General features: G+C 35.0%; 3 protein-coding genes and 2 pseudogenes across 3 annotated transcripts; 2 read left to right on the top strand and 3 right to left on the bottom strand.

The window, feature by feature from the left end:
• Window positions 1–28,412: 28,412 nt before the first annotated feature.
• LOC149262190 (GDSL esterase/lipase At4g10955-like) lies at window positions 28,413–28,876 on the bottom strand. The gene is made up of 2 exons (XM_089375614.1): window positions 28,741–28,876; window positions 28,413–28,627 (listed from the first exon to the last, which is right to left on the bottom strand). Exons 1-2 carry the CDS (start codon window positions 28,874–28,876, stop codon window positions 28,413–28,415), a joined length of 351 nt encoding a protein of 116 aa, XP_089231740.1.
• A 4,036-nt stretch (window positions 28,877–32,912) lies between these two features.
• On the top strand, window positions 32,913–34,205 carry LOC149262189 (nematode resistance protein-like HSPRO2 pseudogene; annotated as a pseudogene).
• A 3,723-nt stretch (window positions 34,206–37,928) lies between these two features.
• On the bottom strand, window positions 37,929–56,199 carry LOC149262188 (uncharacterized). The gene is made up of 5 exons (XM_089375598.1): window positions 56,059–56,199; window positions 55,862–55,948; window positions 55,580–55,696; window positions 55,354–55,479; window positions 37,929–37,937 (listed from the first exon to the last, which is right to left on the bottom strand). The coding sequence occupies exons 1-5, from the start codon at window positions 56,197–56,199 to the stop codon at window positions 37,929–37,931; spliced, it is 480 nt and encodes a 159-aa protein (XP_089231724.1).
• A 949-nt stretch (window positions 56,200–57,148) lies between these two features.
• LOC149262187 (LRR receptor-like serine/threonine-protein kinase SIK1) lies at window positions 57,149–58,923 on the top strand (annotated as a pseudogene).
• Window positions 58,924–68,679: 9,756 nt separating this feature from the next.
• LOC149262186 (uncharacterized) lies at window positions 68,680–69,710 on the bottom strand. The gene is made up of 2 exons (XM_089375568.1): window positions 69,269–69,710; window positions 68,680–69,083 (listed from the first exon to the last, which is right to left on the bottom strand). The coding sequence occupies exons 1-2, from the start codon at window positions 69,708–69,710 to the stop codon at window positions 68,680–68,682; spliced, it is 846 nt and encodes a 281-aa protein (XP_089231694.1).
• Between the last annotated feature and the right edge of the window lie 2,379 nt (window positions 69,711–72,089).

The raw sequence follows: 72,089 nt of genomic DNA, 5'->3' as shown, positions 1-72,089 counted from the left end.
CGTCAACTAAGCTATAATCCTACATTCTCTAGGTAGGATATGGAATTGAATGGAAAGTTAGGCAGTGCGAATAAAAAACGCAGGGACCCAAGTTAATCTTCAACCAAATGGCTGGTTCCTTTTTGGGAGATTTTGCCCTATATATAATGTATATAAAATTTATCGCCATTATTTGTATCATGAATTATAATGTTGTGTAGGTTTTATTAACAAAAATATTTGATATTGTTGACCTAAATTAATTAATTCATATTTTTGGATTATAATGTTGTGTAGGTTTTATTAACAAAAATATTTGATATTGTTGACCTAAATTAATTAATTCATATTTTTGGATTTGGCATTTGAAATACAAGATTAATTCATATTTTTGGATTTGGCATTTGTATCATGAATCATAATGTTGTGTAGGTTTTATTAACAAAAATATTTGATATTGTTGAGCTAAATCAATTAATTCATATTTTTGGATTATAATGTTGTGTAGGTTTTATTAACAACAATATTTGATATTGTTGACCTAAATCAATTAATTCATATTTTTGGATTTGGCATTTGAAATACAAGATAAATAAATACAGATATTCGATGATTGTAACAATATTTATAACTGTGCGTTCAGAACTTGATACTCTGTAGTTGTAGTAGTATTTATAACTGTAATTTCTTATTTTTACCCGGGATATATCATCAAGTTCATCGCAAATAGATAGTACATTCATTTGTGAATAATCATGTTCCTCTTAAAATAGATATATTATTTAGTTTCTTAAGATAGATGTACTATTTACTTTCTATTTGTACCTATATAGTTTCTTTCTTACATAGAGATACACATAATTATATGAAGACACAAAAAGAGAGATAGATATTTACGTTGTTACAATAGATTAAAAAAAAATAAGACAAATTACATTAGCCTTGTGATGTGAACTGTTTATGAAAATAAGGCACAACACATTCATATTATCAGTGCAAGAAATTGAAGAGGTTAAAAAACAAATCTAAAATAACATCTATGCTCAACAATATGTTGGTTGAGTTGTGATGTGCACTGCTTGTTTGTTGTCAATGCCCTGTAAAAGAGTTGGATTAAAGAATATCGAAAATTCTAAATATCGACCTCCTAATTTAAAAATGCAAAACAATAAAAACCTCACTAAAAAAAAAGTTAAAATTAAAATAAAAAACAAGAAAATGTGAAGAAAATGACCACTTCAAAAACGATCAAATTTACAAAATAATTATTTACATTTTATACATTAGAAAATTTAAAGCCAAAAAACAGGTCCTTTAAAAAAAGGGGGTGATGTAGAATACTCACTTTTTAAAATCAGCATGAAAATCACTACCATTCTAAAACGTAATGTACATAAAAAAAATTAAAGTGCCAAAAACTATGCTCTAAAAAAAACATATGCGTTCTACATCACCCATTTTTAAAATCAGGTCACTTTTTTGCTATCTCTACGAAACGGGTAACAGTATTAGTTCCCGTTTCAAAGTTTACATTGTTATAAACTGGCTAAGGACTCAACATATTTTTTTTCTATGTTCAGGTTGAACTGGAAGGCGAGTTCTTGGTCGAGCCTCTGATTATACTAGATCGGAGAGAAGTAACGCTGCAGAAACGAGCTATCACCCAGGTTAAAGTGCAGTGGCAACACTATGGGCTGGAAGAGGCCACCTAGGAAGATGAGCAGGTTATGAAAGAAAGCTTTCTGGGTTTATTTGCAGAAAGAGAACATCGGGACAATGTTCCATTTTGGGGGGGAGATGTAACATGCCCCGTTATTGTAAATATTTGTTTTTACTACAACCAAACAAACTATTACTTTTTCTTTAAAATTATAAACTGCTCTTAATTTAAGTTATGGAAAGGGATTTTGTAGTTATTAGTAATGCCATTTTATTTTGATTAATTAGTTAAAAGAGGTAGTTATCTGTTCCAAGAAAATCAAAACTAAATCTTGGAAAGTATTTTAAAAAGGAAAAAGATCGAGAGGATTGGGTATCTCAGATAATTAGGAGGAAACTGTGCTGAAAGGTTAGACAATTTGTGGTAGCTATGTCTAGTTAAGATCAGATAGCTGGATACACACTTACTCTCGAAGGAGAGAAAGAATTTCCTAGTTCAAGGATAGCACGGGGGGACATTTACTGGCATAGAGAATCTCACGGTAGGGAGGAAAACAAAGTGCAGGTCTATGTATAGACCAAATTTGGAAGCAGCAAGCAAATTTGGAAGCAGCAAGCAGATAAGTTATATTCTGTTTGGAAGTTACACAATCAGATAAGTGATATTCTCTGGATAAAGCTTGGAATTATGTAGATAGGCCTGAATCTGAGTTATTAAATGAATTAGAGCTATTTGTTGATTTAATTACCTAGTCTGTTTGATCCTAGTAATATATCAGTAAAGGGTCTTCTAGTTGAAGGATATATTTCTTTTCAAAGTTTTATAAACTACATGAACAAAAAAACAAGAAACCACCTTCATTATTCAAATGAGAATTACAGTAAATAATAAGAAGAACAACGAATATAAATCCAGAAAAGGGAAGTGAGTAACGGAATAGTTCCACAGTAAATATAGTTTAAATGCATACAGAATTATATAAATGGATAAGTTCCACTGATAAGAATTTACAAAAGAATTCATTATGTAGGAATTTAAGTTTACCAGACTCACGTAAAACAAATGACCAAAACAAAGAAAAGTTCTGATTTAAACAAAAAGAACCCCTACAAGGTTTAGTGAAATAGTTGTATGAGAGAAACCCACATTAAAAAAAACCCTCAAAATAACTATTCACATTAATATAGGTATATCAGATACAAACCTTAGTTGTCTACACATTCCAACATTCTTTGGTTATAAGTATTAGACGGAAAGAAAGATAGAATAGCATAGACTATACGAATTGTCTGACACCCCTAGAGGGTTCCATGCAGACTAAATTACTTTTAACAAGATTTAATATCAGTATTCAGACTCTATACGGAGCAAGAAATTGCAAACACAACTATGAGAATTTCTGAACTATTACCAGACTCAGCATAAAATACTACGAGGCATTCTGCCATATCTAAACTATATAGCATTCATTTCCTTCGCCATTTTAAAACAGAGACTGTTCAAAAGAAAGAACTTGACATTCCTTTTATAAGACTTATTGCAATAACTCCAAATCCTACAGAAATCCTGTAGAAGTATATTATCAAAGCTGTCATGAACAGAGTCTCAACAGAGGAGAAGAAATTGAAACCGAAAATCTTGAACAATACATTCTTATAGTTTCAATTAACCAAGCGATATGGCATTCTGAGTAATAAAGCCAGAGATACAATATATGGCTGAAAAACATTAAAAATTTATACAGTTAAGAAACAAATGAACAGTAGCATCAAGGCTGTCATAAGCCAAGTGAAACCGTCATGAATATAACAACATAACTCTAAGAAAAGCCCGCCCCTTTGGTTGTAGAATCTTGCCAAGAATGGGCAATAGGAGTTAAATACCCAGTGCCTCGCAGGTTCTTTCCTTTGAAAGACGAAGCCGCTATGAGGGTTTCATCCTCGGTATCTTATAAACACTGTGGCCCCTGAAAGAACTTCCACAAGGACGGCAAATAACCAGTGATTAGACAAAATCCTCCATAAAGAACTGTAACAAGGAAATGCAAGGTGCGAAAACATCTGAACACTTACCATTGAGAAGCAACACGAAAACTATGATGCAGTGGTTGAACTCCAGGACTTTGAAGATTCTAAAGCGGTTGATAGACAAGCCCAAGCATAGCCCAGAAGCTGGGCAATGGAGCTGGCAGATAAAGAAACCTCCACATCAGGCGAAGCAATTAGACGAACCCAGACCCAAGTCACCAAATCGGAGCAGAGCCGAAGTCCAACGGAGTTATGGAGAAACACATTGCCGAACAGGAACAAAACCACCAGGAAGAGAGGGTCAAAACTCTTGAGTGCCGTATGATCAAGCGAATTAACCAGGGCCGTCGATGAGGAAGTCAGATCCCAAGAAAAGTGAAGCAAGTGGACATCTCGATGAACGACGATAAGCCACCTAGGCCAAGGACAGTCAGGCCTATTTAACTTTGCATAATAGTTGACGAGTTCATAAGGACTGAACTCGATTTGCATTAACGCCAAAATCCCCGCCAGCACCAAATTCAATAAATATGAAACGATTACAAATCATAAAGTAATGGATGCGTGTGAAAATAATCCAGCCTTGGATTTAGAAACCAATGCATAGTAATTTCTAAGGTTTAAACTATCATTGCATTACAAACGTAATAATGATTATATTTAGTCTTTATAATGATATTCTTAGTCCTTTGTAAAGTCAAGAAATGTCAAAGTTTTTACTATGGTAATATGATAGTAATTTTCTTTTTCATTTTTATTATGACTTTAATATGGATGTGTTACACTTTATGCTCTACAACAATGTTGCGAATATTGTTTTTCTAGAAATAAAGTTATTTTTTATTATGACTTTAATATGGATGTGTTACACTTTACGCTCTACAACAATGTTGCGAATATTGTTTTTCTAGAAATAAAGTTACTGAAAATAGGGAAAAACCAAAAATCATAAAAAACAAACTTGGACTTTTAAAATGATGAAATACCAGTTTTCAAAATCTCGAAGGGGGCATATTTTATACAAGGTGGAGATATTTAACAGAATAAAGTTGGATTTTGAAATTTCGAAAATATATACATTGAAAATCATGTTTGATATGATACAATTTTTTTTAATATTTGAAAATATATTAATATAAATTTATTTTTCTTTTCTTAAGATTTTTGAAATAAATATAAAATGTCCAATTTCCAGAATAAATTGACACTCCATCCATATGGAGAGATAAAGTCCTCTATCTCTCATCATGAGTGGAGTGTTATCTGGAGTTAAGTGTTTATATTTCAAATGAACAGAAACAATTTATTTCAAGTGTTATCTGGAGTTAAGTGTTTATATTTCAAATGAACAGAAACAATTTATTTCAAAAAACTTAAACAATATGATTATATAAGTAGCGATAAAGTTTTTTTTTGTTTCTCATTATAACTAGAGTGTTCCTTAAAGTGGAGTGTTCATATTTCAAATCACTCGTTAGAAGAAATTCTCTCATGAATTTTCTATCTACCAAAAAGGAATTAGGGAAGAAAAGGTTTTGTTATTTTTCCGAATGGTATTTAGAACTTTCGATTGCCGAAACAATTATGAAGGAATTGACCATACTTCCCCATATTTTGGGTTGTTTGTCCAGATCAGCGGCTCAAGATTCTTGGTCTATATCGGAACGAAATACAGAGAATTGGATTCCTCTCGATAAATTCGGTAAGCATGATCTTGATCTAGCTTCTAGTATTTTAAAAAGTATTCTGGTGGAGTTTCCATTTTCTAGGTTAGGAATATGTCGGGGTAAGTCTGATAAGGATCAGATCACATTTTCTCCTCAACCCAAAATGAGAAATCATCTAGATATGATACGATTTATGAAAGAATATGAATTGAAGTTTACTCTCGACGCAAAACAAATAGATAGGGATATGGATGAAGAATTCATAAAGAATTTAGTTTGGACTCCGAGGATCTGGCGTCTTAGTTGTCTTTGCAGTAATCGATTCGATCATATAAAAATACCCAATTCATTGGGATCTTCGTATCAGTTCGGATCGTTTAAAAAACGACAAATGGATAGATCTCTATTTCCTATATAATATTCGAGGCAGTATAAATACTCTAAGAAACCACCGTTCCTTATAAGAAGACAATTTCTTTGGGATTCCTTCCTATTTCAAGAGCAGCGCCCTATGTTTTCACACCGATAATTTTTCGCAAATGAAGAACTGTTGAAAAAGATTTATTGGAAACAATTTATTCTAAAAAACTTCAACAATATGCTTACTTTCAAGAAGAAGAGGATTATAAAAGCGAATGTAAAAAACTTAACTACAAACTAAATTTAATTATAACAATTTTTAATATAATAATAATATTATTATATATAAATTCATAATGAAAAAAAATTCTATAATATCAATAAGATTTAAAACTTTGAAATTTATTCTAAACCATAACTAATATCAAATAATCAACAAACAAATATTATCAAACAATAACTAATATTAAATAATTAATAAACCATTAATAAACCATTTTTCTGATAATAAAAAATATATTTAAAAAATGGTTGACAAAAATAAATATAAAAATAAAAATGAAAATATTAATTAATAAAAATAAAATATTGATCAAAAAAATATAGAGTAATGGAAGACAAAGTCTTTTATAAAACACTCATTATAATTAATTTTGTTTGTGACAACTTGAATGTCATAAAATGAAAATGAACAAAATCATCACACAAGAAAAACCCACTCTAATTACCAATCTATATATAAAATTATATAATATTTTTAAAACATATTAAACAATTTAACATTCAAAATCTCAATTAAAATACTATAAATTCAAAATATAAAAAGCACTAAACATATAAAAAAAATTAACATTATAATAAATATAAATATATATGAATGATTATAAAATATTTTTAAAACGTATCAAACAATTTAAAACTCAAAATCTGAAATCTAAATTAAGAATACTATGAATTCAAAATATAAAAAAACATAAGCTTAAATTTGAAACATATCGAAAAAAATTCAACATCATAAAAAAATATAGATGTATCACGCATAAAGATAAGCACAAATTAAATGCTCCAAAAAAATGCGAAACTCCAAAAAAGAAAAAGTGAAGATATTTGCAACAGTGTTTTAGTAGGGCACATAATAAAAACTAGTACATATATTAGCGGAAAACTATGAGAAATGTAGGATATATTACCTCTAACCTGGAATGATGAAGTTACAATAACTTTCGGTAACAAGAATTGCTTGCTCACTCTGCAGGTCAAATATGTGTTTTCCTTCAAGATAGCTACTTCCAAAAGAAGTTCTGGAAATGACATCGGCAGTGAGGTTTTGGACCATATTTATCTCTTGCATACCATAAGTGATTGCTTGGTATCATAGACTGGCATAGAGGAAACACAAAATGTTTGAGCTACTATCTGTCAACAAGGCAAACTCCAACAAGGGGGCATGTCAATTTAAACCTAGGCCATTACGGTAAGAAGCTCTTTGAGGGTTATTATCTAATATCATTTCCAGGCTTAGTTAGAAAGATTAAATTTTTATTGAAAATAGGTTTGTCAATTTAAACCTAGGCCATTATGGTAAGAAGCTCTTTAAAGGTTATTATCTAATATCATTTCGAGGGTTAGTTAGAAAGATTAAATTTTTATTGAAAATAGTTAATTACTCAGTAGTCTAGATTTAGAGTTTAATTTAGCTGGTGTTTGTGTGAATTAATTTGAGTCTAAGTGTGTCAGTTCAAATTTAGTCTTATATTTGTAAAGGTTAAATTTAGTGAGTGTTTGCATGTTTAAGTAAGAATAAGTTGGGTTGCGAGTTAAAAAATTATAATACCCCTCATTGGGTTCATTGGAATCAATTCAAGTTTTTGTGATTAACAGAGAGAGCAACAACTCACATTGTTTGTGTGTGTTAATTTTGTGGCTTTCCTCTTCTACCTTTCCAACAAATTGGTATCAAATCGCAAATCGACATTACAAAATTAAGGTTTAATATTAGGGTTTCTAATATTAGGGTTTTCAATATTAGGGTTTATAATATTTGGTTTGATATTAAGGTTTCATATTGTAACGTTGGAATGCTAAGAAAATCAAACTAATGCCATATTGTGACAACCATCATCAAAATACAACAAGCATTGTGACAATCATTGTCACAATGATACATTACATTACAATTTATTCAATGTTGCATTGCGACATTGAATAAATGAGAGTATAATATTCTGGTTTATAATATTAGGTTTAGGGTTTAGGATATATTGTGGTTTATAGTATTGGGTTTAGGGTTTAGGATTTATTCTGCTTTATAATATTGGGTTTAAGGTTTATAATATTAGCCCTAGAGTTTATAATATTAATCATAGGATTCATAATCCGTTGGGTTTATAAATCCTTTGGCTTTATAATACTAATAAATGCTTGAGTTTATAATATTAATAAACCCTTGGGTCTATTAATCCCTTGGATTTATAATATTAATCCATTGAGTTTATAAGCTTTTGGGTTTATAATATTAATAAACACTTGGGTTTATTAATCACTTGGGCTTATAATATTAATAAACCCTTTGGTTTATTAATCTTTTGGGTTTATAATATTATTCTCAAGCATTTATAATATTAATCCCTTGGGTTTTTTGATCCATTAGGTTTATAATATTAATCCATTGGGTTGATTAATTATTTGCATTTATAATATTGAAAATCCCTTAGGTTTATTGATCCCTTGAGTTTATAATATTAATTTATTAGCTTTATAATATTAATAGTCCCTTGGGTTTATAACACTAATAAAGGCGTGGGTTTATTAATCCCTTGGTTTTCTAATATCAATGAACCCTTGGGTTAATTAATATTTTGCGTTTATAATATTAATCGCAAGGATTTATTATATTAATCCCTTGGGTTTATAATATTAATCCTAGGGTTTATAATCCCTTTGGTTTATAATACTAACCCTAGGGTTTAATATTATTCCCTTGGATTTATAATGTTAGGGTTTAATAAACCTTTGGGTTTATTAATCTTTTGGATTTATAATATTAATCTAAAAAATTTATAGTATTAATACTATGAGTTTTTTTATCCCTTGGGTTTATAATATTAATCCCTTGGGTTGATTAATTATTTGGGTTTATAATATTGATAATCCCTTAAGTTAATTCATCCCTTGGGTTTATAATATTGATAATCCCTTAGGTTTATTGATCCCTTGGGTTTATAATATTAATAATCCCTTAGGTTGATAATACTAACAAAGGCTTGGGTTTATTAATCCCTTAGGTTTCTAATACCAATAAACATTGAGTTAATTAATATTTTGGGTTTATAATATTAATCCCAAGGATTTATAATGTTAATCCCCTGATATTATTGATCCCTTGGGTTTATAATATTAATCTTTGGGTTTATAATCCTTTTGGTTTATAATACTAGCCCTAGGGTTTAATATTATTCTCTTGAGTTTATAATAAATTAGGGTATAATATTCTGGTTTGTAATATTAGGTTTAGGGTTTAGGATTTATTGTGGTTTATAATATTGAGTTTAGGGTTTAGGATTTATTGAGGTTTATAATATTGGGTTTATGATTTATAATTGTAGGGTTTATAATATTAACCTTAGGGTTTTTAATCCTGTGAGTTTATAATATTAATCCTATGATTCATAATCCACTGCATTTATAAATCTCTTGACTTTATAATACTAATAAATGCTTGGGTTTATTAATCTATTGGGTTAATAATATTAATAAACCTTGGGTCTATTAATCCCTTGGATTTATAATATTAATACTTTGGGTTTATAATATTAATAAACCCTCGAGTTTATTAATCACTTGGGATTATAATATTAATAAACCCTTAGGTTTATTAATCTTTTGAGTATATATATATATATATATATATATATATATATATATATATAAGTTTGGTAGGACTACATATTCATCATGTCCAACTTCTTACCTCGATCGTGGGGGGATAACACAAGATTTGAACCCAAGGCTTTCAGTGTGGTGAGACTTCATTTCCATAACCATTGCCATCTAAGCTAACCCAAGCAGACTTTTGAGTTTATAATATTAATCTAAAACATTTATAATATTAATCCCTTTGGGTGATTAATTATTTGGGTTTATAATATTGATTATCCCTTAGGTTTGATCTCTTGGGTTTACAATATTAATTTCTTGGCTTTCTAATATTAATAATCCATTAGGTTTATAATACTAATAAAGACTTGAATTTATTAATCCCTTAGGTTTCTAACATGAATAAACTCTTGGGCTAATTAATATTTTGGTTTTATAATATTAATCCCAAAGATTTATAATGTTAATCCCTTAGGTTTATTGATCCCTTGGGTTTATAATATTAATCCTAGGGTTTATAATCCCTTTGGTTTATAATAATAACCCCAGGGTTTAATATTATTCCCTTGGGTTTTGGTGGAGTGATTTCTATTCCTGAATGGACTTACTTCCATCTTATCCTTTTGTCCTTTGGCTCTGCATCGGGCCTTGTCTTGAATAAGAGGAAATCTGAATTGATTTTTTCACATTTGGAAGATGATGTGACTTCGCAGATATGTGATATTTTTGGAATCACACCTCTACCATTGGATTCTGGTTTTGTTTACTTAGGTTTTAACATAAATACTAATCATTATTTGAACTCAGATTGGGGCTAGATTATTTAGAAATTTGAGCACAAATTGGTGATTTGGTCATACAGGTGGCTTACCATTGGAGGTAGACTTATTCTGATAAGCTCTTCTTACAGTCCCTATCGGTCTACTAGATGCATTTATATATGATGTCGATGGAAATCATACACTATAAATTATGTGGTCATTTAGCTATTTATCTATGTAATTTTCCATTTGTCATCTTACTCTCGCAATAACTAGATGTTGCAATGGAAAATTTCCATCAACAAGTAAGAAACCACTAAAGTAGAAGCTTCCTCTTTGTACTCCAACATTTTTTTTGTGCTTTTCTTGTGATATGAACATTAGCCTCATTCATGTAGTAGTGTTGACTAGACTAGTGGAATATCACAGGAGGACTTGTTTTGCAGCCCAGGGAACTTGTTGCTAGGCTCTAGGACCTCAACATAGATTGAACATGTGCCCTCACAGGAACCTAGCACTGGTGGCACTGAGTGGTGGTGAAAAATCAGATAGACGAGCGTGACACACTTGGGGCAAGGTTTGTCAACACTTTGTACTCATGCATAGGTTGTGAGCAATGGGAAATCTAGGATTAAGTTGATCCACTATTACATATACACTTTTTAAAGAAAATCCTTGGCATGGGTGAAATAAAAAACTGCCATATTCCCTAATTTGTTGTTGCTACACATCTATGACACTTAGTTGATTCTTTAGAGTCCACTTTGCAATAAGATTAGCATTATCTACTAGAGATATTTGTCATTCATTGAATCCACTTTATCTCAATGCAATACATGCTACACCAAATTACAATGATACATTTTGTATATCTCAATTTGTTTTCAAATAATCTTTTTATAATATTTTTTTCAATAAAAATAAGAGCTCTCATATTTAGTGATTTAGTTTTTCAAGTTGATTTTCTCAAATCTATTATTCTTTCAGTGTTCTTTTGTACCTTTAAGAACCATTGCTAGTTTATAATTATTTCCATATATAAATAATAAGAAAAAGTAGATAACTATATTTCATGGTTTTGTTTGTAGCCCAAATGAGTCCAAATTTTTGATGGTTTTGTTGGTAGCCCAAATGAGTCCAAATTTTTGATGTAATGCGGAAAAAATATTTTTCACTTGTTGATGAAGTTGATCCAGAATTAAAATAAGCATCTACGATCTGCTTCCTCAAATTTTTGATGTGATGAGGAAAAAATATTTTTCACTTGTTGATGAAGTTGATCCAGAATTAAAATAAGCATCTACGATCTTGGGAGCAGACATACAAACAAACTGCAATTTTATTTTTGGGTCATCTGCAATAACGTCGACAGGTTGATTCAACGCCATCATCTACCTTGTATTTCTCTTGTTTCCTACCCAAAAATCCATACATTCCAATCTCAGACGACAAAAAATAACTAGCATTCCATAGGGCATTTAATGCCCCTATGTTGGTTCATATACATGACCCATAGCAGGATTTGGCAAGAGCATGCCGTGGATAGTTCCCTAGTTCTGACCACGAACAGTAGGGGCGGCCGCCAATGTCAGATGAATTGTGTGGGCGTGGAACAATCCTTCAATTTGAAATTTGAATTTATCTGCACTCATTGTGAAAATTTGCAATGTATTTAGATTTCCGATCCCAAATTCATTTGCTGCAAATGGAAATTCTCGCGGGCAGGCAGATGGCAGAGGAGGGGCAGTTCCTGGAATCTCATCTCTTCAATTCGCCCTTCATGTCGACTCTCGTGGACAGAATAAGGGACATCACAACTAGAACAAGCATAATCTCCACATTGCAACCACCGTGGTGGCTTCCGAGCTATCCTTAGCACTCAAGGACAAGCGCAACCTCACAAAGTTGCACAACACCTCTTCTCCCTGCGCCTGTGGGTTCCCTGCCTCTTTGTTAATTCGAAGGACGATTTTTGTTCAGGTTATGTGGGGTATTTCTGCAATCACCAGACGATGCAACAAATCAACACCGGAAAAATTGTGAGCTTCACGACGTGACATTCTCTCAGTGATTATGTTATGTTTGCGTTTTGGGTGGAATTGAAGGTGCTGCATCTCGTTCCCTCCACGAGGCTTGCAGTCAGTTTGGTGCTGGTGCCGGATCTCAGGAGGGCACACGGGATCCATCAATGGTAGGAGCTGGATGTTAGAATCCGGTGCAGCGAATGCAGGATTCCAGAATTATTTTAACAATGTTTCCAACGCCGATTTTCCACGAGAATACAAGACACTTAAGATTTTCCACGATAATACAAGACACTTAAGGAGTTGCATAAGAGTTGATTTTTTTTTTTTTATCCATGTGTTCATGACTGCAATGAGCTTACATATGTGTACATTTTAGCTCTCTCTCCAAATAGAATGCTACAATGTCCAGGAGGAGAGAAGAAATGTGTATGGTGATGCAAGGCTAGCCCATTTTTATAATAAAGATTCTTGTGATGAACACCCTTATTTTATGGGTCACTATTGTATTTTCACTATTATTTTGTCTTGGGTTGCCGAGGCCTTCTATCATTTTTCTTGTACTTTTTCTGTTATTTCGTCTTTGGTGTTCAAAGAAAAGAATGAAAAGCTGGAATTCTCTGTGAGTATGACACCTATAAATGTGCAGAGAGGATGCTCAAGTTCAGGATATTTGAGTTGGGTTGATGGAAGGGGCCATGAGGTGAGCAGTCCACTGGTAGCCACATTCTGCTGATCATGTTCAATGTTGGTGGCTTGCAAGTTTCCTGAAGGGTCTTTTGGCTTTGCTAGCAATCGGCTTGCACTTTCTTATTTCGCTTTCTTCCATTCTGCGTCTACATTACATAAGAGAGTCCCATCATTTTCAAATCAGATTATTTTTTTAATAAGCTCTTGAAAAATACATTTATTTTCTAATATAAAAAATATAATATTCCTCACAATTTAGAAAGGAAAAAAAGTAACAAAACTGATTTATAATGTAAGTATAGCGAAAGCGATTACTAATGTGAACAAAGTACTCTTATTATTATTTTAATTAATTAGTTTTTTTTTCAAAGGTTTACATTTTATATAAAAATGAAGTGTAATTTTATTATAAAAAATACTCTAATAAAAATTGTGGATCTTTTCTTTATAAAAAAATATTAAAAATGTTTATTGGTACAAAATTTATAAAAAGTTCTTATATTAAAAATATTACAAAATATTAAAAAACATAGAATTAAAGAAAAAAATATTATTGTATACTTTATTACTTTTGAACTAAATCCACTCCATATCCACATTTGTCTAATTGCAATAAATTTGTTGCAATATTGATTGAGAGTTTTTAGCATATTTCATGTAATATTTTTCTATTTGTTTCGAGATTCTCACTTTAACATTAAAAATAAAATTTGAAAATTTAATTATTCTCTTTAAAACCCTAATAGCACTGGAAACCTAAAAAAACAGTGACACCGAAGATAACTATAATTTTTCATAAACCTAAAAATTCAATCTATAAGACAATATTTAATAAATTTCCACACCACAAAAGTAAGAAAAACAATTATTCTAATGGCTAAGGGAGGAAACCACACGAACCCCTATCAAAAACCCACCATCAAAATTGGCTTGCATCTAACATATTACCAATTAGGGGCACATGAATCTACTTTGCCTTCATGTGTGAAATGTGTGAGCATACCACAAATCTAATATTACTTCAAAACTCATTCTTTCTTCTTGCATTTGAAAATCCACTTGATAATTAATGAAATATGGTTGACTTATTTTATATGGTTCATCATCAATATTACTAGCACAATCACATAAATAAATGTGGTTGATAAACATCGATAGGCGTATATCAACCACAATTATAAATACACATCAATACATATTAATAATTATAAACATTTATATGAATTTTAGTGTAGAATATTGTCTATATATATATGAAATGTACATTATTGTGCATATTCATATATTAATGTTTTAAAATGTAAATTAGTATATTAATGTATTTAAATGTACATTATTGTGCATTATTGTACTTTAGTGTATATTCATGTACTTTAGTGTATGTACATTACTAGTATGCACACTAATATACATTGATGTATAGTAATGTATATTAACATACATTGTTTCACTAGAAAAACTACATTAAAAATATTAATGTGGTCAATATAGGGAGAGATTTCATTTGTATATACCAATGATAATTTTATAACAACAAAAATAACAAGGGATTAATACCAAAGACCCTGGGGTTTATAATCCCTTGGGTTTTTGCTACTGTTCCCTTGGGTTTATATTCCCTTGGATTGATAATATCAATCCCTTGGTTTAATACTAAAACCACAAGGGCTAATAAACCCAAGGGATTAATACTAAAAACCATGAGGTTTATAATCCCTTGGGTTTACAAATCTCAATTCCTTCGATTTAATACTAAAACTCCAAGACCTTATAAACCCAAGGAAATAATAACAATAATAATATTATTATCTAATTTTAAGGTCACGACCAAGCCAAACATCATATTGGTGTATGAGACCCCCTCGTTTGTGGGACAAGGGACCCACCTCCGCGCAACTATTTGACTGCTAAGTCTACGAAAGCATACATACTCTACCCCCTTTAGTTTTGAATCTTTGACCTCTTAGGAGGAAACACATGCTCTTAAACATTAGGCCCACTCAAGTTGTATCATACGGCGAAGGCTTCATTTATATCTACCATTAACAAATATATAATCATATAAATAATATTAAAATATCTACTACAATAAAAATACTCTTTTTTTTTTTCTCTCTCTCTAGGAAAATATGGGCAGATCAACCCCGAAGGGGATCTTTTAAAGCCCGTCGGCTAGACTAGCAGGGCCTAACCCCAAGGGTGTCAAGGAGAATTGACCCTGTGACCTACTGACTGGTGAGGTGCTTAACAATGGGGACTCAACCAGTTGAGCTAACCCTTGGGGCTTACAATAAAAATATTATTATCATTATCATTATTAACTTATAGTAATTCTCATTTAATATTAAATGTAATTTATTATTATTTAATTTTAAATTATGTAATATATATAAAATATTTAATAATAAACCTAACTGAATAATATTAAACCCAAGGGACTAATATTATAAACTCAAGGTATATAAACCCTAAGATAAATATTATAAACACTAAAATCAACATTGTTGACCATGGTTGATTTTAATATTGAGACAATCCTTGTCACAATGCGAAGTTGGACCATGGTTGACCATGCTTAAACATGGTTGATTTTCATATGAAGACAATATTTGTCACAATGCGACGTTCGACCATGATTGATCTTGGATGAAAATGTTTGATTTTATAAAACATGGTTGAACATGGTTTACTATGCTTGACCATGATTGAGCATGGTTGATCATGGTTGACCATGATTATCATATTGAAACAATATGTGTCATAATGCGATGTTGGACCATGGTTGAAACAATGATTGATTTTCATATTGAGACAATCTTTGTCACAATACGACATTGGAGCATGGTTGACCATGATTAACTATGGTTGACCATAGTTAATTTTATAAAATATGGTTGACGATGGTTGACCATGATTAAATTTAAAAAATATGGTTGACCATGATCGATATTATAAACCCAAGGGAATAATAAACCTTACGGATCAATATTATAACCCCAATGGAATAATAAACCCTAGGGATTAATACTAAAAACCCAACTGTTTACAATCATAAGGGAATAATATTAAACCCTAAGAATATGAACTGTTAAATTAATAAACCCAAGGGATCAAAATTATAAATCCAAGGTATATAAACTCTAAAATAAAGATGGTTGACCATGGTTGATTTCCATACTAAGACAATTCTTGTCACAATGCAAAGTTGGGCCATGTTTGACCATGTTTGATTTCCATATCGAGACAATCTTGTCACAATGTGATGTTGGACAATGGTTGACCATGGTTGGCTATGATTAACCATGATTGATATTATAAACCCAAGGGAAGAATAAACTCAAGGGATTGATATTATAAACCAAAGGAAATAATAAACCCAAGGGATTGATATTATAAACCTAAGGAAATAATAAACCCGAGGGTTTAATACTAAAACCCCAAGGGACAATGAACCCGAGGGAATAATATTAAACCCAAGGGACTAATATTATAAACCCAAGGTATATAAAACCTAAGATAAATATTATAAAAACTAAAATAAACATGGTTGACCATTGTTGATTTTCATATTAAGACAATCCTTGTCACAATGCAACGTTGGACCATGGTTGACCATGCTTAATCATGGCTGATTTTCATATCAAGACAATCTTTGTCACAATGCAACGTTCGACCATGGTTGACCATGATTGACCATGGATGACAATGTTTGATTTTATAAAACATGGTTGAACATGGTTTACCAAGGTTGACCATGATTGACCATGGTTGATCATGGTTGACCATGATTATCATATTGAAACAATCTTTGTCATAATGCAACGTTAGACCATGGTTGAAACAATGATTGATTTTCATATTGAGATAATCTTTGTCAGAATGCAATGTAGGAGCATGGCTAACCATAGTTGATTTTATAAAATATGGTTGACGATGGTTGACCATGATCAATATTATAAACCCAAATGAATAATAAATCCGAGGGATCGATATTTTAAACCCAAGGGAATAATATACATTAGGAACTAATAATGATATTATAAACCCAAGATATATAACTTTGGTTGTTTAGGGGTTTTCCTTATTGTTCAATAATAAAAAGGCCCTTGAGCTTCATTGTAACTCATTTTAGAGGCATGTAGCCACCACATCTCTTCTTAGAGATAAGCTACCATCGCCCAAGCTAGTCTTATTTCCATTATGTTGGTAAGCATATTTTAGTATTTGATATTAATGAAATGAAGTGTTATTTTTTATGCATCTCTATATTTATGGCTATATCTATAATTTGTTGCGTTCTTTTTTAAATCTGGATCAGTGGTATCAAAGTAGTCTGCTCTTTTTTTGTTTTTCTTTGCATGTCCCCAACGAGGTCGGGATATAAGGATTTATGGCTTGAACTGGTCGAACCTTTGCAAGACCAACCTCGTGAATCCCGATGGCCTCCCATGGCGGATGAAAAAAAAGATGAGGGGGTAGGAGATCTTATCAAAATCTTGTTTGAAGAAGCCCTCGAGCGACAAAGGAACACGATGATGGAAAACTTTTCCCAGATCCTTCTACGGCTACCCAAGGGTGACACATCTACTTCCAACAGCTACTCTCGAAGTGCCACACCTTTTAAGGTACAAGTTAACTTTGACATTTCCATATTTGAGGGTCAGATAGATGCAGATGCCGTAGATAAATGGTTAAATCCGCTAGAAGGATATTTTTATGTTCATGATTTTTCCAGCCGGGAAAAGATCACTTTTTCACTTCTCAAAGCCGCCCCCCACATCAAGGACTAGTGGGAAACCTACTGTGAGCAGAAGGATGACAATACAACCTCACTGTTTTCAACCGCACCCACTTGGAATTCATTCCGAGATGCCATCAAGGAGTAGTACTACCTTGTCGGAAGCTATGAGTATAAACACATAAAGTGGACCATGCTATGGCAAGGAAGGGACCAAGACATTCCAAAGTTTACCAATATTTTTCATACCCTTCACACAAAGTTGGGTATCAAAGATTTTGAGCGGCATTTGGTACTCAAATACCACAACTGCCTACGCAAGTACATCTAGGACAAGATGGAGTTCTTGGACATCTCCTACTTGGCATGACGTATCGATACGCTATCAAGATTGAGAAAAAAATTAAACAAAAGAAGCGAGACTTTGGATTTGTGAATTCGAAGAACAAAGGACAAAGCCAAGGCGGGGCGACCCAAGACAACCCGTCGAAGCTACAAGAAAAGAACAACACCATGAAGTCAAATAAGGACACAAAAAGTGGTGTGAGTTCCATAAGAGCCCCACCCACAACACAATTGAGTGTCAGACCAAGCAGTTGCTTGTGGCCGAGTTGAAGGCTTCAGAATCAAATGCATGTTCTGACCCTGAGTCAGAAATCGACAAGGGGAATGAAAAAGGGAAGAAGATTATTGATGCAAAGCCTAGCGCCACTGTTGCCACCACCAAGATCTAGAAGAATGAGCTTGAAGATCCAGAATAGGGGAGGCATCTTTTCCACTCAAAAATGTGGGTGAAGGGTTCGCCACTGCAATTCATTGTCTGATCCCAAAAATATTTTCCTTGTGAAGCATTAAAGAATTACATATTAAGCTTGCATTTAACCATGAAATTACAAGTGCATAAAAGAAGAGGAAGAGAAGAATAGCAAGTCATGCATAGAAGACACATGATTGATATCGAAGTTCGTCCAAGAGGGACTACGTCTTTGGGCCCTGCTCCAATTAGTGGGGAGGCCCTATTTTCATTAGATGGCAAAATAATGAAAGTACATCAAAAGCCAAAATGACGACGTTATACCTCCAAAATTGAAGAAGCCCAAAAATTGCAAATCTCTGATGGAGAAATGGAGAACACCGTTGAGTTCGTGGCGTCCAAAAATGTTGAAACCATATAAAATTTGTCGAAAACTAACAAAGTGAAAATCTGGCCCCCTAGAGAAATTGCTCAGATCATGGTTCCGACCCCGTTTTGCACTACTCATGGTTCCACCTACATAGAAGTGCGTGCCCACTCCTGGCCTCTTCCCCAACACACTATGCAAAAAGGTTGAAATATGTTTTGATGGGCAGATGAAACAAGAAGTATCGTTGGCGTTATGGCAAAATTTGGAAATTCGTTGAGGAGGGGTCGGGGGATCAAATCCCACCCCTCCCTTTTTTTTAATGCAATATGTTTAGTTTTGTTTTAAATGGGAGGTGGGTCCGCTGTTTTGGTGGCCCGCTCCCCTAACCGCCGCCATAGTTTTCTGTATTGAGGGTGCATTAAACGGTGGTGGTTGGAGTTTGGCGTGTGAGGGTGCCCAGGAGGCGGGCCGACCACACCAGCCGGGCGGGTTCGAGCCCTGCCACCCTTGGTTCAATACTTGTCATCGTGGGTGAGGCGTGGGTCGGGTCCATCGGAGGTGGCCTGCCCTGCCATATATAATACATTATAGTTACATGGTGGTTGGAGGGTCGGCAGGGGTCATGGCCCATCAACCCATTTTTAATATCAATTTTTTTTTGTTATGCAACGGTTCCAGGTGCGATGGGGGTGGCGGCTGTCATGGCCCGCCACTATTTTAAAATATATATATATATTTTATTTATTTTATTTTTATGTTAAAAAATCATTTGTCATTTTTGTAAATTTAGAAAATTGACCGAAGGAGTCAATTTAAGCAGGCCATAAATTTGCCCGGAATCTGGCCCAGGGTTGCTGGAATCCGGTGGCCAGATTTTGTCCAAATTTCTACCTCCTTAAGCATGCCCAGTCACCCAAGTCAACCTTGAACTTTGATTGCTCCTAATTTTCGCATACGGACTCGGTTTGACGAATTGTTCGCACCACCACAATCATGACGACGAGATCTTTAACATGAAATTAGTTCAAGCAAAATCCAAACACTTTTATTTTTGACCCTTTCTGAGTCCTCTTAGACTTCTGCATGAGTCTGGAGCCACCTGGATCAATCCTCTCCACTGAGGAGCTTTTGGACCCCAAAAGCATTCACACTTAGCACACTATTTGTGTCCTTTTTAATCCACACTTTCAATCACCTGCATGCGAAACTAGTACATCTTTTGCAATCATGCACACCACAGATGACTTAACAACGCTTCCTCGCTAAGAGTTTATAGCACAGACTCCTTGGCCAAGGATTACATAAAAATTAATCAATACCTCAACTATTAATAAGGAAAGGCCAAAATATCATCGTTGCATTTTGAAGTGATGGGAAACACACCATCACTTTTACATTTACTTGCAATGTATGATTTACAATTGTGGCCATAATAAGCTATTACTTCTAAAAAAACCAACTTAATAAAGCAGACCACCATGAATGGGGTGGATTCATTTGTTGAACATGTTCACCTTTTGGCTCCTCTAGCGATGTTTCCAGAGCATGGAGCATCAGACATGTGGTTTTCTGGTGTCCCTCTTTGTTGCAATGACTACAACGATTCTTTTTCCTCCAAATTTTCAGGGCCGCCTTGGGGCGCTTTCCCCTGGTGCTCCTCTGATAAGTGTTCATGGAGACCTCACTATCGCTGGATTGTGAGGAAGGAGTTTCATCGTCTGTCGTTCACTGGTTACTAGTTGTATTGGAGCTTTTTCCCGTTCCCTTTCTAGTGTATCCGAGTCCTGCACGGTGTGGTAATTCCTCGAATTTGATGGGGTTTACGATGCCTTTACCTTTGATTTTGAGGCCCTTTCCCTAATACCCCGTCTTCTTCAATAGTTTGGATCCAATCCCTGTAGTATGTTTTTCAAAAGCAACAAATTCATCATCATGAAAATCATATGAAATCGGAGAATCGCTTTTTACCTCCAGATAGTGATGTTGTAACTTTTCCAAGGCCTCATCCTTGGCTTGGAACTGGCGGAGTAATCTTTGTTTTTCTTCCCTTGCCTCCTGTAGAAGCCTCCTTAGCTCAACATTCTCTGCTTGGATGCGGTGGTTGATCTCCTCAAATTATTGGAGTCTTGCTGCGAAGAGTGCCCCTTTCATTATGTCTGTTGAAATCCTTGATTCATTTCCGGAATTAGACCCCAAATCTAGGGTCCTCCTGCCGTGATCCCAAGGGTTGCAAACTTCATTTCATCGCCGGAATCGGACCCCAAGTCAATGGGCCTACCTTGTGCAAATCCCGTAGCTGTGACCTTCTCATCTTCCTCTAACTCAGAATCTTGGTTTTGCTGCACGGTGGTGGCGGCCTTCTGCTTCCCCTTTCTGTCATTCCTTCAGGGCTCAGCTCAGGGTGCAGCTTCCAACATTTTTCTTTGTCATGCCCCTCTTTCTCACAATGTGTACAAGAGGGCTTTGCTCCCCTTCTCTTGGCTATTGCGGTTCTCTTTGGGTGGTCATCTCGTCCATGTGTTCCCCTATTTTCCAGATGAATGACCTTTACACTGGCCGAGTCAATGGTAGTAGGTTCAAACAATAATAATGAATGTCTAATGTAACTATGTAATGATCCAATATACTTAGTTACTACTTCAGGTGAGTCAAGTGCAATGCCCAAATTAAGTGCTTGTTTTCTAAACTCCTCGGTAAAGCTCTGAACATCCTAACTTCTGCCTTGCCTTAAATATTGCCAATCCATTAAGGCTTTTTGCTTATAACCCAAGGAGTAAAATTGTTGTTTTAATGCAGAAATGAAACTAGGCCATGAGGAAAGAAGATTACCCACACTCTTACTGATTCGTAATTTTCTCTCCCACTAGATGAGAGCGGTGCCACTCAGCCAAAGAGAGGCCCATTGAATCTTTGCCTCGTCATCTTCAATCTGCTGAATCCTGCAGTAGATCTTAATCTGCCTAATCCAGTTACTAAGCTTTTCCGCATTACTTTCATCGTTATACATGGGCAAATCAAATTTGACATCTAATTTAAAGAAAGGTTTCTTAGATGCACCCCTTGAATTTCTATGATGATGGTGATGAGATGAAGAAGAACTTTCACTCATGGAAGGAGAAGGAGGGGGTTCTTCTCCACCATTTCCATGCAATGAACCTTGTTCTTCTGCCTTTTTCCCTTCTGATTTCTCTAGCCTTGAAAAAACTGACTGACATTTTCTGCCATTGTATAGAGGTTTTGCGGAAATTGAGCTCCTCTCTGTAACGAGCCTCTTCATCTGCCATGCTCCTTCTTTGATGTGCACGCCGCGCTTTGGGATAGAAAGACTTTAGTTTCCCTTCGCCTCTTCGGAGCCTGTTTCTTGTTAGCATACAAACATGCAATTCACATCTACAAGGACTAGCTCTGATACCACTTAATCCCAATTTTTTTTTTTTTGTGATGCATTAAAGAATTACATATTAAGCTTGCATTTAACCATGAAATTACAAGTGCATAAAAGAAGAGGAAGAAGAGAATAACAAGTCATGCATATAAGACACATGATTGATATCGGAGTTCATCCAGGAGGGACTACGTCTCTAGGCCCTGCTCGAATTAGTGGGGAGGCCTTGTTTTCATTAGATGGAAAAAAAAAGAAAGTACATCGAAAGCCAAAATGACGACCTTATACCTCCAAAATTAAATAAGCCCAAAAATTGCAGATCTCTGATGGAGAAACAGACAACACCGTTGAGTTTGTGGCGTCGAGAAATGTTGAAACCATATAAAATTTGTCGAAAACTAACAAAGTGAAAATTTGACCCCCTGGAGAAATGCTCAGATCATGGTTCGACCCCCTCTTTGCATTGCTAATTGTTCCACCTGCATAGAAGTGTGTGCCCGCTCCTGGTCTCTTCCCCAACACACTGTGCAAAAAAGGTTGAAATATGTTTTGGTGGGCGGATGAAACAAGAAGTATCGTTGGCGCTGTGGCAAAATTTGGAAATTCGTTGAGGAGGGGTCGGGGGATCAAATCCTGCCCCTCCCTTTTTCTAATGAAATATTTTTAGTTTTGTTTTAAATGGGAGGCGGTTCCGCTGTTTTGGTGGCCCGCTCCCCTAATCGCCGCCATAGTTTTCTGTATTGAGGGTGCATTAAATGGTGGTGGTTGGAGTTTGGTGTGTGAGGGTGCCCGAGAGGCGGGCCGGCGACACCAGCCGGGCGGGTTTGAGCCCTGCCACCCTCGGTTCAATACTTGTCATCCTGGGCGAGGTGTGGTCCGGGTCCACTGGAGATGGCCTGCCCCGCCATATATAATATATTATAGTTACATGGTGGTTGGAGGGTCAGCGGGGTTCATGGCCCATCGACCCATTTTTAATATCATTTTTTTTTTTGTTATGCAACAGTTCTGGGTGTGATGTGGGTGGCAGCGGTCATGGCCTGCCACCATTTTAAAATATATAATTTTTTTATTTTTATGTTAAAAAAATCATTTGGCATTTTTGTAAATTCGGAAAATTGACCGAAGGAGTCAATTTAAGTAGGCCACAAATTTTCCTAGAATCTGGCCCAGTTTTGTCAGAATCTGGTGGTCGGATTTTGTCCAAATTGCTGCCTCCTTAAGCCTGCCCAGTCACCCAAGTCAACCTTGAACTTTGACTGCTCCTAATTTTCGCATACGGACTCAGTTTGACGAACCATTCACACCACCACGATCACGACGACGAGATCTTCAACATGAACCTAGTTCGAGCACAATCCAAACACTTTTATTTTTGACCCTTTCTGAGGCCTCTTTGACTTCTGCATGAGTCTGGAGCCATCTGGATCATTATCGATAATGGAAGCCAAAAGAACCTCATTTTAGTAGAGGTCGTGAAGCGGCTGGGCCTGCCGTCCATACCACACCTGCAACTGTACAACATCAGGTGGCTTCACCAAGGACAAGATCTCTAAGACAACCAGTAGTGTCACTTTCCCTACAACATTAAGCCCTTCATGGATGAGGTATTGTGTGATGTTTCTCCTCTCGATGTTTGTGATGTATTACTAGGACAACTTTACTTGTGGAAGCGACATGTTGTATATGATTCTATACCTCGCTCTGTGATTATTTCTTTGGGTAATACACTATACATGATACTGGAGGTAGCCCCACCTACCGCCACATCTTTGATCTCTGCTAAGAAATGCAGTAAGATAATATCCCAGACTAAGAAATTTATTTTCTTTCTGGTTGACTCTCAAAGTAAGGGGAAGATCATAGCCACATCCATGGTCCCCGGGAAGGGTTCCTCCACGCAACAGAAGCAGGGGGATACGGTCATCAAAGAATACATGTACATCTTCTCCTCACCCACAGTGGTACCGTTTCACTGTAAGGTCAAGCATTCATTCAATATGACTCCCATAGCACCTCTACCCAACAGGCTAATATATCACTGCTCCATTGTGGAAAATGCCAAGTACAAGAAACGACATGATCAACATTGGGTGCCACACAAGTTTCAGGTGGGCAGCAAAGTATGATTGCATTTACAGATAGAACGCCTTACAAGAGCCCATCGAAAGCTATACCACTCCGATATGGTCCTTACACAATTACCAAGGTTGTGGGAAACAATGCTTTGGAGCACAACATTCCTCCATTCTTTGGATTGCACCCAGTGTTCAATATAGATCGCCTTCGACCATATTGTCCACCATTGTTGGACACCTCAGACATTGCTAAACAACTCACACCAACATAGCTCAACCCGGATTGAATGGAACATGTCACAACTGATCAGATCATGGACACACAGATCAAGAACACTCGACAACAAAGGATACAACTGTATCGAGTTTTCAAAGTAGGCCAACTCCTTCACCAAGGCAAATGGCTCACCAGGGACAAAATTCAGCAGAAGTTTCGTTGTCTCATGGTGGAACTCAACACAATGGGGACCATTTCTTCCTAAAGGGGGAGGATTGATACAAGTGGATATTGGTGGCCACCCGCCTATTCCACTTGGACCCTCACCACTGTTTCTTTGAGTTTTTCAGTTTCCTTAATTTTAGCACAATTTACTATTTTTGGCAGTTTTTCAGGTCCTGAACTTTTGGAGCCGTTTTGAGGCCCTAAGTGATGTTTTTATGGCAAAATTCCTCCGGTGATTCCTATGGAAATCGTGCCAGCAATCGCTGAATAATTTTTTTCCAAAAAACGTCGTTTATGGTCTCAAAACGACTCTAGAAGTTCAGGACTCGAAAAATTGGCAAAAATACTAAACTGTGCTACGATTAAGGAAACTGAAAAACTGAAAGAAACAATGGTGAGGGTCTAAGTGAAATAGGCAGGTGGCCACCAATATCCACCTGGATCAGACAAATATTGTCTTCATATGAAAACCAACCATGTTTAAGCATGGTCAACCATTATCCAATGTCGCATTTTGACAATGATTGCCTCAATATGAAAATCAACCATGGTCAACCATGTTTATTTTAGTGTTTATAATATTTATCTTAGGGTTTATATACCTTGAGTTTATAATATTAGTCCCATGGGTTTAATATTATTCACTTGGGTTTATTATTAAATATTATTATTTATATTACATAATTTAAAATTAAATAATAATAAATTACATTTAATGTTAAATAATAATTAATATAAATTAATAATTATAATGATAATAATAATATTTTTGTTGTAATAGTTTTTTAATATTATTTCTATTATTATATATTTATTAATGGTAGATATAAATGAAGTCTTCGGCATATGATACAGCTTGAGTGACCCTAATGGTTAAGAGCGTGTGTTTCCTCCTAAGAGGTCAAAGGTTCAAAACCAGAGGGGTATAGATTATGTATGCTTTCGTAGACTTGGCAGTCAAATAGTTGTGCGAAGGTGGGTCTCTTGTCCCACAAACAAGGGGGTCTCATACACCAATTTGGTTTTGGCTTGGTCATGACCTTAAAATTAAATAATAATAATAATAATATTATTTCCTTGGGTTTATAATGTCTTGGAGTTTTAGTATTAAATCGAAGGAATTGATATTTGTAAACCCAAGTGATTAATAATAAAAATGCAGGGGATTATAAACCTCATGGTTTTTAGTATTAAACCCTTGTATTAATATTATTCCCTTGGGTTTCTTATCCCTTGTGGTATTAGTATTAAACCAAGAGATTGATATTATAAACCCAAGGGAATATAAACCCAAGGGATTAATAGTAAAAACCCAAGGGATTATAAACCCTAGGGTTTTTGGTATTAATCCCTTGTTATTTCTATTGTTATAAATTTATCATTGGTAGATACAAATTAAGTCTTTGCCTATATCAACCACATTAATATTTTTAATGTAGTTTTGCTAGTGCATCAATGTATGTTAATATACATTACTATACATCAATGTACATTAGTGTGCATAACAGTAATGTACATACACTAAAGTACATTAATGCACAATAATGTACATTTAAATACATTAATATACTAATTTACATTTAAATACATTAATATACTAATATGCACAATAATGTACATTTCATATATATAAATGGACAATATTGTATATGGAAGTTCATATAAATGTATATAAATATTAATGTGTATTTATAATTGTAGTTGATACGCCTATCGATGGTTAACAACCACATTTTTTAATGTGATTGTGCTAGTGATATTAATGATGAACCATATAAAATAAGTCAATCATATTTCATTCATTATCAAGTGGCTTTTCAAATGCAAGAAGAAAGAATGAGTTTTGAAGTAATATTAGATTTGTGGTATGCTCACAAATTTCACACATGAAGGCAAAGTAGATTCATGTGCCCCTAATCTGCAATATGTTAGATGCAAGTCAATTTTGATGGTGCATTTTTGATAGTGGCTTCTGTGGTTTCCTGCCTTAGCCATTGGAAGAATTGTTTTGCTTAGTTTTGTGGTGTGGAAATTTATTAAATATTGTATTATAGATTGAATTTTAAGATTTATGAAAAATTATAGTTATCTTGGATGTTACCATTTTTTTTTACGTTTTTAGTATTATTAGGGTTTTAAAGAAAATAATTAAATTTTCTTTTTGAGAATCTAGAAACACATAGAGAAATATTTCATAAATGTCTGACTAAAAGCTCTCGATCAATAGTGGAACAAATTTATTGAAATTAGACAAATATAGATATGGAGTGGATTTAGTTTAAAAGTAATAAAGTATACCATGGAAATGCTTTTTTCTTTAATTTTATGTTTTTTTAATGTATTGTAATATTTTTAATATAATAACTCTTTATAAACTTTGTACCAACAAACATTTTTAATATTTTTTTATTAAAAAAATCCAAAATTTTCATTGGAATATTTTTTATAGTAAAATTACACATGTTTTGTAATATTTTTAATATAATAACTCTTTATAAACTTTATACCAACCAACATTTTTAATATTTTTTTATTAAAAAAATCCAAAATTTTCATTGGAATATTTTTTATAGTAAAATTACACTTCATTTTTATATAAAATGTAAATGTTTGAAAAAAATAACTAATTAATTGAAATAATAATAAGAGTACTTCGTTCACATTAGCAATCACTTTTGCTATGCTTACATCAATTCTGTTCTTTTTTTTTCTTTTCTAAATTGCGAGGAATATTATATATTTTTTATATTAGAAAATGAATGTATTTTTTAAAGATCTTATTACAAAAATAATCTGATTTGAAAATGGTGGGACTCTGTTCTGTAATGTAGCCGCAGAATGGAAGAAATCGAATTTTTAGGAATATTATATATATATTTTTTATATTAAAAAATAAATGTATTTTTTCAAGAGCTTATTATAAAAATAATCTGATTTAAAAATGGTGGGACTCTGATCTGTAATGTAGCTAGAGAATGGAAGAAAGAGAAATGGGAAAGTGCAAGCCGATTTCCAACAAAGCCAAAAGACCCTCCAAGAAACTTGCAGGCCACAAACACTGGACATGATCAACAGAATCTGGCTACCAGTGGACTGCTCACCTCATGGCCCTTCCATCAACCCAACTCAAATATCCTGAACTATGAGCATCCTCTCTTCACATTTACAGGTGTCATACTCACAGAGAATTCCAGCTTTTCATTCTTTTCTTTGAACACCAAAGGCAAAATAACATGAGAAGTACAACAAAAACGCTAGAGTGTTGCGACGACCCAAGACAAAATAACAGTGAAAATACAATAATGGCCCACAAAATAAGCGTGTTCATCACAGGAATCTGCATTATAAAAATGGGCTAGCCTTGCATCACCATACACATTTCTTCTCTCCTCCTTGGTGTTGCACCATTCTATTTCGAGAGAGAGCTAAAATGTAGACATATGTATGCTCATTGCACTCATGAACACATGGATCAAAAAAAAATTCAACTCTTATGCAACTCCTTAAGTGTCTTGTATTCTCGTGGAAAATCGACTTGGAAGCATTGTTAAAATCATTCTGGAATCCTGCATTCGCTGCACCGGATTCTAACATCCGACTCCTACCATTGATGGATCTTGTGTGCCCTCCTGAGATCCGGCACCAGTGTCAAACTCACTGCAAGCCTCGTGGAGGGAACGAGATGCAGCGCCTTCGACTCCACCCAAAACGCAAACATAACGTAATCACTGATCGAATGGCGCACCGCGAAGCTCACAATGCTTCTGGCGCCGATTTGCTGCATCGTCTGGTGATTGCCGAAATACCCCACATAACCTGAACAAAAATCATCCTTCAGATTAACAAAGAGGCAGGGAACCCACGGGCGCAGGGCGAAGAGGCGTTGTGCGACTCTGAGGCTGCGCTTGTCCTTGAGTGCCAAGGCTAGCCCGACAGCCACCAGGGTGGTTGCAATGTGGAGACTGTGTTTATTCTGGTTGTGATGAACCTTATTCTATCCATGGGAGCCGACAGGAAGGGCGAATTGAAGAGATGAGCTTCCAGGAACTGCCCCTCCTCCGCCATCCATATGCCCGCAAGCATTTCCATTTGCAGCGAATGAATTTGGATCATAAATGCAGATACCTTGCAAATTTTCACAATGGACGCAGATAAATTAAAGGATTGTTCGGCGCCAACACATTTCGTCTAACATTGGCGGCAGCCCCTGCTATTCGTGGTCAGAACTCAGGAACTATCCACGACATGCTCTTTTCAAATCTTGCTCTGGGTCATGTATGTGAACCAACCACAATAGGGGCATTAAATTCCCTATGGAAGGCTGGTTATTTTTTGCCATCTCAGATGCCCATTTACACGTGGTGTTTTAAATATGTCAACGAGGTAAATTTATATTTTATTTAAATTTTCAATAGCAGTGCCAAAAGTACAATGTAGATGATTAATTAACTTAACAGTGCCAGAAATACAATGGAGATAATTAATTAACTTATAGTACATGATATTAAATATATATTTATATGGTACGCCACTTGGAGTTATAATAGAAATTTCAAATTTTATTTTTTTATTAATTTTTTAATTCTGACAAATATATTTTTAAGCCCATAAAAATGGCAATTCCTATTTCCACCTCCATAGCAAAGTTAATGCTATGGAGGGTACCTCTGTCAGAGTCTCACAGAGCACGGCGACAGCATGGACCATACCTCATCCGATTATACATCATCCCTCTCCGGCTGCCCAGCAAAAAGCCCCCGACGACCCTGCCCGCAGCCAACCTTGCAGTTCCCCTCACATCGTATTGATGACGTATTGATCCGCCGAATCAATAGCGCGTGGCCTCCACTCAGATAAGGATTAATGCCGGACGGGAGAGCTCACCAACCTCCTCCGGCCTTCAAAGTCCCGACAGAACATTATCTGCAAAACCATTTGGCGAACAGAACAGAGCAGACGTTCAATACCTGGAGGACCTGGCCACTGGTTATCGAGATTTGCGGTTGGCAAGGTTAGTGCCCCTGTCACCGTTGAAACTTAGTCTTCTATATGACACACCTTTGAACTGAATACATATGACACACCTTTGAACAAACAGAGATTTTGATCTTTTTCTAAATGGAGTTGGCTGCGGAGTTCTAGATTCAGTGTTTCAGATTTCTCATATTCTGTGTTATAAATTTTCTTTGAGCATCAATTGGACAGTTGCACTCGGGGCTTTGTTATTTGTTTGCATTTGTCATTAACTTACCTGCAGTTTATGGGTTTCAACAATAATAGTTTTACTTCAACTGAGCAATGATCGTACTGGTTATCATGGGTTCAGGGGGCTACTATGTATTCAGTTAAATGCAAAACTCTAATGTCGTTCATCTGGCAGTCAAGTTGTGTTTCCACATCACCCACGCTGCATGAATTATCTGTGAGTAAAAGAGGCTAAGCACAATGCTCAAAAAGGAAATTACAACCATGGGGTTTCACTGGAGTTCCACTTACAAAATATGTTGTTGTGCTTGTACTGTGCTTTGCACGGTCAGAAATTTTCGAGGTTAACTACTTACGAATGTACCTTGCCCTTGTATTGTTGAGGTTCTTGTATGATCTTATCTTTCTACCAGTGTTGTTTAGTTTACATTGTCTCCCATCTATGAAGTCTATGATGAACATAATAGCTCTAGAACGCTTCCAAATCAGCATGATTAGAGATTGTATAGAACGGAAAATGAACCGTTAGCTTCATAATGTGCCCACCATAGTTACTCTGTATTGTAACAGTGCTTGGAATTTAGTTAGAATACTGAAAGGGGTAATCTTATTTCTAAATACATGGTATTATTCGTTTGGAATTGTTCACACTTCATTTATAATCAATTATTATAATGATTACTATGATTTTGGACCTTGTATGATATACTGAGAAGTGACAGTCCTAAAGCTGTAGCGATATATGGTTTTATCTACTCTAGTATGCAAGAACTTTTGCAATGATGCTTCTAAAAAAAATTGTGTTTCAAGATGCTTCCAAACATTTTTTTGCGTGTTAAAAACATTTATGTCGGTAAACCAGAGATGCTTTCAAGCCAGGCCACCGTTTACCTAGAACAATAGAAAATACATCGAAGAAATTCCAACTTCTTTACCGTTGAGATTTTGAAAAGTCTGTGCATAAACCTACCTAAAGACAAAGGATAGAGTAAACTTTAAAACGCCACTTGCCCGTAGATGGTTTTGAATTCCTTGAAAAGTAATAAAAACAGAATCCATATACGAAGAGTAAGGTTTAGAACAACAGAAAATATATTGAAGAAATTCCGACTTCCTTATTGTTAACATTTGCAAATGTCTATACATAAACCTAAGGACAATAAAATCTGGAACTCTATATGCCCGTAAATGCTGTTGTTGATTTCCTTGCTGAGCACTAAACTAGAACCTGTATTAGTCTTCTATATCGTTGAGTCATGAATTCAAACCCTTGGGAAGCCATGAAACTTGATTGCTCAAACCTTTCTGCTGACCAGAAGGCACTGCTTGAAGCTACCTACGTGCATGCAAAAGCTAGACAGTAAACAGAGCATAGGATGGTAAACATTCCATTAAATTTCCATGAAAAGGTAGACCGATATTGGATTCCTTCGATAAACATCAGTCGTCTCTTACATGAGCATTTGCAATGTAGAACCAGCAACTGAATGTTACCCTTTTAAATTATAGGCTCCAACAACCCACAATCATCACCAGTCTCAAAATAGTGAAAAATCGTTCCTGAACAAATTAGCAAGCCTTCGAGTTTAACTCCTGGATTTTGTTGATCCATACACTAGTGCTGCCAATTGGATGGATAAAAATTTATGAATTCTGTAATTTACCAATTTTTCCTTCACCAATCCCAAAAACAAAAAAAATACTTCATGAATTAGCAAGCCTTCTTCTTTTCTCCTGGATTTTGTTGATCCATACCCTAGTGCTGACAGCTGGATACAAAAACAAACCTTTATGAACGCCCTAGTTTACTAGTCTTACTCTAAAATGAGATTAAGTGTGCCTAATGACAACTATTTCATGGACCTAGCTGGTTTATAAAAGAACATCACAAATCAAGAGATAACAAATGCGTGCAGAAAGAATTCAAATATACACAAAACAGAGCAAGTTTAGCATCTTTCATGAATTTTCAATAAAAATACATAGTAAATTAATTGGGTATATTTTAGGTGGTCATGAGGAATGATTGTTATCTTTCATAATTAGATTCAATTCTCATAAGTGACATGATAAACTAATATTGAATATATTATTAAAATGCTTTCAAACCTTATTTTAAAATAGATTTAACCCCTCAAAAGTATTTTACCTTTACCTAAGAACAAAACACACCCAAAAAAAAAGCATTTCTATATGCTTAGCATTATACTCAGAATTAATAACTCGATAGACTCATAAATAAGTCTAGACCCAAATAGACTATACAATAAGGACCTCGTTGCATTAAAAGAATACATCAGTGCAATCCGATAGCATTAAAATTTTCAAGTTCTTTGAGGTTAGTTTACGAGTTAGTGTAAACTAAGAAAAGGTACAAATTCATTAAGAAAAAAAAATAAAAAATTCGATGCATTTTAGTTTTAGATAAATAAAAATGGTGAAAGTTAAAAATAGTTTGATTTATTTGTATTACATAAACAGTAATGTGCTCAGAATTTAAGTGCCAACAGACCAACCACCGTATATTTAGCTTATATCTATTCACTTTGTTAACTGGAAAAATATATATTTATGTGTTGACATTATTTAACTCTTTTCATTATTCATGTGTTGAGTTTTTATCATCTACATAAAAAGTTGAGTTGCAACAAATAGATATGTTTTTTGTCCAGTAACGTATTATATATAGCTTTTTGATATATTATGGCTTTTTAAATATATCAAGGACTTAAGAACATTTTATTCTATTCCAGTTTTCAAAATTTTAGTGTTTAAAATGTATTTTAGTGTTTATTCTATTATTATGTTGTTCTTTTTAGATTATGGTATATGGAGAGCATTAGTGTCTTTACTCTCCTCGTTATGTTTGCAGGGAAAAAATATGTCCTGTAAAAAAATGGCATCCTATTTTGCCTTTGTTGAAGAATCCATAGAGCCCTCCCCCATGGAGTGTGCGGGTTACGAGCAGTATGTGCATCTCCCCGAGCTCAGTGCCATGTGGAAATTCAAGGAATGGCCTGGTTGGTCTAGAGAGGGGCTGGTAAAGGCTGCCTTACAGTCATTGGAGATTACTTTTCAGTTTGTTTCGTCTGTCCTCTGTGACACAAGGACTTACATTGACAAAGAGGAATGGAAGAGAAGGCTTGAATCCTTAATTAGTTCCCAGATTGAGTTGATTTCAATGATTTGTGAAAATGACAAGCAGGTTCCCACTCTTCAGTTGTCAGTAAGTAGTGGTGTTCTCTCATGGAAAGTTTTCCATGAGGTATGGCAGAGACCTGGTGCTTTACCTGTGGTTAGCAGAACAAGTGAAGAGAGCTTACTTCCTCGTTTGGGTACATGGAAAAGCGCTGAAGCTATGGTTTCTAGAATATGGCTTGCCATTGAAGGCCATATGCAGAGGACTCCCTTCACTTTAGGTCTGGGGGAACCAAATATGTCAGGTAAGCCTCTTCTTGAATATGATAGAATCTGCAAGCCAAGATATTTTCACTCTTTAAAACAACATAAATAGTTCCATAATCTAGAAGATGCCAAACTTTGCAATGTCCTCCAGATCTTTGAGGCGTGGGTATTTGTAGGCCAAGAATTGTTGCAGAGAGTATATGAAAGAATAGACTCTGGGGATTTCGTAGGAGCATCCACAGACTATTGGATGGTTGAAAGGATGTGGAACATGCTCACAGAAATTGTGAATTTGCTTCTAGTGATGGACCCAGATGATTTCCTTTGCCTTAAACACCAGTTGGCAATTAGCAGCACTAGTACGCTTGCAGGTGCATATTGCCTTCGGTCTGCCCCCCTTAGAGACCTTACAAATGCATGCAAGGAACTAAGGCATCTGGTGCCCAAAGTCATCGGTGTTGAGGCTGATCCAAAGGGTGGACCAAGGCTCCAGGAGGCACTTATGCATTTGTTTCATTCACATGGACTGCGCTCACATAACACTTCAGGTGCTTACCATGTTGCAACAATACATGTTCTGTTGGCCTTCCAGGCAATAGAAGCCGCGGTGAAAAGGTTTTTCTTCTCATATCAGCAGCTGGTAGTAACAACCATGGGTAGCACTGAAATGAAGGGTCCATCATATCTAGGTGCTTGTGATGCCCTACGTCATATATATTTTGAACCACCTTATTTCCCCAGTGTGGATGGTGCAAAGACATTTTTGGGTTACTATTGGCACTAAAAGTTACAACTATGGTGGATGGTACACTGGAAGATCTACAGACAAATCAAGTGAAATGTACAAGAGAAAGAATAGTGCCTTCAGTTTTTCAATGTATTACCCCAAATACATACATACACTTTTTACATTGACAGTTTTGAGTACTATACATAGAATTATATTGGATATAGGATTAGACTCATTTTTGTTCATCCCCATCAGTAGGACCAATCAATAGAACAGTGGTAGAAATTTGGGATTTTTTTTTTTCCCTCTCCAACGTGGATAGGGTACTAAGGATTCATAGTGTGCAATTCCTCCTTCGTTAAATAGTGTAAAAGATTGTCCAAAATTAAAAAGGTAATTATTAAAATTATTAAATTTTACGAGTTGTTTCTTTTTTTAATTTTTTAATTCTTTACCTAAATTTTATGATGAGTTTAATGATATTTATATAATTCATTATAAATTTTAACATGAAATGTAGTTTAATGCTGTTATTTTTATATATTTTTTTAAGATTTTTTTATTCAGTGTGTGAAACTGAGATAATTATAATTATAATTTGTTAAGTTTATTTAATGGAATGCATCATAATTTTTTTGATGCAATATTTTTTATTTATTTATTTATTTATTTTTTATTTTATTTTTATTTTATCAGATTTTTTGTTTTTTAAGATTTTTTATTTCACTGTGTGAAATTGAGATAATTATAATTTTAGATTATTGAATTTATTTAATGGAATGTATCATAAAAAATTTAATGTATTAAATCTATATCATATTCAAGCTACATTCCTACCATAAATATCCACTCATTTCCAAAGTTTTGAGAAAAAATATTAGATAATGCAGTTCAGATTGACTAATAACATATAATTAGTATAGTTTTTTATCTCTACATTTATTTTACAAAGTACTCTGATACTTCTTCATACTCTACTTTAATTTTCTTGCACATGGCCTTGTGTTATTGCTTAAGATGTCATTTAATTTAACTGAATTTATGGTAAAGGTATAAATTTTGCCTTTAGTTTTAATTTTGAGTGATTTTGATTTGATTGCCTTAGATTTGTTAAATTTGATTTTTGATAAATAGTTTTACATGCTTGATTAATATAGGAAAAATACAAAAATTCTTTTGGAAACAAAGTTTGCTTTGGTAGTATTTGTAGTCTTTTGAAGAAAAAGGAAATTTCGTGAATAATTAGTGGTCATGAGTTGCATGTTTTGAAAAGATAAAGAAAATTGTTTCTTTGATTGTCTTTGTTAAGAAAGTTGTTTTCTATAAAATTTGCATTCTTCCAACTCTCTTAGCTAGGAGATTCATTGAAAAAGAAAAGTAGTGTAAATCATCTTAGGTGCATATTTGTAGTGGTTGAGAGTCGAGTCTACACACCACCAGTTTCATCTCCACTACCTTTTGTCTTAAGAAAGCCATAAAATTAACGCTTAAAGTAAAATCAACTTAGTAACTTTTTATTTACTAGGGCTCTGAAACACCAATATAGATCAGGCTAGTGTCTTGGAGTAGGAGAGTAATAAACTCTCCAAGACAACAAAACCAAACAAGTAGCTTATCTTGTGATAGATTAAATCCAGCTGTTTCATTTATACTCTGGGAAAGCTCCTCTTAAAGGAGAAGCACGAGCTCGTGTCCGAACAAGTGAGGGGATCAATCCTCCCTCATTGGGAACGACGCCAGACACGCATGTATTACAAACGGTAAACCTCGGATTAACCATTGTCGAGGAGCCAGGGGTCACTTGTCGGTAAACCTTGGATTATTGTCAAGGAGCCGGCAAGGGGATTGAGCTTGATACTCTGCCCTTGCGTGCTGTCGGAGTGTAGATTGTTCCCCCAGGTATACTTGTTGCTGTTGGTAACCTTAGTGACCATAATCTTTAGGATTCTACCGAGGTGACGGTGGAGGGAAGATCCCACTGTACCTGGAGCAGACATCGGATAGACTCACTTGGATTTTCCGGGGGGTTCACTTCACTCGAGACGGTTAAAGTGGAGGAACTTGTGCCGATCTATTCATTAAGCAGGTTGCCGGGGTAACTGTTCCACCCGCCACTTCTGTACTGAATCCGACGATGTTGGGTTTCATCTCCAACTAGCGCTTTCGGTCCGGAAGGCTACTGTTTGTGCTTGGTTTGATGCCCTAGATTCTTTAGGCGTGTGCTTCAAATTTGTTTGGTTCTTTAGAGACTTTAGGCAGTTTGCTTTGAGATTTTACTTTGTTTACGTGTGCAGTAGTTAAAAGTCTTTAACTGTGGCGGAATTATCGAGACAGTCCCGTAGACTTCGGGGCCAGTCTCCTGAGATTGTTTCCGTGGCCGAATTGTTGAGGACATCCCGTAGAATTCGGGGTGAGGACACAAATTGCGTCTGGGGGGCAACCTCAAGGACAGTATATACCTGTGGTACAATACATTCCTCAAGGTCAACCCCAGCCTCAATATGTACCCCAAGGTCAACCCCAGTATCAGAGCCTTGTTTTGTTCATTTGTTATTAACCTTGGAATTCCCTAGCATTGGTAATCTTCAATCTTATTACTCTTGATATTGGGGGTTTGTTGGGGACAGGTTTTATGTCTCTCCCTTTCATCCCTATTTGAAGGGACCCATTAACGCACCATCATATGTGTCAGTGTTAGGCAGTTCCCTTTGACCAATTCCAGCGCAGCGACTCATCACAAGTCGCCCCTCGACAATAACATGGTGGCCCCACCTCCAGAAAGAATTCATATGTCATGCATGGGTTAGTCTAAATTTGTCAGAGATATTTAAGCTTATTAATGACCCAATTTCTTATGATCTTAGTTATCGTACAATGTCATCTAAGATCCCCTGAATATTACTTAATCCCAAAGTGGTTTACGTGAAAAGTATAAAATATTTACTAAAAAATGAGACTTCCATGCTTAGTACGCTATGCATTGATCAAGACCATATTATTTACTCAAGCTAAATTATTTTCAATGCAATTTGTATAGGTATTTTAAGAATGAATAAGTGGGGGAGGATTAACGAGTTGGAAGTTGAAGACCCGGAAGATATGATACAATTTTCAGCAGAAGACTTAGCATGGACAGAGATTGAGGGGGACCAAGTTGCAGTTATTCCATATTGTCGACTTGATGATTTCATAAGTGGAGAGGAATCAAATGAAAGTGCACCCACCCAATTTCTTCTTAAGAATCACCGAAGTAAAAAAATAGAGGATATCAAAGTCACCAATTACTCAACATTCTTGGAGTACAGTGTGTGAGTCTCTATATGCTTTTTCAAGATATGTGTAATTTTTTCAATATGCATAAATATTATATCTAATTTGCAGTAATTTTTTTACGTACAGTTATTGGTGTTCATATGGTCCACAGTCGACAAGGAGAATTAGGAGTGCATCATCAGATCCAAAGACAACCCGCAATCGACATGAAAGTATTAAAGTTGGTTGCCAATGTCACTTCTTTGTGCGACGACTTGTGATGAGACTAGATGATGCTGTAATAATATATACTGCATGTAGACATATTGATGAATCCAATGTTATTTGTCATGGGACAGATGCAATCGGAAGGTCCATGAGATTCAATTATGCACCACATTTAAGTTGGCATATGCGATCTACAGTCCAACATTTCGTTAAAAGAGGTTTTAATGCTACAATGATATGGGACAAGTTCATCTCTGATGTGAAGGATGGATCCGGTGAGTTATACACAGGGATACTTCAAGATACCTACATGACAAAAAAAGATATAAGTAACATTTACAATGATATCATAAGGCTAGAGTATGTTAAAGATCAAAGTGATCCAAAGAGTGTGGAGTGCTGGTACAAGGAAAACCCAGAGAGTTTTTTCTTCTACCAAAAACAAGATCTTGTTGAAAATATCCCTTTTATCATAGGCATACAAACAAAGTGGATGTGTTCAATGATGCTGAAATACTCTCACAATAATATTATCTCAATGGATTCAACCTTTAGTACAAATAAGTACGGGGTGAGTACATATTTATCCTAAATCCGATTCATTTATTTAACCTCATATTAATGCATGTATCTTATATAAATGTAATTATGTATATTTTTTGTAATGCAGTATCAACTTTACACCTTAATGGTTTTCGACGAACATCACAATGGGGTTCCAATAGCTTGGGTGATATCATCACGCAACACTATAGCTGATCTTTCTAAATGGATGTTGGCCTTACTTGCAATTGGAAACAAAGAGCGACCAGATTGGCATGTTCTTGCCTTCATCACGGATGATGCTACTGCTGAAATTGAAGCATTGAGGTGATGTGTTTATTATTTTTACAAGAGGCATAAAAAATATTGTTAATGTATAATCTCACTAAAAATTATGTTATTGCAGGTCTACGATCAAGTGCAAAGTATTATTATGTGTGTGGCATGTTCGCGTGCATGGTTGAAAAATGTTGGAAACAAGGTCAAAGGGAGGGAAAACCAAATACGCATTTTTCGTGGATTAGGTGAAATCATGCACATGTGTAAAGATGATGAATCTGTGCGAAAGAAAGTTGAAAGTTTATTTGAAGAATTCAGTGAACAAATTTTTTTTTTGGAATATTTTAGAAATACTTGGCTGTCCAACAACAAAATATGTAAGCTTCTTATTGGTGGTTATAATGACTCTATTTTTCATGTCATATGTATACTTATTAATATATAACTAATAAATTTCTTTCTACAGATATGTGGGCAAAAGCATACAGAAATTTTCCACATTCAAATCAAGATACGAACAACGCCATTGAATCTTACCATCGGTATATCAAGGAAAGGTACCTATGTGAGAAGAACAATGCATGCCACAGAAGGGTTGATTGGTTAATCTATGTTTTGTTGACAAAGGTTGTATTATTTTACAATCATATGCACCGTTTAAAAGAAGCTGGTTTTGTACGACCCAGAAAAATACAGGAACAACTGAATTCATCCAAGTGTAGAGCTAAGAAAATCCCAAATGAAGATTGTGTGCCTGATGAAAAGAGTAATGACTACTGGGTTCGTAGCCAAAATAAGGATACTCGTGACATTTGGTACAATGTCATATATAAGGGTTCTAATCTACACTTCTGCAATTGCAATTGGGCCCTAAATGGAAATATCTGTAAACATGTATTGAAAGTTGAGATGTTAGTGAGTAACACTATTTTGGGTGAAAATGTAGCTCCTGGTGTCACTGATCCCACGACAGAAAGGCCTAGAATTTTATTTGATTTGAATGAAACACCTATATTGGTCCCAGAAATCCAAATAGAGCATTTTCCATGCTTTGATTCTCCTCCCAATCTGAATTATCATAATGAAACAAGCATTGATAATTTAGAGAATTTCTCATACAATGTTGAATCGACCAATGTACGACAAGATAGTGCATTCTCTGAACATGATGAGATGAAACGTGTTAACTCATCAACTCTTGAGAAATTGAGATCCATAATACCTACAAATTTGGAACAGGCATATGCATTGAACAACTTGGTAGACAAAGCATGTCAAGAATACAACAAAATGTTTTTCAATACTATAACTCCATCCAAGATCACTACCAAGAGAAAACATAGTTTCTTGAGTCCAGTAAATAAAAAGAGGCGATGTGGTCGCAAGTCAAAGTCAGGGACAAATATACTACAATTTGAAAGGGTTGGACGAGTTCATGCAAGGAAAAAAAGAATGGATGAACAATTGGAGTCATCTTCTCAAAAACAAGGAAATATGGACCACGCGCCTGAGATAATTCAAGATTCTATTATACCCAATATTGGTATGGAAATGTCATGCTATGCATTGTTTTACGTTAAATGCGATATATTATCATGTTCAACACATTTGCATGACTATACGAACTATTTTTATTGTTACAGCTGAGGGACCCACATCTCACAACATTCCAAGTTGTCGAATTCGTTTATTCGATGAACATGCTACCGAAAAAAGATCTAGCATTGGGAACACTGCTTCAGCGATTAACACCCCAATATCCTCCCCAAGGGTGCTCCCCCCTATTGTTGAACCAATTAAGATGTATCATCGCCCACACCCACCACCTCTTTCCTCCACAAATTCTTCCATGCCTATAACCACCTCTGTAATACCTTCCCAATGCTCACCCCTACCCTTCAATCATCCACCATTCTCATTTTTTCAATCGTCCACCCTTAACATTCCAATTCCCCCCCTAGGTTAATCCCCCGGCCTACAGTGATTCCCACTATTGTACAACCAGTGGGGGTGTATCGTCACCCGCACCCACTACCTTTTCCCTATTTCACATCCACCATGCCTTTATCCAGCGCCCCTGAACCATGCCTATATCCGTCACCAAGTGCTCCGCCATCTACCCAGGAAGGGTTGTCTTCTCCATTGCCTCAAATCCTCACGGTGAGAATGAGTATTTGATCAAAATATCATCATGAATTAATGAAATTGATTATATGCCTTTCAATTTTTACAACTAATTGATTATTGTAATTTTTTGCAGAGACATCAATTTGGAAATCCACCTGGGAGTGCCTCATGGGACGAGGGTGACTTAGAGACCCATACGGTAGATCGATCATGATGTTGTTTTTCCATTATGTCATTGATGGGCATGAGATTCCATTATTTATGTTGGAAATGAAGTTCTATTTTGTAAAAAAGAAACATGTATAGTTGGACCTATTTTGAATAAAAAATACATAAATTTATATTTGTGTTTATGACAACATCTCCATTGAATTTTAAATCCTTATGTGGATGCGATGTTATATTCTATCAATGTTACATTACTTTTTGATGAATAGTTGTAACGGATTTTGTTTTTATTAGTTACAAATTATCAAGTTTATAAGTTAAGTGCTTCAACTAACCTTGTAATATCAATTAAACCATCCTTCAAAATAATTATTTGAGCTTTTCAATGGTTGGAAAATATGTATTATAGACTTCCCCATTATTCCAAATGAATCCCTCTTTTGATTTTCTAACTAATGTTTAATTAGATAACGTTTTAGAATTAAAATAATAAAGTATTATAGTGAATTACAAATGTATTGAAAACAAATATCAATTAAACCAACCATTAAACAATTGAAAACAATTAATTAAACCAACCATTGAAAACAATACAATTAATAAAACAAATACAATAGTTTGAGCTTTTCGATGGTTCGAAAACTTATGTTATATCGAAACATCCACAAATGACTCCAATTTTAATAATTGTATTTTGGGACGGACCTTCATTGATTTTTGGAGAAAGTTTATTTAATAAGGAAATAAAAATATTCAATATTCTTTTTCAAACTTTTGATTATGAGTTGATTATTCTCTTATTTATTTGAAATTTTGAAAATAAGATTTGTTTTTTTCTTTATATATAACATTATAAGTTAAAATGAGAAATCTAAAACATTTCTCATTAAAATACTAACAAAAACAAAAACGAATATTTGACTTTAACAGTAAAGACATATTTGACTTTAAGAGTAAAGAGATTAAAATACCCATTTGACTTTAACAGTAAAGACATATTTGACTTTAAGAGTAAAGAGATTAAAATACCCGGTTCCCGGAGCTAAATATGATCATAACTATAATGTATCTAGAAAAGTTTTATAATTCCATTTATAAAAATATAATTGAATAATAAGTATCACTTAGTATTTCATTAATCTTTTTGGAATTACTAAAAAGCTTTTTAATAATAAGTATTATTATTAATATTACATAAGTCTTTTTTGGTCCTGAAGATGATGGGAGGTAAAGAGAACTATTTAATATTAATAATGAATCTTATTAATAAAAAGTTTTAAAAATTTCGGAAAATATTAATGAAATGTTGAATGACATGTAATTATTTCATTTCACTGTATCATAGTTATATCATATTTATTTTAAAAAAATGTAACTTCTAATGTATTTATTGCTTAAATTAAATATTCATTTTTATGAATATTTCAATAATTTTTAGAAATAAAATTTAAAAACTTTTTCTCAATATATTAAAATTATATCATATTTATTTAATGAAAAATGCAATTTCTAATGTCTTCATTGCTTGAGTCAAATATTCATTTTTGTGAATATTCCAATAAGAAATGTTATGGATTTTGCATTTTCCCATATAAAGTTGTGTAACCTTTGAAAAATGAAAATTTAATTATAACTAGCAATTGCACTAGATGTTGCAAAGGAAACTTAGTTAGGCATAAATTCGAAGAATCGTGATATATAAAAGATCAATATATCAAAAAATAAATAAAAAAAAAATCAATGCAAACAAAATTTTGAAAAATAAAACATATAATTACCATTTTATCATTAGAAATATCTTCTACATTCTACATCTCCATTCTTTACCCTTTTACATTACAAAGTTATCAAATTTATCTGAAACAATTTCTAACATGAATCATATCCCATAATACAAAAGAAATTTAAAATAGAAGAAAAATTTAAAAATGGACAACTTACGCCATCATTTTATTTTTATTTTTAATATTATTTTATTATTATTATAAATAAATAAATTTTTAACTTCCTTTGAAAATTATTCTGTGTGAAATAATTCATACTTCATTGAAAATCCATCTTCAATGCAAATTGTAAATTTATTATTTTATCATTTTTTGATGAAGAACATTTCATATTGAATTGGATTCACTCTCATTACATATTAAAAAAATTAAATAATTGGTAAGTATTGCATTAAAATTATCATTTGAACCAAATTTAATAATTTTCATATTAGATTTTGAAATTATCATTATATTAAGTAATATTGGAAGATAAAACCTTATCACCAATGGCAAATAAACAATTTTCCATTCCAAATTACCATTTGTAGATGAGTGGACCATCTCTGTGGGAAATATCAAAAGAGCACAATTTCTAGATGGGTGGACCATTCGAGATCTATTTTTGGGAAATATTAAGAGAGCACAATTTCCAGATGGGTGGACCATTCGAGATCTATTTTTGGGAAATATTAAGAGAGCAAAATTTCCAGATGGGTGGACCATTCGAGATCTATTTTTGGGAAATATTAAGAGAGCACAATTTATAGATTCATGGAGACAAGATTGATGAATTGATTCAAACACTTCATACATATGGATAGATCCTTAGATAAGACCTCAATCTAAATGAGACCACCTATCCATCTACAAATAATGGGTAACATGTCTTTTCATTATTGATTTGTTAACAAACCCTGGATACCATGTATAATGTGTCATTTCATTATTGATTTGCTAACAAACCCATGCTTTGTTTGCCTATTTCAACTTCAAGGCCCAAACTGTGACATTATGAGATAAGGAAATCATCTCATCCTAGGATGGGGACAATGGGGACAAATCTAGACAGTGTAATTGTACACCATCTTGAAATGCTTACAAAAAAAATGTGTATAACATGTAAATTCAACATTACAATCCTATAGTTTGCTATTTAATTTTAATTAAAAGGAAAAAATGAAAAAACGTATTGCATTTTGTGTGATGTGATTACACTTGCACTTAGTTAATCACAACTGCATATAGCATTCTAATCATGATAGAACAAAATCAAGATATAAATCACAATCTTCCTGAAAGCGAGACTTTATTACAAGTAGAGGGGCACATTGAACTACATAATATTTGGTTTAGATATCCATCTCGAAAACAAATTGTCTTTCAATATTTTTACCTTTCTATTCATGCTGGCAAGACAATAACACCTGTTGGTCATAACGGATTTGGAAAAAGCACAATTATTTCCATATTTAAACGCTTCTATGATCCCTATGCAGGTCATTTTCAACCTTCTCCTATCAATGAAAACATCTCTCAATAGCCACTCTCTTTTCCAAAATAGACAAATACTAGACATCATTCAACAGATAGAAGTGAAATATGAGAAAAATTCCAGTAGTTGATACTTCCATACCTTGGAAAGAAAATACAACATGCTTAAATTTGGTACATAATTATAATTACATTTATATTAAAACCAGTTCTAGAATAAGAAAGTTCAGACTTTGGAAAAAACTGCCATGAGGAGTCACCAAGGAGATGAGGTTCACAAAGATAAAAAAAAAAAAAATACTTTGTACACGTATCCAATTTTACATATCAACTAATTACCAATATGTAAATCCAATAATGTGAACACCCACCACCAGGAATTTCTTGGCATCAGAAGGTTGGAATAGTTTGAAGGTGTTGATGATGCTGTAACGTTATTAGAAATATCAACAAAAGATATAGCAGACAACAAATTACAGAGACTATAATCTATGTAATCCTAGTGCTCAAAAGTATTTTCAAAGAGTTGAATCCATTTATACATTCTAAAATGCAATTTAAACCATGAAAAATTATATATATGATGATGACGATGACCACTGAAATCTATCGAATCTTCAGAAAAGAAGGTTGGTAGTGTGTCAAACGTTTTGGAAATATACCAAATTCGAGTTTCACTTCGAAACTCATAGGATTACGGAAGATATGCGCATGTGTTCAATGACCTTATTGAAAATATCCCTTTTATCATAGGCATACAAAAAAAGTGGATGTGTTCAATGATGCTGAAATACTCTCACAATAATATTATCCCAATGGATTCAACCTTTAGTACAAATAAGTACGGGGTGAGTACATATTTATCCTAAATCCGATTTATTTATTTAACCTCATATATATGCATGTATCTTCCGTATACGCCCATCTTCCGTATATGCGCACATCTTCCGTATATGCCCAGTTACCGTATATGCGCACATCTTCCGTATATGCCCAGTTACCGTATATGCGCACATCTTCCGTATATGCCCAGTTTCCGTATATGCCCACATCTTCCGTATATGCGCACATCTTCCGTATATGCCCAGTTCGGGCATATGCGCACATCTTCCGTATATGCCCAGTTTCCGTATATGCACACATCTTCCGTATATGCCCAGTTTCCATATATGCCCACATCTTCCGTATATGCGCACATCTTCCGTATATGCCCAGTTTCCGTATATGCCTACATCTTCCGTATATGCCCAGTTTCCGTATATGCGCACATCTTCCGTATATGCCCAGTTTCCGTATATGCACACATATTCCGTATATGCGCACATCTTCCGTATATGCCCAGTTTCCGTATATGCGCACATCTTCTGTATATGCCCAGTTCCGTATATGCGCACATCTTCCGTATATGCCCAGTTTCCGTATATGCACACATTTTCCGTATATGCACAGTTTCCGTATATGTGCACATCTTCCGTATATGCGCACATCTTCTGTATATGCCCAGTTTCCGTATATGCCTACATCTTCCGTATATGCCCAGTTTCCGTATATGCGCACATCTTCCGTATATGCCCAGTTTCCGTATATGCGCACATCTTCCGTATATGCGCACATCTTCCGTATATGCCCAGTTTCCGTATATGCCCACATCTTCCGTATATGCGCACATCTTCCGTATATGCCCAGTTACCGTATATGCGCACATCTTCCGTATATGCCCAGTTTCCGTATATGCACACATCTTCTGTATATGCGCACATCTTCCGTATATGCCCAGTTTCCGTATATGCGCACATCTTCCGTATATGTCCAGTTTCCGTATATGCACACATCTTCCGTATATGCACAGTTTCCGTATATGCGCACATCTTCCGTATATGCCCAGTTTCCGTATATGCCTACATCTTTCGTATATGCGCACATCTTCCGTATATGCCCAGTTTCCGTATATGCGCACATCTTCCGTATATGCCCAGTTTCCGTATATGCGCACATCTTCCGTATATGCACACATCTTCCGTATATGCCCAGTTTCCATATATGCCCAGTTTCCGTATATGCCCACATCTTCCGTATATGCTCAGTTTCCGTATATGCGCACATCTTCCGTATATGCGCACATCTTATATGCGCACATCTTCCGTATATGCCCAGTTTCCGTATATGCGCACATCTTCCGTATATGCCCAGTTTCCGTATATGCGCACATCTTCCGTATATGCCCAGTTTCCGTATATGCACACATCTTCCGTATATGCGCACATCTTCCGTATATGCCCAGTTTCCGTATATGCGCAGTTACCGTATATGCCCACATCTTCCGTATATGCGCACATCTTCCGTATATGCCCAGTTTCCGTATATGCATACATCTTCCGTATATGCCTAGTTTCCGTATATGCACACATCTTCCGTATATGCCCAGTTTCCGTATATGCGCACATCTTCCGTATATGCGCACATCTTCCGTATACGCACACATATTCCGTATATGCCTAGTTTCCGTATATGCGCACATCTTCCGTATATGCCCAGTTTCCGTATATGCCCACATCTTCCGTATATGCGCACATCTTCCGTATCTGCCCAGTTTGGGCATATGCGCACATCTTCCGTATATGCCCAGTTTCCGTATATGCACACATCTTCCGTATATGCGCACATCTTCCGTATATGCCCAGTTTCCGTATATGCCTACATCTTCCGTATATGCGTACATCTTCCGTATATGCCCAGTTTCCGTATATGCACACATCTTCCGTATATGCCAGTTTCCGTATATGCGCACATCCTCCGTATATGCGCACATCTTCCGTATATGCCCAGTGTCCGTATATGCGCACATCTTCCGTATACGCGCACATCTTCCGTATATGCCCAGTTTCCGTATATGCCTACATCTTCCGTATATGCACACATCTTCCGTATATGCACACATCTTCCGTATATGCCCAGTTTCCGTATATGCGCACATCTTCCGTATACGCGCACATCTTCCGTATATGCCCAGTTTCCGTATATGCGCACATCTTCCGTATATGCCCAGTTTCTGTATATGCCTACATCTTCCGTATATGCGCACATCTTCTGTATATGCCCAGTTTCCGTATATGCCTACATCTTCCGTATATACGCACATCTTCCGTATATGCGCAGTTTCCGTATATGCCCACATCTTCCGTATATGCGCACATCTTCCGTATATGCCCAGTTTCCGTATATGCGCACATCTTCCGTATATGCCCAGTTTCCGTATATGCACACATCTTCCGTATATGCCCAGTTTCCGTATATGCCCACATCTTCCGTATATGCGCACATCTTCCGTATATGCCCAGTTTCTGTATATGCCTACATCTTTCGTATATGCGCACATCTTCCGTATATGCCCAGTTTCCGTATATGCGCACATCTTCCGTATATGCCCAGTTTGGGCATATACGCACATCTTCCGTATATGTCCAGTTTCCGTATATACGCACATCTTCCGTATATGCCCAGTTTCCGTATATGCCCACATCTTCCGTATATGCCCAGTTTCCGTATATGCCCACATCTTCTGTATATGCGCACATCTTCCGTATATGCCCAGTTTCCGTATATGCCTACATCTTCCGTATATGCGCACATCTTCCGTATATGCCCAGTTTCCGTATATGCGCACATCTTCCGTATATGCCCAGTTTCCGTATATGCCCACATCTTCCGTATATGCGCACATCTTCCGTATATGCCCAGTTTCCGTATATGCCTACATCTTTCGTATATGCGCACATCTTCCGTATATGCTCAGTTTCCGTATATGCGCACATCTTCCGTATATGCCCAGTTTGGGCATATGCGCACATCTTCCGTATATGTCCAGTTTCCGTATATGCACACATCTTCCGTATATGCCTACATCTTCCGTATATGCGCACATCTTTCGTATATGCCCAGTTTCTGTATATGCGCACATCTTCCGTATATGCGCACATCTTCCGTATATGCCGAGTTTCCGTATATGCCTACATCTTCCGTATATGCGCACATCTTCCGTATATGCCCAGTTTCCGTATATGCGCACATCTTCCGTATATGCGCACATCTTCCGTATATGCCCAGTTTCCGTATATGCGCACATCTTCCGTATATGCCCAGTTTCCGTATATGCACACATCTTCCGTATATGCCCAGTTTCCATATATGCCCAGTTTCCGTATATGCCCACATCTTCCGTATATGCCCAGTTTCCGTATATGCGCACATCTTCCGTATATGCCCAGTTTCCGTATATGCCCAGTTTCCGTATATGCGCACATCTTCCGTATATGCCCAGTTTCCGTATATGCACACATCTTCCGTATATGCCCACATCTTCCGTATATGCCCAGTTTCTGTATATGCGCACATCTTCCGTATATGCACACATCTTCCGTATATGCCCAGTTTCCGTATATGCACACATCTTCCGTATATGCGCACATCTTCCGTATATGCCCAGTTTCCGTATATGCGCACATCTTCCGTATATGCGCAGTTTCCGTATATGCCCACATCTTCCGTATATGCGCACATCTTCCATATATGCCCAGTTTCCGTATATGCGCACATCTTCCGTATATGCCCAGTTTCCGTATATGCACACATCTTCCGTATATGCCCAGTTTCCGTATATGCGCACATCTTCCGTATACGCGCACATCTTCCGTATATGCCCAGTTTCCGTATATGCGCACATCTTCCGTATATGCCCAGTTTGGGCATATGCGCACATCTTCCGTATATGCCCAGTTTCCGTATATGCACACATCTTTCGTATATGCCTACATCTTCCGTATATGCGCACATCTTCCGTATATGCACAGTTTCCGTATATGCGCACATCTTCCGTATATGCGCACATCTTCCGTATATGCCCAGTTTCCGTATATGCCCACATCTTCCGTATATGCGCACATCTTCCGTATATGCCCAGTTTCCGTATATGCCCACATCTTCCGTATATGCGCACATCTTCCGTATATGTGCAGTTTCCGTATATGCCCACATCTTCCGTATATGCGCACATCTTCCGTATATGCCCAGTTTCCGTATATGCGCACATCTTCCGTATATGCCCAGTTTCCGTATATGCCCACATCTTCCGTATATGCGCACATCTTCCGTATATGCCCAGTTTCCGTATATGCCTACATCTTCCGTATATGCCCAGTTTCCGTATATGCGCACATCTTCCGTGTATGCCCAGTTTCCGTATATGCCCACATCTTCCGTATATGCCCACATCTTAGTCTTGGGTCGTTAAATTGTTTCCTTAAGTCTGAGGAAAAGGAGCTCTTTGCAAGAAAATGCAATTTTAAACCTAATTGATTTACATATAAATCAATATAAACCACCCTATATAAACCTAATTGATTTACATATAATCTATTATTATAATAAAATAATATTGAATATTATTCCTTAAAGAGTAATGAGGTATTTCACAACCTATTATGACATAGATGTTATCACTCACTTACATGTAAGTGATAATAACTAAAAAGATTAAATCAATGTAAATCCATCTTGAACATGCATCACCTACATGTAAGTGATAGTACCTAATAAAATTAAATCAATGTAAATCCATCTTAAACCCGCATCTATAGAGGGATCAAATTTATTAAGGTGTAAATTTTGTTTAGCATTTATTTCAGCATATTGAATGATAAAAAAAGTGTGGTCTAAACATGTTACAATTCAGACTTGTTTTAGCTACGTTTTTCCAACCATTTTTTCCCAAAATCTAACTAAAAAATTATAAGAATTGTTAGAAATTTAAATATTAATTGTTGATATTGCATAATCCAAGTGCAATAGGGTTTTTGAGGATATTGAATCCCTTTATGCATTCAAAAATACAATTTCAGTAATGAAAAAGATGCAATTTGATCAAAAAATTATATATCCAAATTACGGTGATGAATACCAAAAACAAAATTCAAACTATATATGTTTAAACTTATTTTAAAAAAAAGATACACTAATAAACTTGATCCCTCTCAATATTTAATAGATATGGATTTAAGAAGGATCTATGTGTATTAAAGAAATTCAATCCATTTTAATACTTGATAAACATGGGTTTAAAAAGAATCTACATGTATAAATAGTAACCATAGCTTAAAAGACACCCATAAAGTATACCACTAATACTAAATGATACATAGTTAATTCAATTTACATGTGTTACCCTTCTTATAAGTTTAACATTTATAGAAGCAATGTGGATGTGTTAATACTGATCCAAAAATGGGCCAAAATCAATTATTGATCCTCAATCAAATTGCACATTAAGAAAAGTTAATACATAGTAATTATTTATGGGTGCTTTGAGAAACCTTAATGCCAATTGAAAAACTTTATTCTAAGTGTAATGGATACCCCCTTCAAAGGGGGTTGCAATCCATTCTCGATGCTAAAGGTCTAGCTTTTGAAACCATGGTTACTACCTACACTAAGATTTTCAAATATCAACTAAACATATTTGTGAAGAGAATTGAGAAAATTCTAGAAGCCATGCTATATCCTACCATGTGAAGATTCAAAATCTTGGCCCTTGTTGATCATAGACTTATTGGGCAACTCACTAGGATTTGGCTCTTTCACAAAATTATGAAAACTTGTTTGAAGAATACCTATAAGCCTCATATCAAAAGACACAATGTTGTTGATCTCGTTTCCCGTCAACGATAAAAGTCAACATCCTAGGGACTTTTATATATTCTATGGTGTTTTTATAGAGGTGATACTCCTCTTTCACACACTCACATTTTCTGATTAACTCAAAAATGTGGAATTAAACATTCAACATATTCACCTTTGAGTGGACCATGTGATTTTAAAGAAAATAAATAAAAACAAAAAGAAGTAAATACTATCTAATTAAGTCATTCCATGGCACATATCCATTCACATATCATGAGGGAGACACATTTGAAACAAATACATAGACAAAAAATAAAGAAATTGCACATTAAGAAAAGTTAATACATAGTAATTATTTATGGGTGCTTTGAGAAACCTTAATGCCAATTGAAAAACTTTCTTCTAAGTGTAATGGATACCCCCTTCAAAGTAGGGTTGCAATCCATTCTCGATGCTAAAGGTCTAGCTTTTGAAACCATGGTTACTACCTACACTAAGATTTCCAAATATCAACTAAACATATTTTTGAAGAGAATTGAGAAAATTCTAGAAGCCATGCTATATCCTACCATGTGAAGATACAAAATCTTGGCCCTTGTTGATCATAGACTTATTGGGCAACTCACTAGGATTTGGCTCTTTCACAAAATTATGAAAACTTGTTTGAAGAATACCTATAAGCCTCATATCAAAAGACACAATGTTGTTGATCTCGTTTCCCGTCAACGATAAAAGTCAACATCCTAGGGACTTTTATATATTCTATGGTGTTTTTATAGAGGTGATACTCCTCTTTCACACACTCACATTTTCTGATTAACTCAAAAATGTGGAATTAAACATTCAACATATTCACCTTTGAGTGGACCATGTGATTTTAAAGAAAATAAATAAAAACAAAAAGAAGTAAATACTATCTAATTAAGTCATTCCATGGCACATATCCATTCACATATCATGAGGGAGACACATTTGAAACAAATACATAGACAAAAAATAAAGAAATGGTCCAAATATTTTAAAGAGCTCTAAAATGATTTCATTCAATATCATAAACAATCATAGGAGAACATTCATGAGATTTCAATGCTTAATTAAAAGTATACGAAACCACAAATTCCATGCGCTCTTGGAAATAGCTCTCTATAAGAGTCAAAAAGATATTACAAACTTTAAGTTCAAATAGAGAAAGTGTGTAAAGTACTCTACAAAATTCCTAATACTTAAATGTAAATTGAATGCATTCATCCTTAAGGGACTAGAATGGAACTCGAATGGGACTCTTGAGGAACAATAAATGGTATATATTAAGCTAGAAGAAAGCAAAAGGAATGCAGACATAATTACAAATGTATAACAAACTTTACAAAGTTGGATGATTTAAGACTAGGGAGAATTAAATGGGAATTGCTTCAAATAAAATATAGAACACTCACAAAATTGCAGAAGGATGACCGACTTAATGAATTATCTATCCCTTATAGCATCAAATGTTGGAGTATACATTAGTCTTTGCATATTTGTTAATCTAACCAATGGGGAAGTTATTCAGGATTAACAATTTCATTTAAATATTTTCTAAGCCATTCTTTAATATAATCGATGGGAAGGACGATTATGTTGTGTCTTACATCTAATGCAAAAGTATGCTCATATGTTTATTTTGTATTTGAACATAATTGATTGATGACTGATAGTTGGTCTTCATTCTCATTATTATATGTAACTAACCATTTTTTTATTTCTTCCTTCAAAGAATTTGTTAAGTTGTCGAACTCATTACCCCATAATGTCTTAATAACTTCCAATTCTTGTAGCACATCTTTTGGAACTAACATGGAGTCTGTAATCATTCTTGACCCTTGAATATCTTCAACAACTTTAATACATTTAAAGAAACTATTGCTTGGTTAGTCATTAATCTTTGTACACTCAAAAATAGCATCCTTTAACATTTTGATTCTAGCATATAATCTTGCCTTTATCTATTTTATTTGCTCCCCAGTTGAAATCCCTTGTTGGGTTTTTTGAAAGTCATTAAGGGTAGAAATTCTAGTAATAAATATCATTAAATCACTATGAGCAAAGTGTTAATCATGTTCCAAGTCCTTTAGCAAATAATTTGTAAAAGAAGAAATCTTTGAGAGAGCTTTCTTAAATTTAGAAATAGCTCCCATGCGTGTTCAGTAACTATTAGTCACATATTGATATTGTCTACGACTTAAGTCCTAATTCCATTCAATGGTTTTATTGCATTCATAATTCTATTTAGTGTATTAAGCGTGACTGTTGGTACAAGTTCTAGGTTTGGGATAGATAAAGGGTGCATAAATGAAGGTCTATGGCTGAGAGCTTCTTCAAGTTCATTGATCTTCCTCTTTAATCACATGTTCTCAATTTCTTGCTCTATGTCAAAATGTGTAAGCGTGTCCCTTTTAGCCATATGTAATTTAAGAAGTCTAGTAGGTCCAACTCCTAAGACATCTACTTTCGACTTTCATTTCTTTGTCACCTTCTTGTTCCTAATATGCACCTTCTCAATTTGTAACTTCATACTAGCCTTATCATAATGAGTATTATGCATAGTAATAATTGTTCTTCAAAAATGGTTGGCTCCTATATAGTTAATTATTCTACTATTCTTTGAATTTCTACTAGACATAGTGCTACCCAATCGAGGACTACAATAATATTTACTTTCATGTCGGTGAGCCCTTCTGCTTGTTTTGACTATTTCTTACTAGAACTTATATTACTTCTTGATGAGGTAACCATGGTATGGGATTTATCCAAACTACCATGATGGGGTGGTTCTTCACCATCATCTCCATTAGAGCATCATTCATTACTCTCTCCACAGGTTATAATTATCTCTTTTTCTTAGGGCCTAGGGAGGGACTCCGACGAGTCTGTGGGGCTTATAAGGGTTATACACTTGTAGGGTTCTTCCCTCTTTCCTTGATTTTGGTATTCTATTCTAAAGTGGAATTAACTTTTGTGATTAAATCATCATTTATTCTCTTGGAAGAATTTTCTTGTAAAATTCGAGTTCTTCACACTAATTAAGACAAGGAATGACTTTTGATTTTAGAAATTCGAGTTCATCTCATCATTATAATATCTTAGTTTTATTCTTCCTCATATTTCTTTATCACGACAAAACTTTTCATTAAATATTATGTCATTTTAGCTTGAGCAAAAAGTGACTTTGAATAAAGTGAAAAATAATTTTAAGAAACCTCTTACTTTCATAATACTTATCCATATATATAATATACATAATCATATCCATAATTTTAATAACAAAAAAAACTTGTTTAGTTTTATAATAAAATAAGATTTGTTAAATATTAATATTTTAAATATTAATTTTTATATTAATTAAAAAGTAATTATTATATTTTTTCCAACCCATGGCTTAAATATAATTTACAAAAAATTAAATAAACTTTCTATAAAAATATTTTATTAATTAAAAATAAATAATTTACAAAATTTCTAAATAAACTTTTTATAAAAAAATTATAACTTTTATACCTTCACTTTATTATTTAAAAATAAATTTAAAGTAGGAACTATATCTCAACTAATAACAACATCTTTTAATTGTAATTCTTATATTTTAGTTTTTGGAAAGAATTAATATTTAACGTAATTAATCATTATTTATAAGTGAGTTAGGGCATAGTTTCAGTGTTATCAAATATTATGAATTCTAAATAATTGAATTTATTTGTAACGATGATGTAATGATGCTAAGATTAAGATTATTTGGAACAAAACTTCCGTTATAACCTTGGACATTGATATTGTTTGTTTTTATGGCCAAGATAAGAGATATTTTTGGAACAAAACTCGCATTATAACCTTGGGATATTGATACTATTTGTTTTAAGGAGAATCCTACCTCGATAACAAACCCACAACTAATGATCCTCTAAACTTTAGGTTTTGTTTTTTGTTTCTTCTTTTGGTTGAAGTAGTTCTATTAAATGCAAGGAGAAAATAACAATAACGCAGAGATAATTTTCATTATTTTATTAATGGTTTTTTTTAGTACATTAAAGTTGTAACTAAAATTAGATGTTGGCATTTTAAAGACATACTCTGCACCTGGAAACAATTTTTGGAAAAAAAAATGATGTATTAAAAAGTCTAAAAAATACAGAGATTGCATATATTGAAACTGTCCTTGTAGCCCCTTTATAGATAAAACAATGGCTAAAGTTATATTATTGTAGCCTAAGTCATTTAAACTTGCTGGAATGTTTAGCCTTCAAAGTAGCAAACCTAGTGGGTTTAGTGAGAGCAATGCTAGTTGAGCATATATGCTCTATGTATTGTTTGCGTGACTTGAACCCACGTGCTTTCAAGTCCTTTGGCGTGATTTTGGTCCTTTTAACCATAGCATCAACATTTATCTTTTTTGTTTTTTGTGGAAATTAAAACATTATCAATAAATATCAAAATCCACATAGATATAATGAAAATATGCTGACCATGTAACGAATATGAAAAGACATTTCATTGACTAGCTATCAATAAATATCAAAATCTATATAGATATAATGAGAATATGGTGAACATGTAAGGAATATGAAAAGAAAATGCATTAACTAGTCATAAAAAAATACGTCAATGTTATTATGAGCTAAGATATGTAGTATATAACTTACCTCTCCTAATTTATCTTGAAGTCTAGGTGAATGCCGCAATGGTTGAGGAGAATGTGATTTTTGCTGAGTATCATGTCCACCATCATACATGTGCAAAGGTGTTTTAGGAGATGTATATTCATTACTCTGAACATTAGATTATACATAGATATAAGTATGTGAATCAAAAAGAATTAAATGTAAAAATATGATAAAATTATAAGAGTATAAATAAATATAGTCTTACCTTGCATTGTGACATTGGACATGAAGATGGTTGTAGCATTTGAACCATTTCATTTCCATTCTTCTTAAGGCTTCTACAAGGGGTTTTCATTGATTGTGATGGTTCCAAAGGGAACACCTGCACCATAAATAAGAAATAACACACACGCACATAATAAAAAAAAATCAAAGATAAGGATATATAATACAGAACATCCATTTCTCATCCCATCATTATGGTAAAACATAACAATTTATATATTAATATTTTCGGTGGAATAGGTTATATGGATTAAAAACTTACTGGCCCAGTAACCCCTTGAAAACCTTGAAATCTAGGTGAGCGTCGCAATGGTTGGTGGCTTGAATTTGGGGAATTTTGTTGATTAGGCTATGCATATCAATAAAAATGAGAAATTAGTATACAATTATAATAAATATAAATATTATTTAATGTTAAAATGTCTAAAAAATTAATATATGCAAAAAAATGGACTCAACTGTGTTGTCATTGTCCTGATTGGTTTCATCAAAGTTTAATATATGGCTGTGCCCATCTGATCCTTCTTCCCCCACATCATTGGGAACCTCAGTGCTTGCTTTATCTTTTATAGCAATATCTATGCGCTTCATTGTCTGCATGCGTCTACGAGGTAGACTCTGATCCCAACGTTGAATTTTTTCACAAATCCTTTGCTTTGAAGTGTCATTAAGCTGATCAAATGTAGCAACTGACTGTGAAAACAAGTTTCAATGAATTTAGTCCACAACAATAAATTAATATTAATAGAAAACATATACAGATAAATACTAATAAATACTTACAGCTGAAAGAATTTCTTCATTGACAATATTAATAAAAAATCATATACAAATAAATACTTACAGCTGAAAGAATTTCTTCATTGACAAATCTTTTATATGCTTGTTGTCGTGCACGACATAGCCTTGCATCTAAGTCATATTGTATTTTGGCATTTTGCCTTTTAACTGCACTTGTTGATTTGACCGCCCATGTAGCATTTGCATCTCTTGCTCGACCTCTTTGACGTGGAGGAATTGGTGGGAGATTGTGGGTGGTAGCGCGATGATGATTAAGGCCAGATAGCTTAGATCGACTCAAATTCCCTGCATAGCCACCAACAAGACAAGTGAACACTTGCTTGGTGCCTTTGATAGTTACCTCCCATTCATGTCTAATTTCCTCCATTTTCTTACTTCCTTATAAATGAATATGTAAACAACAATGTTGTTAAAAACATCATAAAAACACATTAAAATAAAAATCAATATTCATATCTATTTTTTTGTGGTCACTGTTGCACATCCGGCAAGGACAAAGTCTGTAAGTGCTTTCATCAACTGATTTTAGTTTAACGATTATGTTTTTTTCTTTGGAATTTCTTGAAAGAAAAAAATTGCAGGGATTTTAGTAAATCTAAATAAAAATTATGTGTACTGCAAATTTTTGACAGTGTTAAATTTATTTCTATTATAAAAATATAATTCAAACACTGTATTTACAAAAATAAAATTTTTGAGATTTTTACCCAAATCCAAAATTCACTATAATAATAACATGTTTAGATCTTTGTGGCAATTGGATTGGATCACTTTGTGGGATATACTCCAGACAATCGAAAGGTGAAAACAGAAATAAATTTTAGATTCCATGGATTAGTTCTGTTTTGTGATTAAATTTCCTGTGAAATTATATTTTTAAGAGTATTGAGTTGATTTTGAAAATGGACAGCTTCCGTCTCAACACCAGCTATTGTTTGCATCTCGTTGGGTTCAGTTTTATTAGTATGTATGATCATTATAGCTCTCTACCGTTCAAATCAGCCTAAGCCATTTACTAAAGGGGATGCAAACAAAATGGGTCAAGGTATTATTTCTCTGGATCATATCATGGATTTAAGAATTATATCAACATCAATATGTGTCCTTTGTTTAACAAATGCTTTGATGTCCTGACCAGGTTCTCCAAGGTTAGTAATATTGCACATGGACATGGCCCTTCTCATGTATGATGACATAATGCCATTGACAGAAAATTTGAATGAGAAATATATAATTGGTTATGGGGCTACGAGCACAGTTTATAAATGTATTCTCAAGAATTGTAAGACAATTGCTATTAAAAGACTATACACACACCATCCACAAAGTTTGCGGGAATTCGAAACTGAGTTAGAGACTGTTGGAAGCATTAAGCATCAGAATCTTGTGAGTTTGCATGGTTATTCCCTTTCTCCACATGGCAATTTGTTGTTCTACGACTACATGGTGAATGGAAGTCTGTTTGACATCTTACATGGTGAGTGAAATGGATGGCAAAAACTATCAAAAAATTTACATGTATAATGGTCATATATAGGTTTTAACAGAAAAGATTGTAACCAGCCTTTCATATATAGTGAATGTTTGCTAATGGCCAACTTAGAGAATCTAAGCAGTGCATCTTGTATGTAGGATCTTCGAAGAAGATTAAGATAGACTAGAACACGCGTCTGAGGATTGCTTTAGGAGCTGCACAAGGTCTAGCATATCTCCATCATGACTGCAACCCACGTATTATTCACAGAGATGTAAAAACTTCCACCATTCTCTTAGATGACAATTTTGAAGCACATTTGTCAGACTTTGGCATTGCCAAGTGTATCCCTTTTGCAAAAACCCACACCTCTACCTATGTTATGGGTACTATTGGTTATATTGACCCTGAATATGCAAGGACATCTAGGCTTAACGAGAAGTATGATGTGTACAACTATGACATTGTTCTTTTAGAGCTACTCATAGGGAGGAAAGCTGTGGATAATGACTCTAATTTGCTTCAGTTGGTAAGATGATAATGACTCTGAATTTGCTCAAGTTGAGATCGCCTTTTTGTCAATTGTGAAGGTTGTTCGTCTTGAATTTGCTCCAGTTGGGATTGTCGTTTTGTAAATTGTGAAGATTTTTTGTCTTGAGATATTGCATGGACCAAGAAAATAAAGAAATAACCTTGGTTTATTTGACATGGGCATTTGAATACAGATTCTATCAAAAGTAGACAATGATACAGTAATGGAAACTATAGACGAAGAAGTAGCAGCAACTTGCACAGATCTTGGGGTTGTAAGAAAGATCTTCCAGCTGGCACTGCTATGCACAAAGAGACAGCCTTCTGACCGTCCCACCATGCATGAGGTTACCAGAGTTTTACAGTCTTTAGTACCAGCTTCTAAACAAGCTCCAGGTATCAGAGTAAACCAACCAGCCCCCAGCAACAACTACAGAAGATATTTGGACGAGTATGTGGAAGGCAATCACAAAGATGTTACAGGAAGCACAAGCAGCACACGAAATCTGAAACACTGAATCTAGAGTTTTGCATTTAACTGAATACATAGTAGCCCCCTGAACCCATGATAACCAGTACGATCATTGCTCAGTTGAAGTAAAACTATTATTGTTGAAACCCATAAACTGCAGGTAAGTTAATGACAAATGCAAACAAATAACAAAGCCCCAAGTGAAACTGTCCAATTGATGCTCAAAGAAAATTTATAACACAGAATATGAGAAATCTGAAACACTGAATCTAGAACTCCGCAGCCAACTCCATTTAGAAAAAGATCAAAATCTCTGTTTGTTCAAAGGTGTGTCATATGTATGCAGTTCAAAGGTGTGTCATATAGAAGACTAAGTTTCAATGGTGACAGGGGCACTAACCTTGCCAACCGCAAATCTCGATAACCAGTGGCCAGGTCCTCCAGGTATTGAACGTCTGCTCTGTTCTGTTCGCCGAATGGTTTTGCAGATAATGTTCTGCCGGGACTTTGAAGGCCGGAGGAGGTTGGTGAGCTCTCCCGTCCGGCATTAATCCTTATCTGAGTGGAGGCCACGCGCTATTGATTCGGCGGATCAATACGTCATCAATACGATGTCATCAATACGATGTGAGGGGAACTGCAAGGTTGGCTGCGGGCAGGGTCGCCGGGGGCTTTTTGCTGGGATGCCGGAGAGGGATGATGTATAATCGGATGAGGTATGGTCCATGCCGTCGCCGTGCTCTGTGAGACTCTGACAGAGGTACCCTCCATAGCATTAACTTTGCTATGGAGGTGGAAATAGGAATTGCCCATAAAAATAGTCACGTCATTGTTCTTTTCCAATCAGAAAATTAGGATATATTTTTCAAAAAATAGAAAAACATTTTTATAATTATGAAATATTTAATTTAATAATTAAATATTTTAACACTATATAAAAAATTATAAATTAATTAAAAATCAAATATAGTTTGACAAAACTAATTGCAATAAGACTTGCAGTATAAAAATAATAACAATAATATGCTATTCATTAATTGATATATATACATTTAAAAAAAAATCATTAAATATTATAGAAATTGAATATATATATATATATATATATATATATATATATATATATATATATATATATATAATTTTCAAATATACACAATTCTAATATTCTAATATCATCTCATATATATAATAATAATTCATCTCATATATAATAATAATGTTGTTTGGCTTTATCCTATAATCATCTCATATATATAATAATAATGTTGTTTTGGCTTTGCTTCCAAATGTACAAATTTCTTGCATTTAAAAGATGCTTTAGTATACCACAGAGCCCAAGAGTATCTTGAAACTTTTCCAAATCAATTTTCTGATTTGGGAAGCTGAAGAACCTCTAAAAATTGTCGTGTACCGGAGTGATTTTCAAAATTTCCAAAGAACCTCTAAAACATTGTCGTGTCCTGGAGTGATTTTGAAAATTTCCAAAGAACCTCTAAAAATGGTCGTCTGCTGGAGTGATTTTGAAATTTTCCAATTAACAGTGATGGAATTTAATTTTCCAATTAACAGTGATGGAATTTTTGGATTCAAATATCATCACTGGATACGTGCCTACCTTATTGTCATGGGAAGAAAAGAATAAGCTTTTTTTTTCAGAAGGAAAAAATCGGCATGTTATATATTGAGAAAGATATATTGATCATGTTACATTGTGGATCATATGCTTGGAGATCCGGATGAGCGCGTATGTAGTTGTAACTGATAGTAACAGAATGAGTGCCTGATATAGAAAAAGACTGCATATGGGGCGACATGAGAGTATAATAGAGGAGAGCAGAAGCTATGCATAAAGCAGAGAGAAATGAGAGCATATATGTCGACCTGTAGTCAAAGTGATATATAGCGTCTGACGCAGCAGAACCATGGAGAAACATGAGGAAAACAAAAACTATAACCGCCATATAGATGGCATGTGTGAGACATATACAAATATGCAGAAACCTGTGCGCGCATGGGCAAGAAGCGTCGTTCAGTCAGCCTGTGTGGGCATTGATCCCATGATAAGGGGCAGAATAGAGAGCAACGGCAGGCAGGAGGCCTGAAAAATGTGTCGGTTGCGCCATGTCCAAATATTCCAGCAAGTGAGGCAGAAGAGAGCTTGTCTGGCGGAGCTTTGGTCCGCCCACCATAAAAAGGCATCCTGAACGGAGGAGAATGAACAGTGAGGTAAACTGAGAAGAGTGGAGAGATCATACCAGATTGCTTGAGCAGCAGGGCATTGAAGAAACATATGTAAGTTGGATTCATTCTCCTGAAGGCAGAGAACACATCTACCAGGCCCGTGCCAGCCTTTCCTCTGTAAAACATCCCAGGAGAGGTTTTTGTCGAAGAAGAGTAGCCAAGAGAAAAGGATGGTTTTTAGAGGGCAAGGGGCCTTCCAGAGCTTAGCAGGAAAAAAGGAGGGGAGAGGGGGGAGATCAGCAATGGAGGAGGAGTAAATTTTTCTGACAGAGACATGATGGATATTGGAGTCGGTGGACCAGATAAGGGAGTCTGTATTGCCGTGTTGGACTATCCCCTGGTGAGAGAAATGGGAGGTGAAAGAGAGCCATAGGGGGCGGAGAGGGGGAGGGATGGCAAGTTGGAGGTCAGATTTCCAAATGGGATTAAGGGATGACCAGGAGTCAATGAGGGAGTTCCACGTGAATAAGCCTCTGGAATGGAAGAAAAGGAGAAGGGAAGGGGGGATCATAGATTCCAGATTGTAGAGGGTGGGGTCAATGCCGATAAGGATAGAGGATCCATTAGAAAGAGTCCATTTGAGGTGTTTCCGGAAGAAGGGGAGAACCTTTTTGAAACAGAGCCAGATGGGGGAACCAGAACGAATGCCAAGAGAGGATCGGTGGAACCAGAAAGCCAGAGGCCGGCCTTTTAGGTACTTCTGTTTCATTAAGAGGCTCCACGGTCCGTTTCCAAAGAAACCCCTGTGTATTGATTTGCATATGAGCGCTTTGCCAAAATGTTGCATATCGAGGAGGCCCCATCCGCTTTTATCTTTGGGCCGAGAGATGGAACTCATCTTAACCAGATGGAGTTTTATTGGTGACGATCGACCGCTCCACAAGAAAGTAGCAGCAATGGAGGTCAGTTGCTTGATAATGTAAGATGGAAGAACAAAAAGGTGGCACCAATAAACAGACAGTTGTGTGAGGACAGACCGAATGAGGATGTATCTGCCTGCAAGAGAGAGGAGGCGCATTTCCCATTTGGATATCTTTTGGAGGAAGCGGTCCACCAGCCAGCCCCAATCTAGACATTGCGTTCCCATAGCTTTGAGGCGAAAGCCTAGGTAGATGAATCCGTCTTTTAAGAGGGCAGTGCTGATTCCAAAGCGGTCAGCTATCCATTGGGCGAGAGCAGGATCCGAATTATTGTGATACAAAACTGATTTTCCACAGTTAATGGAGAGACCAGTGGCAGCTTGGAATCTTTTGAAAAGCAAGAAGAGAAAGATCCATGATTGCTTACAGAGCATGGCGAAGAGGAGGATATCGTCTACAAAGAAGTTGTGGGAGAGGGAGATGTCCCTGCATATGCGGACCGGCTTGAATCTATCTTCACCCACGGCATGGTTGATGTGAGAGCTGAGGCAGTTCATAACCAATATAAAGAGGAGCGGGGAGAGGGGGCATCCCTGACGGAGGCCACGTTCAGCATGGAAGAAAGTGGATGGAGTCCCATTTATGATAACCGAGAACTGGACGGATTCTACACATGACATAATCCATTTGATAGCCTGGGGCCTCAATCCGATTTTAGAGAGGAGAATATTGAGAAAACTCCAATCAACGCAGTCGAAGGCCTTTTTAAGGTCAATTTTGAGAGCGGCAGCGTTGATATTCTTGGAGCAGATAGAGTGGATACACTCCTGGGTCATGGCAACCGCATCCATTATGAGCCTGTCTTTGAGAAAAGCGTGCTGCTTGTATCTTTTTTTACTGACATGAAATATTTAACTCTTGCTTAACAATTTAAACATACATACACATAAGTAAGAATCAAGGTATGTGAGGAGATAATAAGCACTTGAGTCTACAATGCTCTCGTCTCATTTCTATATTTATCTACCATAATTAGAGATGAGATGACAATTCTACGTGTCTTTTCTTATTATTTTATGTGGAGAGGGACAATCTAGTGGTTTGATTTATAGTTAGTCTTTTGTTATGTCTTGATGGCTAATCCTCTTTCTAAAAGGTTTAAAAATAACTGTAATTTTTTTTAAAAACAACTCATATTTATCTAAAATATATGGATATGTATTACAATTGTGATTTCCAACAACATCACTATCAGACAACTTATAAATTGAAAAAACAATTAAAGTAAGATGACAAAGAAACTCTTCCACTTCATCGGTTAGCATGGTAGGAATCCAAAATCATTAATTAGTAATCTCTCTTGTATCTAAAATCAAATAAAACCCTTTGGGCAAATAGATAGGGTAAAAATGAAGAAACTAATTAATCACACAATGAAAATGGGTAGAATTGGAAAATTGTGATTTAAAAATCATTATGCATTGTTTCAATATGTTACATTAAAGAAAAATATGAGGAAAAACATGGGTTAAGAATACCATGGGTTGTCAAAGTTATTAATTTTGTTTTTATTTTACTTTATTTTATTTGGTATTTTATTTTATTTTATTTTTAATGTAATTTGACTGAGTAAAAATGTTAAATAGGACATGACAAGGCATTACAAGATGTTAAACAAGACAAGACATGACATTATAACTCTTTACCATACTATACTAGGCTAGAGAGAGCTTGTCAGCTCAACATCACTACGAAACAACTTATAAATTGAAAAAATGTTTAAAATAAGATAGAAAAGGAGTTGTTGCACTTAAGTGGTCACCTTTGTAGGAATCCAAAATCATGGGACAAATAGACAACTAATATTAATCACAAATAAGAAATTGGATAAATTTGGAAAATTGTGATTTTTAGAAAGCTTTATGCACTAGTTTAAATAGGATACATTAGAGAATAATATAGAAAAAACCATGAGCTAAAAATACCATGAGAAAGTCATGGATTGTCAAAATTATTTATTTTATTTTATTTTTTTAATTTAATTTGACTAGATCAAAATGTTAAAGGGGACAAGACAAGACATTGCAACATCTCTACGTACTGGGCTAGAGATATCACCTTAGTACAATAAAAAAGGAATATCTAATCCACATATATAATCTAAACTTATAACAATTATTATTTTATTTACTATATATATATATTAACAATTACAATTTTTTTATTAATTCGAACTATACATAATTTTTTTGCATATTTTTTTTATTATCAAAGAAATGTTTACACTTTAAAAGATATTCCTTTGGGCTCTTGTAGAGTTAGAATGAAAGTATACTCATTTGAACAATACACTAATAAAATGTTTTAACTAATATATCTGTGTGAACTTGTTTTGTGTAATATATACTTGATATTAAAACATTTTATTTATGATTTACATTCTAGACATTAAAATGTTAATACATGAGCCCTCATATTCACAAGTATATATATATATATATATATATATATATATATATATATATATATATATATATATAATAGTGAAGGAATTACAAATCTCCTTTATATTTTGAATTAAAAGTGATCTATTAATGGAATAAGTCTTTCTCTATATAAAATCCATATTAGACATTTTTTGATATTAATGTTTTTAAATTATTATAGTTCAACTCCATTTTAAAAATGTAATAAATTACACATATCCCTTACAATAGAAAGTGGAAATAAAAGAAAATTTTTAATGTTTGTTTGTTTTTTGTTTTTGTACAAAGTTGATATAAAATTATGTTTATATATATATATATATATGGAAATATTTTATTTATGATTAAAAATAAATTTTCTATTATAAAATTATGTTATTTAATATGGATATTGTAATCTTTTATTTATGACTAATTGTAAAATATTTTTTGTTATTAATATATTTAGGTTTTAAATATTAGATGTCTATTATTATGTGATGAAATTATATTATGTACTATCAATAATATTATTTTTGCATGTTTTTTTATCAACTCCATATCAAATAGTGAAGTCATCTCTCTTTGATATTAAAAATATATTATTATAATAATTATTATTACTAGCGATTGCCCCAAAAGATGCAAAGAAGAGATGCTGATAGTTTTTTTTAAGTGATATGCATTTACAGACATGTATTTGTATTTGCATTATTAAGACACCCCTTACACAAAATAAAATATATTGCCTTCACATAATAAACATTTATCATGTAGATACTTATAAATTTGTGGATACATAGACATGGGAAATTTTTTATATTATTAAGTTAATAATTTTATAAATAAAAATAAATAAATCTGGTGTATCTATTCGTGAACAGATGGATAATTATTATTAAATTGGTAATTAGTAATTAATTAAAAAAAACGGGAGAATTTATAATCGTACAGACATGCATATCAATGGCACTAGTCATTTGGGTATTACAGTATTTAAAATACAATTTTATTAAATTATTTAGAATTGAATTTATCAAACAGATTTGAAATAGGATTTTATCAAAGTGTTTAAATTTGATATTATCAAAATATTTAAAATAGAATTTTATCAATCTCTTTTTCTCTTCATATACTTAATTTAAAGATGAATAGAGAATAATTGTTGTCGATTATGCACACAAGTTTTTGTCAAACTACAATACATGCAAAAGCTTGATGCCCCTGAATTAATAAATTCAGAATAACAAATCTCACAGCTTGAGCTGAGCTATTACATATTTTGCACAAAATTGCACGGTGAACGAAAGCAATGAGCCGTTTTTGTCAAACTACAATACATGCAAAAGCTTGATGCCCCCTTGAATTAATAAATTCAGAATAACAAATCTCACAGCTTGAGCTGAGCTATTACATATTTTGCACAAAATTGCACGGTGAACGAAAGCAATGAGCCATTTTGTCTTTTTAGCAATTACATCCTACTGCGACCAACAACCTTGAGCTTAAAATAGAGTATAATTGAGCTCTCTAAATACTTGAAATCTAATCTGATTGAAGAATCTAATCTGATTGAATATCTGTCAGTACACATATCTGTAATATGGTTATTGAAAAACAAATAATGTGAAAATATTTTGGCTACTATCTTACTTAAACTTCTTACCTTTTTCTTTCTTCTTTCTTTTTCTTTTTCTCTTGTTTCTTTTTTCTCTTTTCTTTTTCTGTTTTTTAGATGAAAAAAGCATTGTATTCATTCATAGAATTTAAACATTGCATTTATAAAGAACTAGTAGATTCATGGATCTTATATAACTTTAGAGCGATTTTAGTCGGGTCAGTGTATCAAAGGTTCAAAAACACTAATACAGGTACAAATAGTTTCTTCATAATGGCCCATTGGTACAGCCCTGTATCATTCACAACAGAGATTCGAAAAAAGATAAGAGGTGCAACATGTAAACCCAACAGACATGTTATTCGGGTAATGGAATCTCCCCAACATCATGCCAGGTTTCCTTCATTTTGATATTCACATGGAAGCCATCTAGCACCTCCTGCACACCCAGCTTAGATAATCTGTCCGCCTCCATATTGAGATTTCTACATATGTGCTGTATGGAGGATTGTTTAAGGGAGCGCCATAATGTCTTGATCTGTTTTAGCCAGCCCTGTAGAGAGGACTTGTGGATAGTGGCTTTTTCTCCCAACTACCTTTGAGTCTCCAAAAACATGAATGGTTTGTATGTCCAGGAAATGGGTGAACCACAATAGCCCCCATAGAGCCATTACCTCTGCCTTAGTGTTGGTGCCCAGTCCTGCCCCCCAGTGAACATGGTATGACAACTCTGGATGGATGTATAAGATGAAGCCACATCCACAATTGCGGTCCTGTGTTGCTCCATCGAAATAGCCCACCGGATAGTCAATCTTAGGATTTGTGTGTGGTCGGGAAGGCTTTTGAATGGATACACTCTGTAAGGCGGCCTCAATCTTGTTCAAGATTTTCTTCAGCACATATGTTCCCAGTTCTCTGTCGCTGTTGAATATTATGTTCTTCTGCCACTTCCATATCTCCCATATGAACATAGCAGGGATGAGGCGTCGTAAGCCAAGTTGGTTGCTCCACCATATCAACAAGTTTTCGATGTCTCCAAAAGGCGGTATTGAGAAAGCAATTTTGTTTTCCAGATATTGCTAGAGTATTGAGACCTCTGCACATGTTATGAAAAGGTGTAAATTATCTTATGCTGCCCTCCCACATAGAACACAGTATCCAGTGCCAAACCAATTTCGCTTTTGAAGATTTTCCCAGGTCAATTTTTTGTTTTTCCATATAAGCCAGAGAAAAATGGATATTTTAATGGGGAGGTAAGGACTCTAAAATTTGGCAAACCAACCATCCCCCAGTTGATTTGTTTGCAAACAACAGAGTCTGTTGTAAGTATCCACGACCTCAATATTATCTTCTGTCATTTTACCTTCCCAGGCAATTGTGTCACGTTCCTCTTCATGGTAGATTCCAGATAGTCTCATATGAATCCAGATGTTATCCCAATCTGCTGCGACAATGCCCATTAGGTTCAAGTCAGATGATTTCTTCCACACTAGACAGTGATTTACCCAGGCAACGATGAGTTGGTGCCAGACGAAGATACCTTGACAATTTAGGCACTGAATGATAAAATCTGGGAAAGGGTCTATATCCACCAGTCCCCAAATGTGGTCGCGGCCAATAATGATATGATGTCTAGTGTCAAGTCGCCATGTAAGCATCCTGAGAAATGTATTCCCGATCTTTGTGAAACTACGCCATATGGCAGAGCCAGATGTTTGTCCAATACAACCCATGCGCATCCATACTTTGAAATCAATGTCTTTCAAGTATTTTTGTTTAATAACTTGACACCAAATGCCAGTGCCGAAGATCCCATGCCATATGGATTTTAGGAGGAGAGCATGCCCAAATCACCGCAAATCGAGGATGCCCCATCCACCCATCCTCTTTGGCAGTGTGATGTGATTCAGCTTCGAGAGGTGGTATTTTTGCTTTTGTCTCATGCCAGACCAGATAAAATGTGCAGTAATTCCATCAAGCTTCTTAATAATGGATGAAGGCAACTGGAATAAATGTTCCCAGTAGATGCTTAGTTGCGTTATCATTGCTTGTGCAAGTGTGAAACACCCTCTCATGGAGAGACATCTAAATTCCCAGTTGGAAATTTTCTGAAAATATCTGTCCACTAGCCATTGCCAGTCCAAGATCCTATACTTATAGGGCTTTAAATGGAAACCAAGGTATTTTAAACCAACAATAATACATTCAGAAGCAATAACAAACAGGTTAGCAATATAATCAGTGGTCTGAGAAATACCTAGTGCATGCATAATGACTGATTTGCTTTGATTCATTTTGAGACCAATAGCATTTCCAAATCTATTAAAAATTTGAAATAAGTGGAGCCATGAAAATCTGTTTAGGAGCCCCATTATAAGTACGTCATCCACAAAAAAGTTGTGAGAGATCTGAATATTTCTCGCAATTTTAAGAGGAAGAAAATGTCTAGTGGCAACATCATCTGATATGTGTAAACTCAAACCATCCAAAGCAAGTACGAATAAGAGGGGCGATAATGAACATCCTTGTCTAAGGCCCCTGCCCGCCTTGAAATAAGTTGTTGGATATCCATTGATGATAACAACACACTGAACGTTTGTGACACAAGCCATGATCTATTCAATGGCAGGGGGTTGTATACCAATTTTATGGAGGACCAATCTCAGGTAACCCCAGTCCAGGCAGTCGAAGGCTTTCTTGAGGTCCACCTTCATAATAGCAGCCTCGAGTTTCTTAGAGTGGATGGAATGTAAACATTCCTGAGTCGTGGCAACAACATCATGGATCTGGCGATGTTTGAGAAACCCAAATTGCTGTGGGGAGATGAATGACGATAGGATGGGTTTCAGGCGATTGGCAATAGACTTAGAGATGATTTTATAGACAAGGTTACAGAGAGAAATGGGTTGGAAGTCAGAGAAAGTATGAGTGATGGGCTTTTCCGAAATGAGGCCGATATAAGTGGAGTTTAGATGGGGGTGAACAGTGCCCAAAACCCGGGATTCCTCGATGAGGTTAACTAAGTCCGATTAGAATAGATCAAAAAAATGAGTAAATAATTCAATGGTCCAACCGTTCGGTACGGGGATCTTGTCGCCATGAAAAGAGAGAAGGACGTCATGTATTTCCTCTGCAGAAACAGGTTTAAAAAGACCTCGATTCACTTCCTCATCGAACATTTTTGGGTAGTGCATAATACCCTACAGTAAATCCTCAGGGCAGTCCGAGGATTTGTGGCTGTAGGCCGATTGAAAAAGGTCAATGCAGCCCGACTGATGTCTTCTTGTGATAGACACTTGGTTCCATCCGAGTCATATATCTCCCAGATAGAGTTTTTTTGACGACGACAATTTGCAAAACGATGAAAAAACTTAGTATTGCGGTCACCCTCCCTGAGCCAGATGGCTCTACTTTTCAGCTTCCAAGTCATTTCTCTTTGGAGCAAGATTTCAGATCTTCTTTTCTCAAGTATCTGAATGCGGGATCGAATGTCCAGTGGAAGCGAATGACCAGTCAGTAGTGGGCGGATTGATTCCAGCTCAAGTTCAATATCCGCAAGTTCTTTTCTCAGATGTCTCTTCTTGTCAATCTCCCATTTCTTAGTCACCTGTCGCAGGGTCCTTAATTTGTCCATAAACGACCCCATATGTGATGGGGAGCAACAAGTCGCATTGTGCCATATGTTTTTGACCAGTTCAGAGTAGGATGGGTCTTCTAACTAGATCCGGTTAAATTTGAAAGGTAGCCCTCGTCTGAAATCCCTTTGACACCAGTGTAGAATGATAGGACGATGATCAGAAATATGGCAGCTGATAATGTCAGATGTGACCAACCCAAGTCTATCAATGAGCATATCATGCAAGAGGAACCGATCAAGTTGCTTCGCAATGTAAAAATCCCCCAACCGACCATTATCCCAAGTAGGAGAGATATTTGAAGGGCAAATGTCAACAAAGTTATGGTCCATGATTATGGCTTTTAATGAATCTGCCATGGCATCCCCGCGACAAGAGCGACCCCAATTTTCGTGTGCTCCTAAAGTACAGTTTAGGTGCCCCGCCAAAATGAGGGATGTTAAATTTAGCAGCTCTGACACAACTAACCATTGCCAAAATAGCTCCCTATCATGGTATGGTGCGTATATATTGAGAACGTGTATACGACCCAAGAGGCCACGTATACTCCCAGCAAGTAGAATACCGGCAAAACATGAGAATGCCCGCAGTCTGACCCTGTTAGGATCCCAGATAGCAATCAATCCCCCTGAGTGTCCATTGGCATCAATGGCCACCATGTGCCTTTCAGGTAACATTCTTCGAAAATATCTAATCACTTGAGGTGTAGGATGCATAGTTTCTTGTAAGAGTATAATGAAAGGGCCGTTTGTGGTGAATAATTCCTCCAGAGCCAAAAAATTGAGGGTGGCTCCAAGATCCCACATATTTAGCGAGAGGATAAAAGTCATGTTTGTCCTGGAGCGGGAGGTTGTGCTCCAAGGGCCCGAGGTATGGTATCAGCAATGGAGATGTCAATAAGGGAGTGTGCATCCATAGGGAAGAAAGTGGGGAGTTTACGTGGACGGCCACAAAAGTGTCGGCTATCACGTGGCTTTTTCTTCTGGACAGTAATGTTTCCAGCGGATGTAGGGCTAATGCAGGGTGATGGAGGACCCGGTGGTTTGTGGATGGTGAGGGACCGAAGGTCCAAGGTTTTCCTCTGAAGAAGAAAATCAAGGTCACTATCCACCGAATTAGTGGGAGATTCTATCGGAGAGTGTGGGGTAGTGGGGGTAGATGTAATAGGTAGGTTAGTGGTCGGAATAGGGGAAGTAGCTAAATTACACATACCTTTCAAATTCAATGAACTTCTCAAAATTTCATATAAAATTCCAACCGCATTAACATCACCTGCTCCACAAGTATATACAGGGACACTCAATTATAATATCCCTGCACAAAATAACATCATATGAACGATATTACAAAAATATCCTTGCATATAATAACATCATGTGAACGATATTACAAAATGAAAGAAAACAGAAAATGAACTGATGACAACTAAACTTGCCTTTGTTACTGTGAATAAAAATATACTTAGCTTAGAAGTCCTACATATAATGCCATTTCTAGAGTTTATTGTATCTATTTCACTAAACATAAATGATTTCATCAAAATCTTCTGAATATGATTCATACGAAAACTTCACGTGGACCCTTGTTACACATGACACATTACTTGCAGTAATTGGAACCTGCACACCATTTTTTGTGTGCAGATTTGCATGCCTGGGCAGTAGCATCTATAGTCTGAGGAAACTCCACTACCAAAATTCTTGAATTGGAAATAAATTAGATAGAGATGAATCGATATTTATGATGGATGACATGCCTTGCAAATAAAGGGGCATGCATATTTATTATTAAAACAACTAAAACTCTACATTATTTACCAAGGGCATGGCCTGAGATTCAAAATGTGCTCATCAAATGAGTTAATAGCTCAGATTGAGTGATAAAGAATAACACAAGATAATGTCATATTCCAATTACATTTCCAAAGAAAGTCAAGAGCTAAAGCGTTGAAAACGATACCTGATAGGAAAGCATTTCTCTTTTGGCATTTTGGTGTGGTAAGGACGACCATAGTTCATGTGGTTCCACTTTGACAAACATTGAAAGGAAACTTACATTTTTCCATCGTTGTTTTGCTATATAAACATAAGGAACTTAACGGAAGGAATCATGTATAATCAGATTCACATGAAATTTCCTTTACTATCAAACATTGGAAGTCTAGTTCATTCGAATATTATTTTTACACATACATGCTAGTGTGAAAAACAGGAACAAAACACTTGGAAGAAAAATTTACTAATGATCGTAAACCTCTTTTTCTATGAGGCCTTCAGGAAAACGAGACAATATAGTTTAATGTAAGATCTCATTCAATGTATAATAACAAGACGGGCTGCAATGCAGCTAGTCCCTGCCATATTCTCTTGTTAGTTGCAGTATTTAGCAAG

This window comes from Pinus tabuliformis, chromosome 6 (genome assembly GCF_031772625.1).
Source record: "Pinus tabuliformis cultivar Carrire ecotype Pingquan chromosome 6, CPIR1, whole genome shotgun sequence".
NCBI classification, from domain to species: Eukaryota; Viridiplantae; Streptophyta; class Pinopsida; order Pinales; family Pinaceae; genus Pinus; species Pinus tabuliformis.
The sequence above is the reverse complement of the archived record's forward strand: the minus strand, read 5'-3'. Positions and strand labels throughout refer to the sequence as shown.

What these genes read in the sequence shown, in the direction of transcription:
- LOC149262190 (XM_089375614.1), bottom strand. Translation starts at nt 28,876, where the DNA reads ATGGCGGAGGAGGGGCAGTTCCTGGAAGCTCATCTCTTCAATTCGCCC. An exon ending in ACCACCCTGGTGGCTGTCGG is followed by an intron (nt 28,628 to 28,740) that starts GCTAGCCTTGGC and finishes ATTTTTGTTCAG; the next exon opens with GTTATGTGGGGTATTTCGGC.
- LOC149262188 (XM_089375598.1), bottom strand. Translation starts at nt 56,199, where the DNA reads ATGCAGACAATGAAGCGCATAGATATTGCTATAAAAGATAAAGCAAGC. An exon ending in ATCAGGACAATGACAACACA is followed by an intron (nt 55,949 to 56,058) that starts GTTGAGTCCATT and finishes TGATATGCATAG; the next exon opens with CCTAATCAACAAAATTCCCC. An exon ending in GTCCAATGTCACAATGCAAG is followed by an intron (nt 55,480 to 55,579) that starts GTAAGACTATAT and finishes TCTAATGTTCAG; the next exon opens with AGTAATGAATATACATCTCC.
- LOC149262186 (XM_089375568.1), bottom strand. Translation starts at nt 69,710, where the DNA reads ATGGGGTCGTTTATGGACAAATTAAGGACCCTGCGACAGGTGACTAAG. An exon ending in GACTGCCCTGAGGATTTACT is followed by an intron (nt 69,084 to 69,268) that starts GTAGGGTATTAT and finishes AATCGGACTTAG; the next exon opens with TTAACCTCATCGAGGAATCC.